This window comes from Acomys minous (assembly GCF_964271855.1).
Source record: "Acomys minous genome assembly, chromosome: 14".
In the NCBI taxonomy this organism is placed as follows: Eukaryota; Metazoa; Chordata; class Mammalia; order Rodentia; family Muridae; genus Acomys; species Acomys minous.
The window spans coordinates 35,969,531-36,040,493 of record NC_140496.1 but is presented as its reverse complement, the minus strand read 5'-3'; the positions used below and the strand labels follow the sequence as shown (position 1 = coordinate 36,040,493).

The window sequence follows — 70,963 nt, the reverse complement described above, 5'->3', positions numbered from 1 at the left end:
CTAGTGGCCTCAGAGGTCAGAAGAGGTCATCAGATCTCCTAGAACTCAAGCTACTGATGGCTATGAGCTGCCATGTGGGTTCTGTGAACTGAAGATGGGTCTTCTGGAAGAGCAGCCATTGCTCTTAGCTGCTGAACCATCTCTCCAGCCCCACTGGAAATTCTTCCCAGGTCATCGTCATCACCCCAATGCCATCCCTCAGGCACCTTTGCTGTTGACTCCCCACCAGCTACCACTCCACTGTCTGCTCCCCCATGGCCTCCCCTCTTTGGGATATTTAAGCACACCGTCTCTCATGCCTGGCTCCTTGGGGGGCAGCCAAGCATTTTGAGATCTGTCTGTGCTGAAACGCACACTTCACAGCTGAACTTCACCCTAGTTGTAACTGGCTCTTAACACTGATGGGATTCAGTAAAGGGTTCTGGTGCCTGTGAGTGGTGTGCCCTAACAAACCGTGCATCTTCAGACAATATAGCTCTGACTGAGGAAGCCCATGGCCCCCGCATGCACACCCCACAGGCTACCAGCCTTTTTTTCTTTTCTGAGCTTTAGCTCATTTCTTTTCTTTTTCTTTTTTTCTTAATTATTTTAGTAAATTTACTTAACAAAATTAGTACTATCAACCCTTGCTACACATGCAGTGAGCCACAGTAAGTGCCTTTGCACTGCTGTCCAGCTGTCACCATGCCCATTTCCCAAATGTCTTTCGCTCTCAGAACAGACACTATAAATTGGACACGAGCTCCCCATCCCCCTTTCCCAGCCCTTGGTGAGCACTGAGCCACCATTCCTAAGAACCTCACTGCTCTAGGATCCTCACACACAGAGATCTGGTCAGAGTTTATCTCTCTCTATTTGTCTCACAAACATACTACCTGCAAGGCTTATCTGTGGCTGGGCATGCATCAGGCTTCCCTTCCTTTTTTAGGGCAGAATAGTCTTCCACTGAAATGGCATACCACATGCTGCTTACCTGATGGACATTTGAGCTGTTTCCATCTTTTAACTGTGGTGAAAATACAAAGTGCTGAGTGAATGCCTTCAAAGCTGATATTGTGTCAACAAGGTTGGTACTACTGATGATGATCTGTAGCCAAGCACTCAAGAGGCCTTGCATAAGACTGTAAGTTCCAAGAGAGGCCAAAAGCCCCTCCACCTCTCTATGCTCTTTTAGAAAAACCTCAATGTTAGGTTTATTTTTAAAGGATTTTTCTTGTTAATTTTGAGAGACAAGGTTTGAGTACATTGTCCAGGCTGGCCTTGAACTTGCAATCCTCTTTCCTAGACCTACTGGGATTCCAGCATTCGACACTAGCCCTGGAATTCATGTGTGTGTGTGTGTGTGTGTGTGTGTGTGTGTGTGTGTGTGTGTGTGTGTGTGTGTTTTGCTAGTGATCAAATCCAAGGCCTTACACATGCTAGACAATCACTTAGCACCTCTGGCCCCACCTCTAAGTTTTTAAAATTTAGAAAACAGTGAAGAAAAGACGCAGTCCATCCCCAGCCATTTAAATGAGTTTCCATTTCTCTTTAGAGACTCCAGCAACCTTTCAGATGGGAAGAGCCCGGGCCCAGGGCTGGCGGCTGTCCGAAAGAGCTCCCTGGAAGCCTCTTTGCTTGGGTATTCTTGTTTGGAAAACCCTGGGTGCCTGGCTCCGCCAAGGAAGGGTGAATAAAGGCTGAGGCACCGGGAGAGAGGAATGACAAAAAGGAAATATCGTTTCCTTAACTAGTAGGTATTGATATCCTGTTTAATTTAATTTTGGCTTTCTGCGCCGGTGAGCGCTTTCCCTTCCCTAACATACAGTGTCAGCTTGGCAGGGGGTTTCTGACACTATCAAAAGAGGATTTAGCTCTGAACCCTTGCCATGAAAGTGTCTCTGTCTGCACACAGAAGAGAGCATTGTGTCCTGCGAAGACGGTAATTGAGTGAATGAGGCCTGGCACCTGGGCCTGCCGTGGCGCACTGATAAGGACATAAAGACGGGCTCAAAGGGCCTGCTTGCCAGAGGCGGAACCGCTGGGGGAGGCAGCGCAGTCATCCCTGTGGACAGCTTGAGCAGAGAGCTGGGCTTGGCCCCTGTAGTGATGCAGAAAGAGGGCCCTGGGCAGATGGCGGCCTGAGCATTCTGCACTTCCACAGTGGACAGGCACTTTGGGGGAGATAAGCAGGCAGCGGTGCATGGGTGGTTCTGGCCCTGGCTGGCTGCTGAGCCCTCCTTTCTTGATAAGCCCGCTGTGTTATATGGCTGGTTTTGCAGCGTACAGCCTCAGTTGTCTGGACTTGCTTATGTTCGGCCTTGCCTGGAGATGCTAAGAGGCCACTGGGAGTGAGGCTGGAGCCACGAGTCCTGTGGCGAATTTCTCTAGTGGGCCTGTGTGCATCTGACTGCTCTTGTTCGGGTCTTACAGCATAAGCAGGCTTGCTTGTCCCTCTGAGAACACTGGGACGAGCCCATCAGTCTTCTTACGTTTCAGGAGAATGAACCCTTTACAATCCCACATCTGTGATAACTAGAAGACTAATGACGACAAGGTCAGCACTCACCAGTCCCACCCATCCATCTGTCCAACTGCTCATCCATCCATCTATCCATCCATCCATCCATCCATCCATCCATCCATCCATCCATCCACTTACCTATTAATCTATCTGCTCACCCATGCCTTCAATCATCAGATCGTCAATCTATTCCCACCCATCCACTTAGCCACCTATTTCTATTGACCCATCCATCCATCCACCCACTCTGACCCACCTATCCTTCCATCCAACTTTGAAGAGTCTATTCTGAAAACATTAAAAACCACACACACACACACACACACACACACACACACACACACACACACACACACACACACAAACAGACCCCTAATGGTAAAGACTGTGGACAAGCAGCTGAAGCCTTAATCCCTGTTGCTATGCAATCCTGCCTGGGCTGGTGTTTCAGAGTGTGCACAGGTGGAGCCTACACCAGACTCACAGCTCCCAGACTACACATTTAATCCTCATCAGTTATCCTAAATTGTGTTCCTGACTGATGGGCAGCTTTTCTCCACACACTGACTTAGGAAACTGAGTTAGTTCTGTCTAGGCACCCAGCCTCTTCCAGTCTGAGAAGTCCTTGCTTGCATGCAGGAAGAGAGGAATCAGAATCAGGTGTGTGAGGCATGGACGTGGTGCTCCATCACCTGTGCTCACATCCCACCATTAGGACTTAGGCAGATGACCTAACCTTAATGGTAGTCTGGTACCCAGAATGGAGAAGGTGCTATGGGCACAAGGGGGTGATAGTGCCAGTAGTTTCTGATGCTGAGCCCACGGGTGTTCTTTGTCACAAAGAAATGGTAAAATCACACACACACACACACACACACACACATCCACGATGAGCTTCCAAATATGCTTTATTTGCAGAGCAAAAAGTTAAAAAGTTAAGTGTGATCTACATCACTAGACTCACCAAAAAGGGGAGGGTCTTCAAGAGTGCAAATAGCCTAGGTACCAGAGTGGGTATAGTCAGAACATAGATAGGACCTGAATACTGTCCCACAGTGGAGGTGAGGTGGGATGTCCTCACATCTTTGAAATATGTGGTCTTGGAATGAACTGAGGGAGAAATAGTCCTGGAGTCTCTAGAAAACAAACACATGGGATATCATCTTCTTTTATGTGGACTTGTGATGAGCAGATTTCCAGCTAAGCTCTACACACTCCAGAGATCATCCACTGTCATTGCTGTCGTGTCCATCAATGTGCACAGAATGCCCACAGTGGCCCACACGGGTCATGGTCATCATCACGTAATTTCCTTATTTGCCCCTCCCAGCAGCCTGAGAGGGCTGGTCCAGTGAATACCCATGTCCTGGCATTACTGGTCCTCACACCCAGGGCAGGAGATTGTCCTTAGAGTCCTTTTTATATCTATAGTATGTCCACTTTATCATCATAAAATGGGAAGGCTGACTGACCTGCCTCCTCCTTTGCAGGCATCTGGAGGGGAAACACTTTTGAAGCGTCAGTCTGGGTAGATGACATCACAGGCTGTGCAGAACCACTGCTTCTAAGTGCTGGCATTTGTTAGCCCTTTGATGTCCCCTTCTTTAAAAAAAATAAATAAAAGCAGGGGGTCAAGTGACTTATTCAGAAAACTGAGATCTTACGACAGAATAAGGCGTTTTAGTGCTGTCCTGCCTTTGTAATAGGAAGGCTGGGAAGGACAGCACCTTCCCTTGGCCCATGCAGCCTGCCCAGCTGCATGTGGCATTTTGAGCCTCTTCTCTCCAGATGTTACCAGGCCTGTAAAGCTGTCATCATATATAGGGAGCCATCAGACACCAGCCCCAAGGCTGCATCCTGCCATGAGTTCCCTTAACCATCTTCAATGTCGGTGTAGGGGAATGCTGCAGAATAAAAAGCATAGGTACCGTGGATCTGCCTTGCACCTGGGGCTGACAGAAGACTAGCAAGCACGAGCAGCTGGCCAGGGACAGCCAGTTTGCTGTTTGTGTGTGTGTGTGGGGGGGGGCGGGGAAGCCCAGCTCCTCTGCTGACAATCCACCTGCTTAGGTGGGACAGACACATCCTTATGGATGGAGCTAGGGAAGCCCAGGTGGTGGGTGGGGGTGGGGGGAGAGGACATTTGCTTTCTAGAGATTCTGGTACCATTTTTCTTGAAGTCTATCTGGTTCCTGCCTGGAAGCAGTTAGCAGAAACAGCTGGATGTTTGAGAGAAAATGTCTAGTGTGTTTAACGTCTCTATAAAGCTAGCACATGCTTAGAAAAATGAGTGATTAGAACTGATTCTCCACACACTGGCCTGATTTTTTCCCATGCAACAGGCTTTCCTGAAGCTTCCAAATGCTTATAGGGTCAATTAACAAGCTGGAGGTCAACAATAGCAGCTGCTATTGAAATAGAAGCATCCGGGACTTCAGAATCTGATTACTGAAGACGCAGAGGGCCACTTGCAAAGCGTTCAGATAGCCCATCTGCCTTACTCTGATGCAGCCCAGACAGTCTTGCAAAGGTTTCTAGTATTAGGTCACAGCCTGGCAAAAGTCAGGGGAGTCTGGAAAAGTCCTATGAAGCTTTTTACATCCTCCCCTTTTGTTCTAAAACAATTGGACCAGGCAGCTGATGTAAGCTTTGCACCAAATTACATATTTCAATAGGTCATAGTTTTATGTTGCAGTTGTTTGGAGGGATTTGGATTTCTGACTTGAGGCCTTTTTGAAAGTCTCATGAGGAACAAGGCTCAGGGAAGTAACTGGCTGTCACTGCTCTCCAAAGACCGGATTCACTGGTTCCCAGCTGAAGGTACCATGTAGGGCAGCATACAAGCACAAAGCAATCTTCCCTCATGACCCACTGGGACTGTCAAATATTTAATAAACCAAGGTGCAGACACCTCCCAAGAACGACACATGCAAGACACACATCCTAATTAGGGTTACCGTTGCTGTGATAAACACCATGACCAAAGGCAAGCTGAGGTAAAGAGGGTTTACTTGACTTACACTTCCACATGGCAGTCAGTCCATCATTGAAGGAAATCAGGACAGGAACTCAAACAAGAAACTGGAGGCAGATGCTGATGCAGAGGCCATGCATGGGTGCTGCTTCCTGGCTTGCTCCTCTTGGCTTGCTCAGCCTGCTCTCTTATAGAACCCAGGGCCACCAGCCCAGGCATGACAACCACCCACCATAGGGCCCTTCCACACCAGCCCTTAATTAAGAAAATGTTCTACATCTGGATATCATGGAGGCATTTTCTCAATGGAGGCTTCCCTCTTTTCAGGGGACTCCAGCTTGTGTCAAGGTGACATAAAACTAGCCAAGACAACACATGTCTGCATTACAAACCGTAGAGGGTTTAAGAGTCTTGTTCTTCCTGTCACCGTGATACTGTGGAGACATCATCCTGAAAGCCTTCATTCCCATCTGGCCCTGATACTGAGAACTAGGCAATGTGTGCCTGAGGTAGTTCTGAACAAAACGAAATCCCGAAGGACCACCATTCTCAGGGGATTCTCCCCCAACTCCCCGAGAAAGAGAGTTCATCCTCTGGAGTGGGGTGTTGAAAATGAACTTGGCTGTGCGGGTAAGCTCCTCGGCTCCGAGCTAATGCCCGGTGGTTCCGCCGGCTTGCAGAGTCTCAGCCTTTTACTTGGCCATATTTTCAGAAAAGACGACAGCTAGTGGGAGTAAGTTCCTTACATTAAAAAATATACTCACAGTTAACAGCGGCGAAGCACTTAAGTTGGCAGCGGACCAATTATTAATGAAATGAATGGCCCTTTATAAATCCCTCTGCAGCCTCAGGACAGCTGATGGCTTTATGGTTCCGTGCATTAGGAAGCTCGGGTCCTCTGCGGTTATAGCTACTCACAGTTGCTGCAATTGTGGGCTTGTTGCACCCCAAACTGCTGTGGAGTGAGCATGCCATTCTGTGTTGTCATGGGGGTAGAGGGGGGCTGATTCTTTTTGCCCGTCCTGCCTCTTTGATCTTGGAAAAGTGTCTGGAGCATCCTGTGGTATGTGTGTGGAAGTGATGCTCTGGACTTAGCTGCCCAGGTCCCTTCCCTTTTGACCGCAGTACGTCCGCTTTTCCCTACATCTAGTCCCTTTGGTTTGAGGAAGCGACATGTGACCCCTACCTGACCCAGGCCAGAACATTGCCTTTTTCTGGTTTCAAGGATCGGCTTAGATCTGGTCCCTGTACGACAGAAACTTCTGGCTGTCAGGGGGGGTTGGGGGGGGGGAGCAGAGCTAACCCGTTTTTTTGTGCTGACAGCTTTGCCTGTGTCTGAGAAGGTTTGTAAGTTAGAAACTTCGCAAGTTAAATTTCTGTGATTATCTTTTTTAAAAAAAGTTTGGAAGACAAGGTACAAGTGGAGCTCTGACTCTTGGTGAGTAGGGCTGAGAAACTACAATTCCATGAAGTTCTCAGACCCTTGTTAGGCAATGAACATACTTAGACACGCACGCATGCATGTATGCACGCACGCACACACGCGCCTGTGGGCGCGCACGCACGCACGTACCAGGGAAGCATGGAGCGTGGTGCTGAGGCCTGAGGGAAAGCTATTAAAGGTGTACACTAACTCTTCCAGAACTTAGCAGCTTGGCTGTGCCAGTGCAAGGGAGGCTGGGAAATGTAGTCCAGTTGAGTGGCTAAGAGGAAAAGGGGAAATTGTGGACCGACAGCGACTAGCTCACTCTGCTATGCTCCAGAGACATGTTTATAAGGTGGTGATCATGGTGAGAGAATGTTTTTATTCTGTGGGTATGGATATCACAGGTGTGCTTCTATGGGTGAACCAAGGAACAAAATAAAGTAAGAAAAGCTCAAAGTCACCATTTCCCAGACTTTCTGCCTCCATGGGCTTGAACGTATTTAGAGTGACAGGTTTAAAAAACATTCATTTATTCGGCTGTGTGTAATGTGCCTCACTGAACACATGTGAAGGTGAGGGGACAACTTGCAGCAATTGGTTCTCTCCTACTATGTAGGTTCTGGGGATCAAATTCTGGTCACTCAGGCTTGGTGGCAAGCATATATCTGCAGGCAGAGCCACTTCAGTGGCCCAGGACTCCCTGTCACTTAGGCCTTAATATCACTTCTATCTTTACTTGACTTACTTGGTGTTGGCTAGCAGAGTCAAGGGGCCATGATGGTGTAGTTAGAACTATGCCTTCCTGGGACACAAGTGCTCTCTTGTTTATGGCTGTCTCGAAACCTAGTCCCCACAGACCTGGAGTTCCACATCCATCAAATCGTTGTAAGGCTCCACTCCAGTTCTATGGGTGACATTATGTGTGTTCATGAGAAAATCATTTCAAGGGCTACAAATGAGTCCTTTAGTAATCCCCAGGAGTCATAATGTCTGTGACATAATGAACCTTCCTAAATTACAACCTACACTAATTACATCACTTACTGCTGCATTCCAGACCCTGAAACAATTTGCTTAAAGGGATAGTTACCTCTAATGAAAAGATACATAACGGAAAATGTCAGCAACCTTTTAAGTCCTCGGTGACTTATCATGAGGACTGTCTAGTGCAAAGTGCCTGCAGAGGGACATCGGTGGGGACCATTTCCTCCTAAATCAGGTGAGGATTTTATGATCTCAGGGACACAGAAAGAATTTCTCAGGACTTGAATAAGATTAGGTAAGGGCTGACTCTGCCTTGGCTCCCTGAACTCTGCCAGGATCTTGACTAGGAAGCTCTGTGGCTGTCAGCTGCTCACCATGCAGGGGGACATGTGTGGATACCTGGGGTCTTGGAGGTCCCGCCCACCCCCATGAACAGATTTCATAGTCCTTTCACTAAAGAGGTTGTAAGGGGGGTGCTTTTGGCCCTGGGGGCTGAGGGAGCGCTACCATAGTCAGGGTCATTCAAGGACACCTTCAAAAGTCATTGTCTATATTTGTGGGGAGTCTTGGGAGTGACAGTAAGGCCCACTGCCACCTCAGCCCAAGGGCACAAGGGAAAGGAATACCCTTGGAGTTAGGAGAGACCAACAGAGGAGCAGGAGTGGAGGGTGACCTTGAAGTTGTAACACTGAGCCTTGTGCTGAGGCTCACAGTCCCTCCTTAGTGTCCCGTGGGGAGGGGACAAGAGAGCAAATACCTCACTTGGTCTTCTTCCTCTCCATCCTCCTCCTCTCTGTCTGTCTGCTCCCTGTGATTTTCTTGTCTTCCTGTGGCCCAACTTCCCTGTTAACCAAATGTTAGCGTGCGTGCGTGCACATGTGTGTGTGTGTGTGTGTGTGTGTGTGTGTGTGTGTGTGTGTGTGTGTGTGTGTTTGATGTATATGCATTTGCCCTTGGAGGCCAGAAGAAAGCATCAGATCCCCTGGAGCTGGAGTTATAGGCCATGGTGGTGAGTGCTGGGAACTGAACTTGCACCCTATGGAAGAACAGCAAGTGCTCTTAACCCTTGAGCCATCTCTCTAGTCCCTTAGGAAAGGGTGACAGGGCAGTGCATCTACAGAGGGCAGTGGGGAGACTAGGAGGGGACAGTGGGAGATGTGCCTTTGGGATCCACCTGCAGCATTCCTTTGGAAGCCCAGACTGGGGAAAGAATGTTCAAAAGAATCACAAGGCCGGGTGTGGTGGCACACACCTTTAATCCCAGCACTCGGGAGGCAGAGGCAGGCAGATCACTGTGAGTTCAAGGCCAGCCTGGTCTACAAAGTGAGTCTAGAACAGCCAGGGATACACAGAGAAACCCTGTCTCAAAAACAAAACAAAAACAAAAACAAAAACAAACAAACAAAAAAGAATCACAAGATGTTAGTGACCTCTCAAGGAGTTACTGGCCTCGTTGAGAATACAGGAAGAGTTTTAAGGAAAAAATTGTGAGGCTGTAGGATTTAGGGGCTGTGTCTGTGTGAGTGTGCATGTATGAGTATGTGTGAGTGTATGTACATGTGGGTGCATATGTGTGTGCACGAGTGTATGTACATGAGTGTATATGTGTGTGCATGAGTGTATATGTGTGTGCATGAGTGTATATGTGTGTGCATAAGTGTATGTACATCAGTGTGGATGTGTGTGAATATGTGTGTGCGCATGAGTGTATATGTGAATATGTGTCTGTGCGTGAATGTGTGTGTGAATATGCCCATGCATGAGTGTGAATAAGTGTGTGTTCATATTTTCTTACTCTGAGGCCCCCAAGAATCAGAATTTGTTGAGGTGGAGTTACATCCACACTCACTGGGCAGGGGAAGGTGGGGCCTCTTGACTGATGATCCCAACAAGACAGTGGAAGAGGAGTAACACAGCCAAAAGAAACACAGGAGCTGTCACCAATAGAAAGCAGGATCGATTAAGGTCAACAAACGTCCACTGTGCAAGTCACATCCTTGTTCAGACCTTTACATTCATCCTCCTTGTCCCCACATGGTGAGTAAAGGTGGAATTACCTGCAAGGAGGGGAAGTGCAAGCTCAGAAAGGGAAGCAACGTGTCTAGGTAACATCCAGCATCTGACTTTCTCTCCTACCACTGCCGCCATCCTCACTGAGCACCACGCAACCTGTGTGTCTACTTAGGTCCCCTAATTCCTGCCTGGCAAGGGTGGGCCAAGGCCGAGTACAGGAGGAAGGAGCAAGGACCCAGTGGGGTGGATGCGTATTCCCTGAGAACATGAGCCTCCAACCCAACCATAGAGTCTGCTGGGACTCTTGCTGGCTAGAGGAAGGTTCTGGATTGAGAAGGCGGGAGCTGACTGTGGGAAGGAGGCCTCTAGGTGAAGAGTGCAGGTTGGGAGGGCCCAGGGGGACACAGAAAAAGAGCAAAGCTGAACACTGGGTACTGCAAAACTATATGCAGCCCTGAAACGCTGGCCTTCTGCAACTCGGGGTGGGGACCTTTCAAGTCCCTGCCATCCTCAAACAACCCTGGTAGAAAGTTCTCCTTCCCTTAGCTCTTAAGGTGGGGGCAGAAGCCAGGACAGCTAGCTTCTCGCTCTGTTTCTGCCGTTCATCACCTGCGGTCTTGCACAAAGCCCTTCTAGGTCTCAGTTGTGCAGCTGGAAGTTTGTCTTATAAAACAGTGAGGTAAAATGATGCTGAAGTTAATGAGCACTATAGGAAGTGCTTGTGGCGGACAACTGGAGCTACCTCCACTCCCCCTCCACCCCCCCACCCCACCCCCCCTACCCCCCACCCCCCCCACCAGCCAGAAACTCAACCACCTACTACAGTTCCCAGAACTGCCTTGTATAGAAGTGGGTCTGCATCCTAGTAAAAGTTTCTTTGCAGAAACAGGCAGGGGGTTGGTTTTTGTCCCCTGGACTGTCGCTAGGCTCTGCTGTGGGAGATGTTTGTACATCTTCTCTATAGCTGATCGCCTGCCTGGTGGCATTTGCCAATCTGTATGTGCTATGGAGGGAATACGGCTAAATCCTCCCAGCGGGAGTGTATGGAGTCTGTCCATGTGCCAGGTTCTTCCAGATAGAGACTGTCAACACAGAGATGGTGGCGGGGGTGGGGTGGGGTGGGGTGGGTGGGTGGAGGGCAGGGTCTGGATGACTGATGTGACAGTGAAAGGACAGGGGCTAAGGAAGCATGTTAGAAGGGCATTAATCCAGAGGCCAGGCTGTGCTGATCTCAGGGGTGGCAAAGGGGTGCCACCCATGGACCACTGAAATTTTAGTGTCTCTGCATCTCAAAGATTCTCCCTTAGTCCTGTGCCACCCACTACTTCTCCCTGGAGTGAGACGCAGACAACGACAAAACATAAGTGATAATGGAGGCTCTAGCTCTCCAAATCACCGCAGCTGCCCACCCCCACGCTGCCCTAGCCCTCCTCCCAGAGCTGTTCTGTGATCCTGCTAGACCGCGCAGTGAGGCACTTCCTAGAGTGTATTTGATTCAGTGTCTAGCTAGCATCACTCAAATGAAGTGCCTAGTGTCCGTCATCTCAGTCAAGTGCGTATGAAATGTGGACTTGAGTCGTTCCCTCTGAGAGTGATTAAACAGCCTGAACTCCAACCCAGGGACTTCTGTCTGCAAAGTCCTACTTTTTGGCAATGTCTCTTGGTAAGAGTGTCACCAGCTCAGGTTCTGATCTATATATGAGCCAGCCCCTTGGTCAATCTCTACAACACAGCTCAGGAAGGAGAGGACAGTCCCAACTTGGCACTTGTACTAATGGGACCAGGCAGGATTTCCCCATGGCTGGCCCCTGAAGGCCAGAGGCCAGGCAAATGGGGAGGCTTTCTGTCTTACTGAGAACCAGCTTTCCCAGTGTTTAGGAACAGACAAGATTCCAGTGCCCCAAACCCCAAATCTTCTCTAGGCTGTGGTGAGAATTGGAGGGGGAGCTCCAGGCCAGGGCTCCCAAGGTGCCTTCCTTTCCTGCTCCCTGGGACAGCTTTTGCTTTTCAGCCCATCAAGGCCCAGTGCTCCTTGCGGCCAGTGTGTCCAAGGCTGTCAGTCTGTAACTGTTCGCTCGCTTTTAAGTGTCAGGAGATGTGAATAGTTTTAGCCTTCAGTGGCTTCTGATTGAATGTCCTTTTGAAGTAATGATAGCTATAATTTAAAGCAACAGTTACCATATTTTCCTTGCCGGCTGGCTCTCTTTGAAGCACTAAGTATAAATCTGCTTAAAGTCCTAAAATAGCTATATTTCTGACTCAATATTCTACCAGGAGCCAGGACGATGCTGCCTCTAATCGCCATCATATGTAACTAATACGAGCTGCACAGTGGCTGGTGAGGAGGTGGCTGAAAAGATGCTGGACCACGGGCAGGAAGATGGAGGCTGAGACATGGTCTCCCTTTGGGGACTTTGGCTTTGTTTGGAGTTCCAAACAGACCTGTTCTGAAATTGAGACCAAACGGCCACTGGGCTGCAGGGTATTTTTGAAGGCTCCTCCAGGCTCTTTCTAGAAGTTTGAGATGGAAGGTGGGGCCTCCTTACAAAACAAGCTCAGAAGGCTCCAGTGTGGGTGGGATCTTAGCCCCAGTCCATGGCATTCTGGGAACTGTAGCCACTCAGGGATAGGCTGTAGGAGACGACCAAGGCTGCAGCAGTGTGTCAGTGTGGATGATCACCAACAGGGATTAAAATGGGCAGCCTCTGTTGTAGCACACCAGGAGCACATATAAAATTTGTTGTCAAGCAGGGTGTGGTCAGCCCTCTTGTTATCCCAGAATGTGGGAGGCTGAGACTTGAGGAAAAACAAGTTTGAGGCTAGCCTGGACTATATATAGAGAATTCTAGACTAGCCAGAGCTGCAGTAGAAAGACCCTAACTCAAACAAACAAAACAAAACACAATTCACAGTGAACCTTAAACTTCAGGGATCCCATTCATTCGCAAGTATCCATTGGCTCAGCAGTTCATACTGTGTGTCCCGCAGTCCTACTGTGCACTAGGCTGTGAATGATACAGCATTTACTGGGCTATGCTGGTACAATGCAAGTAAGGGAGATGAAGGGACAAGCCAGGGGGCAAAACAAACCAGAGAAGGAGGCAGGCAGTGCTAGGGTGTGACTTTAAATAAGGTTGCTACTGAGAAGATGTCATCAAAATGTTCCACTAAACAGTGTGTGTGTGTGTGTGTGTGTGTGTGTGTGTGTGTGTGTGTGTGTGTGTGTTATGTTTGTGCAGATGGAGGCCACAGGTTGATCTCAAATGACTTTTTTAGTCACTCTCTACCTTACTTCTTTTTTTAATTTACCACTTTTTATTTTGTATCTTGGAATGTATATCTGTGTAAGGGTATGTGCACCCCATGTGTGCAGGTCCCCATGGAGGCCAGAAGAGAGTGTCAGATCCCCTGGACCTGGAGTTATAGGTCATTGTGAGCTATCTGGTGTGGGAGCCAGGAAGCAAACATGCAGCTTCTGCAAGAGCACTGACTGCTCATCCTGCTGAGCCACCCCTCCCCCCCCCAGCCCACACCTTCTTTTTGAGACAAGATCTTTCACTGCACCTGGAGTTCACCCATTAGACAGCTTTCTGCGTGGGTGCTGGGGAGTGAAGCTTAGGTTTGTGCATGTGTGTGCACATGCGAGCCCGTGTGTGTGTGTGTGTGTGTGTGCGCGCGCGCACACACAAGCTCATGTGTGTGTATGTGTGTGCACACAAGCTCATGTGTGTGTATGTGTGTGCATGTGCACACTTGTGTATTTGTGCATGTGTGCACACACAAGCTCATGTGTGTATATGTGTGTGTGTGTACACACTCATGTTTGTGTGTGTGTGTGGGTGGGTGTGTGTGTATGAGACAAGCCATCTTAGATCCTTCCGCACCATTTTTTGTGTAAACTTTTGGAAAGATTCTTAATATGTGCATATTTAGGCATTCTAAACAAAAACCCTAGCGGGAAACGTTTAGATGTATAGTATTTGCCTTTGAGTGACAAAGTTTCTCTTTTGTGCATTTCAGTTCCTTCTGAGCTAGAGGCATACATTTGGGGGATAGGTCAGTTGCATCTAGTCATTTCTCACTAAATGAAGCACAGAATTATCATATGACTCACTAGTTCCACCCCTGGATAAAAGCCGCCAAGAATGAAAAGTTAAGTGCAAAGTGGAACTTGCACATTTACAGGTATATGACGTGTACTTGTGATCACACTCTACTCAGCAGAGGCAGGGGGATAACCAGCACTGGCTAGAGTGAGTTGTTTGTCAACCCAAGCTACACAGAGACCCGGTATCTAAAACTCAAGTGGTAGACCGTTTCCCTGGTATATGTGAGATGCTGGGTTTAATCCTAAGGATTGTAACAAACGAAACTCACATACAAATATGCACAGCAGCACTATTTACAAGTTCTAGAAGGTAGAGACAATCCAGATGTTCTCCACTGGATCAATGGATAAAAAGCATGCGATATGTCTATACAATGAAGTATTAGCCATATAATGCTGATACAGGCAACCGGGAGATGGACTTTAAAACATACTAAGGGAAGGAAGTCAGATCCGATAATCACACAGTTCATTATTTCATTCATATAAAAAGCTAGGAGAGGGAAATTTTTACAGACATAAAGCAAGCCGATCTCATAGAAAAAAAAAGAGAGAGAGAGAGACTTATAAAGCCTTAGGGTTAGGGGAGCTGGCTCAATGGGAAATAGTGTTTCCTTTTGGGTAGGGGCAGTGCTTGTGCAGCACGGTGCATATATATAAGCATCACTGTTTTTTTGTACTTTGCTTAGAAGTATTTCCCGTAGTAAAGGCCTAGTGGTTTGGGGTGTTAGTGTCTCTGCCAGGTCACCAAAGTGCTGGGAGCAGGGAGAACTGCAGAGACTCTATTAGGAAGATGTTACTTCACTGGGCCCATAGGTCCCAGGCAGGGTCACGGGTCGTAGCAACACGTGACCACATGCCTTGCCAGACAGGGAGCAGGGATGAAGTTGATCATGTGGGGCTTAGGACACAGATGTTAGAAGAGGCCAGACTGATGTCTCACGTGTTTGTACCTAATGCCTGATGGGAGTCGGCTGGGTCAACGGGATGGTTCCCGATCTCATTAAGGGATCAACCAGTGCCTGCAGATAAATCTTGATGGAGATAGCTGAGAAAAAAAAAACCTTCCTAAACTCCGTGTATGGCAGTCCTGAGCAGAAGTGGCTATGTGTTTCAGGATGGGGAAAGTCAAGGAATCCTTTCATGCAGGGAGCAAAGAAAGAAAGGGTCCTTCTTGTCACTGGGGACAGGTGGGCTAGCCTTCCCCTGTGTCCTAATATCACCTCACCTCCCCTAGAGTCCTGGGACCTGCCCCTGAATGCCACCCCAGGCCTCTGTCTAAGCCCTGAAGCTTGCTGGATCTCCCTGCCCAGTACTTTGAGGCCAAAATGCAGCAAGACAAAGCTGTCCCCAGCCAGGGCTCTTTGTTGTTTCTTTAATGACAAAGGTCAAGAATTGGCCCCCAAAGACCTGGCAGCTCCACGCACAGTAGAGGCCAGACATTCACTCCCAGGAGAACTCTGTGCTCTGGGACTCCTTGCTGGCCCGCCCTGCAGTTGATGCCTCTCGGAAAGCTTCTGTGTGGGTGACCCACACCCTGGCCACACCTGACTCCTTGCTGTCCTGGATTGGCCCCTGCCCTTCCAGCCTCCAGGCTTTGTGCCTCCTGTTCTTTCCTTCTGGCACGCCTAGCCCCAAAGTGCTGTTGCTGAAACCCAAGCTGTCCTTCTCATCCCATCTCAAATGCCATCACATCCCTCATGAGCACCACTAAGAGCTCCCAGGATGCTCTCACCCCTGCTCCTGCCCGGCAGCCTCTCACAGACCCCTACAACATGGCCAAGGCTTCTTTGGCTTGCGGCCTTTTCCCGCATAGTCTGTGGTTTAGAGGCATCTGCCTGGACCCACTTGAGCAGGTGGCTTCCCCTCTGGGCACCTTGCTTTTCTTATCTGTAAGACGCTGATAATAACCTTCCTGGAAAACACACTGCTTCTGGGGCTGAACGAGAAAAGGGATCGTTGCTCCTCTCTGCAAAGCAGGACCAGGAGTGAGGTACAGCTCATACAGAAGGTATGTGTGCCTACGCAGGTGAGAAGGCAGGTCAGCTTCCAGAACTTTTCTTCTTTGCTGCCTCACTGGATGTGCTTGAGCAAAGGCATCATGACAACACGGCTGGTGGAACTCAGGAATACTGTCATCCTCCCTGTCATACGATAGGGGTGGGCGGGCCTGGTGTTGGGCGCTAAAGCCCCGTCCATGGAGGCAGACGCAGGAAGTGAGGTCAAGAAGCATGGAAGGGCAAAATGCTTAGCCGCAGGCACCATGCTATGCAGGCCCCCCCCCCCATCCTCCACAGCTGCTCAAGAGATCTGTGACCCTGAACATGTCACCCCTACCTTTTCTGGGCCTCAATTTCCAATCTTCAGCTTCCGCTATGACGAAAGCGCGCCTGGATCTGAGCAGACAGGTGACAGAAGCACGTGTGCGCTATTGAGTAACGTGCCAGGTGGCAGGGAGGACGAAGGATGAGGAGAACCAGGCAGGGAGGTGGCTGGGGGCAACAGGCCAGCTTAGTCACAGTGGGAAGGAGCGGAGGTGGGGGAGACGCAGCAGACAGAAGAGATAGCGATCTAATGAACTTGCCAATTGATTTGAAAGCAGGGGCCAAGGCAGTTGTGGCGAAGAGGGTAGGCGACTGACAGAGTAGAGAAGTGAAGAAAATGTCCTGGGGCCTGGAAGGACTGTGTGGGGGCTCAAGAGAACTGTGTTCTCTAATGACATTGGGCTGGGCATGCTGAGTTAGGTAGACCGTGGGAAGGAAGGCTGGAATCTTAGAAATAGGGAGGGTAATTGATGTCAGCTTCCCAGCCACCTTAAACAACCTCCTGACTTGTACGTCTGGAGGTCCTAGAGCCCCCTTATTAAGATGTAATATCACGTGGGAGCCCCAGTTGTTTGTTTCCCGTGGTTCCCTCTCTTCCAAGGAAGGGCGGTGCTTCCTGAGATATATTCTGCACCTGGACGTTCTAGGAAAAGCCTGGTTCACAGTCGGTAAGTTTGGGAGGGCGTTCAAGTTGAGTGAAATCACCATGTCCCTGTAATGCTGGACTTGTCAGGGCCTTACAGGAGGAGGTGTGTTGTGTGGGGAGAGGCACCTGGTGCGCATGTAGCAGTTCCCATGTTTATCCCATGTTTATTTATTCTTTTCTCAAGAGCTAAGTTATCTGATCCTGGGGTTAGGGTAGAGGGTATACACAGGTTGTCAGTGGTTAGCAGGCTTACCAGGTTGAATATATATTAAGGGGGCACTTGAGGGCCCATGGCTCTCACAAGTACCCAGGTAGTGGTGACATGCCAGGCACAGACCATACTTTGATCCTTTGTTTTTGTTCTTTTTTGTTTTTGTTTTTGTTTTTCCATCTAGTACCAGTGATGGAGCACAGGTCCTGGTGCCTGCTAGACAAGCCCTCTAGCACTGAGTGACATTCCCAGCCCTTAAAAAAACAAACAAACAAACAAACAAACCCTCATTTTATTTTTAGTGTAGGGGCTTGCTAAGTTTCTTAGACTAGCCTTAGACTCATTCAGTCTAGACAGGCTTTGAATTTTTGGTCCTCCTGTCCCAGTCTCCCAAGTAGGATGGGATTAAACCTATGCCACCAGGCCTGCCTATAGACCCCCACATTGAGATGGAGTGTTAGGATGACCACATGCTTCATGATGCCAGGAGAATGCTGACCAAAGGGTAATTTCTGCCCTTATGGAGGTCAGAGTGGGTCAGTGGGTTCCCTATGAAGGACCCGCGCCATTCTCTCCCAAACAAATCTCATTCTGGGCTTATGCAAGAGCCTCACTTACTTATAAACTTGCCAGAGACATATAGCACTGGGTTCAGAGAAACCTGCTAACCTCCCAGGTCAAAGTTCATCTGTGAGAGAATGGGGATAATAATGTATGCTCTAAGGGTGACAAAGAAAATAGGGACGTAGTGGGTGCTTAGCAAATGGCACAGGACTGTGCATCCAGGAATCACTAAATTACATGGCAACACCACTGGACTAGCATCCTTCAGGCTCAGGAGGTTCAGACAGGAGCAAAGGAGAAATGTCCTCCCATATAGGAACCAGGGCTCTGCCATGAGGCAGGTGGGAAGCCCTCTTCAGTGTGGCTTGCTCTCCTGCTCTCCCCCAGGGCATTGTAACTTCAGGCCTCAGGAAGGTGTCTGCAACTTGATTTCTAGAACTTTCTATCCAGCATGAGGGTCTGGGCAACTTTCATGGCAAAGGCTATGGCATCAACTGAGGGTCCCTCTCTCCAGACATGGTGTGTTGAAGCAAACCTGTCATCCTAGTATTCAGAAACAGGAGAATGGCAAGTTCGAGACCAGCCTATGCCAAATGCTAAGACAACATCTCAACATGGAGCATGAAAGACCAGATAAGCGGCCAAACCTCACTTCCTAGAACCAGGTGCCCTTAGTTCTTTCCACATATTCCATGCTGATGATTGGTGTGAGGATGAGAAAGGGAGTCCAGAGACGTGAGACACCTCTGTGGTGGCCACATCATGCTGGAACATGATCTCAACGCCACGGGACTCCAACCCCTCAGCATTTTCCCCACGCCATCATGGGAGTCCCATCTCTCTCTTGTGCAGCACAAGTCTAAACCGTGAGGCTTGTTCCACCCAACCAAGCCTCATTCCTCCACAGCCCTGGACCTCTGAACTCTCACCTCGAGTGGCTTTTCTGCCTCACTGGACATCATCCCCCAGCCTTTCCCAATGCTGCATGGGCTGATAGCTCTTGTCCCACCAAGGTGACACAGGTATGACTTCGTGCCTCTTAATCTATTTATCTCTGTAGATAATGGGAGATAGATAATGACATTGGCCTGTGGTGACCTGTGGCTTCTTTCCTCTTGCGCCTACGGAAGTCCGTGTTTCCCTCCTGGAAGCGTTTGCAAGACCCTATCTGCAGAACCCTCCCATGGATGTGGGATACAGGGCCAACTAGCTACGAGAGAGGAGGGACCTCCAATGGTCTGTACTATAAGAATATGTCTTAGAGTGTCCCAAATGTGCCCTGGGCAGAGAGGTTAGGTTTTGCTCACGCTTACAAAGACTTCCTGGTTATGTCATCACAGTGTGACGAGACATTGATGATGGTGACATGGTCAACTCTCCCTGAATCTCAGCCAACACCAAGCCCCACTCTTCCTCTTCAAAGGAACCCTATTCCCTAAGGACAGCATTGTGGCTACCTGCAAGATTTTCTCCCACTTTCCCTTGTAAGTGAAGTTGCTAGGGAGGTTTCAGCCATCTTCTTAAACTAGTGACAATGGAGAAGGGCGCTTTCTGTCCTTAGGACTACCGTTGAGGTATATGGAAATTATGTATTAAGACTGGAAGAATAGGGTCCCTGAAAGAGCGTGGGTCCCTCGTGACCACGGAGTGCTTGGTGCTTTTTAATGTGAAATAGCAAACAAATAATTTCTAATGCAGTTATTTTGAGTTTTCTAGGCTGCATGCATCCAATCCTTCCTAACGTGAAATGCTTGGGTTTACAGTGCTCCAACAAAGTGAGACTGCATCAGTCACAGGTGAGAGCTCTTTGTGGTGGCAGTGGTGGCATCTACCTGTAATTCTAGCACTCAGGAGTCCAAGCCAGGAGGATGATGAATTTGAGGCCAGCTTGAGCCACATAGCAAGGCCCTGTTTAAAAAAAAAAAACAAAACCAAAAACCAAAAATAACACACAAGAACAAAACTAAAAGAACAAAGGACAATAAGAAGCAAACAGCAACACCCTTTTAAGGTACATAACATATGTCAGAAGGCTATGGGCTCAAAACACAGTTCTGGCAGAGAAGCTTAGGTCACTCTTTACTTGTCAGTAGTGCAGGGGGCCCTTCACCCCATACTCAGTCTATTGGGGGGTCTTGGGAGGTTCTGGCTCCACGTCTGTCCTTACAGAGCTTAAAATTCAGGAAGGGAGGAAGTCTATTTGAATACAAACTAACAGCACACTTAGGGATGGAATGTCTAGGGTATGTGAAAACTTAGCTTAATTTATCAAATAACTCCCAAGCTGCTTTTCAGTGGCAGGCTTTGTCTTACATTCTCATCAACACTGAGGGCTGAGGTTGCTCCATCGCTTTGTCAACACTTATTGTTTTCTGTCTTTTTTTTTTTAGCCCATCTGTCCTGATTTTGTTGCAAGTTGGAGTTATCTGGAAAGAGGAACCTCAATTTAGGAAATGTTTCTTTCTATCAGGTTGGCCTGCAGGGAAATCTGTGGAGCATATTCTTGATTGATTATTGATGTAGAAGGGCCCAGCCCCCTGGAAGCAGTGCCATTCCTGGGGAGATGGTCTTGGATAGTTTAAGAAAGGCTGAGCAAGCCGTGGAGAGCAAGCTAGTAAGCAGCACTCCTCCATGGCCTCTGCATCGGTCACTGCCTTCAGGTTCCTGCCTTGGTTTCCTTCATGGCTGTGGTTCTGGATATTAAACCATATACTGTGGTCATAATCTTTTTAAATGATTTATTGCTTACTATTATTTTGTGTGCATTGACTGGTGTTGTGCCTGCAGGTATGTCTGTCTGAGGGTGTCAGATTCCCTGAAACTGGAGTTACAGACAGTTTAAGCTGCCATGTGAGTGCTGGGAATTGAATCCAGGTCCTCTGGAAGAGTAGCTAATGCCCTTAATCATTGAGCCATCTCTCCAGCCCTTGTGGTTGTGATCTTTATCTCAGCACTTGAAAACCAAACCGAGATACCAGCCTAGTGAGGTGGGATTTCATGGCTTTGGCCTTCATGTCATGATGGATAATGTCGCTGCTTACCTTTTTGTCTGACAATTGGTGTTCATATATCATGTCTGGAGAACTGTCTGCTCAGAGTCTTTGCTTGTTTTTAAACTGGATTATTTGTCTTTTACCGTTGAATTATAAAAATCTTTAAGTATTATAGACATATAATTTGCAGGCACTTCTTTATAGCTTACACGTCTCTATATTTTCAACTATTTTTCTCATTCTTTTGATGTCTTTAAAAAAAGGCTTTGCTTGACCCAAAGCTAAAAAGAATTCCATCTGCGTTTTCCTCTACAGATTTTGAAGTTTTAGCTCTTTGACTTAAGCTTAGGACGTGTTTTGAGTTGATTGTGTCAATAGTGTGAAGGAGTCCAACTTAATTCTCATGAATGTGTATTTGGTAAGTTGTGCTGTGCTGAGACCTTCAAGTGAGTGTCATATCTTTTGCTCTGATCCTCCCCTGGACCTTCCTGTGTCTCCCAAACTGAGCTGACAGTGCCTGGTGTCGTAGGCCTTGGCACCCTGCTGGCTTTAACACTGCTGAGGTCCCACTTACCAGGCACTTAATACAACGTATCTCCTGGGATGCTGATGTCAGTTCTGAGATGTCCTACAGCCTGTCACAAAACAGGGTGATGTCTCCATTGCTGGAGCAAGGAGAGATGCCAGCTTTGTGTAACTGCCACCCTGGTGAGGACCCATGAACAAGGACGTGAGACTAATATGCCACGGTCTCTCCACAGGTTCCTATCACTGATATACCTGATGGGTAACAGAGAGAGTCAGGAGACAGGAGAGGCCCGAGTGGACCCTTTCTCAGCTTCTCTCTAGGCACAAGCTTCTTTCTCAGGACACAAGGGACCTCTGTCTTTCCTGGGAAGGTTGACCAGTCATGACAGCTTCCTTAGAAACCTATAGTTTGCAGACCAGCCTGGCTTGGTGCCTGACACTCCCCCACCCTGCAATGGTTGCCCACCAGGTCACTGACTGGCAGGCCCATCTGTCAGAACTGGCTCCGCTGCCACCTGCCCATCCATCCCCCATTTCCATGCCCGGCTCAGCTCCTGGCTTCTGCAGTCAGTCCCTTCCTTCCACATTTCTGGATAATTCTATTTCTGGCAGTAGCCCTCTACGTGCTGTGAGCAAGCAGTAGAGCCTGTGGCCTTTTCCCAAGTCCTATTTCCAGCTGGGCCATACCACCCTGTTCTTCTATTCTGGTCCAGGAGAGGAAAGGTCAGGGGCCCTGATGGGAAGATAGACCCCATGTGGCAGCCTCCTGGCCTGACTGCTACATGAACAATAAAAACAGGAACATCTTAGGAAAACTTGGAGCATATGATAAGACACCCCAGGCCCAGCCCTCCCAGCTGACCTCATAAGTGGTTCCAACTGTGCCTGTGCATTTGAGCGGGAGTCAGTGGGGGCTGAGGGTATATTTGGAGTACTCAGGTATGGCAGGGAGGAGAAAGGAGACAACCCAAAATAGAGTGGCTGCTGGCATTCAATTGTACTTCTGTGCTGACCACAGGTACAGAACCATGGTGACCAGGTCCTGTCATAGGACAAACCTGGACACAGGGTAGCTTACCATAATGTCTGAGTACTCTATTGGATAATGGTGTTTGAACTGTTGTGACACTTTATAACTATTAAATCTTATCATGCAATTATACTGATGATGATTATGTTAGCTACTATTCTATTGTTGTGAAGAGACCTCATAACCAAGACAACTCTTATGAAACAAAGTATCTAACTGGAGACTTGCTTACAGTTTTAACAGCTCAGTCCATAATCATTATGGCAGGGATCACTATGGCCGGCAGCAGACAGTCCTGGCACTATAGTGGTAGATGAGGGTGGTACATCATGCAGAGAGGCAGAGAGGGGGTGCAGGCGGGGAGACTGGGTCTCTCCACTCCAAGTGACAAACCTCTTCCAAACAAGGCTACACTTCCTAACCCTTCCCAAATAGTACCACTAACTTGGGACCAAACCTTCCGACATATGAGCTTATGGGGACTGTTCTCATTCAAACCCCCATGATTATTATATTTATTCAATAGGGTTGCATGTATGAGAGGCAGAGACTAGCTATATAGCACAGTCAGGTCTCAAAATCAAGATCTTCCTGCCTGTGAGTCCTAAGTGTAGGGATTATAAGGACCTGCCCTACACTTGGCCATAATGATTTTTATCTCATAAAATATTTGCAAGTGGTCTATCTAAATTGCAAGAAGATAGCTTCAGGAAAGGGCTGAGTTTACTGATGGATTCCCATGCAAAAATGCACTAGGTAAATATGGACTACTCAACAAGACTAGGCCAGGCCAGGACCAGGAAGTACTTACCAGTTCAAGTTCAAGTAAGAGGGAAAGAGAGATGGAAGGATAATCAAGAGAAATGTTCATCTCTACAGTCCTGGGAACCTTGGGCTAGCCAGGAGCCTTCTCCAATGTGATCTCTATGTCCTTTGCCACCCATGCTGTGGTCAAGCATTGCCAACCTCAAAAGCTGAACTCACTCTTTCTCCCCTCTTCTCCTCTTTCCCTCTCCCTCTCCTCTTCTTTTGTTGTTGTTGTTGTTTTGAGACAGAGTTTCTCTACGTAGCCTTGACTGTCCTGGAACTCACTCGGAAGACCAGAGGTTCATCTGCCTCTGCCTACCAAGAGCTGGGATTAAAGGCATACACCACCACTCCCCCACAAGCCAAACTTCTTGAATTGGCCAAACAAGAGCTCTGGTGTGTTTAACTGCACCCCCCAGCAAGCATCAAGGATGCAGGACAAACAAGAGCTCTGAATGAGTCATTTTATTTGCAGACCCTTTGTGGGGAAAACCCAACTTGATAAGATGGCACGCAGAAAAGGTCAGGTAGGGAGACACGACATCCGCTGTGTTCAGATAAAAGGACACACACAAGCCCACTGCATGGGGCTACCTCTGCACTGACCTCAGGTTCTTTAGGGTGTTAGGACTACCCTCACCCTAGGCCTTTCAGGTAGGATACCTTGTAAACTTGTTGCACAGACCACACTCAACCTCATGTGATCCAAAGGGGACCTCAGCATCTGGAAGGCTCGGGAAGGACTCAGAGGCTGACTGCCTCTCACCTCAGCCAGTGCTTTGTCTATTTAAGTGCCCTTTCTTCTTTCTTTCTTTCTTTCTTTCTTTCTTTCTTTCTTTCTTTCATTCTTTCATTCTTTCTTTCTTTCTTTCTTTCGTGTGGTGCTGAAGATGGAACTCAGGATGCTGTACTGCCACATCCCCAGTCCCTTCTCTCGCTTTCCAGACCTTGTCCTTCGCCCGCCCCATGCCTCAACCCCACTCTAGCCTAGTAGACATCCATGATGGTGTCTGTCATGAGTCTCAAAGTAGAGTCTCTTCCTGCTACACACCCTGGCAGCTGTGATTGTCCCAGCAGCGATCACATGACCCACACTGAGCCCACTGGAACACTCTCTAGGCATTGGATAACTGAGTTGATAAAGAGAAACCATTTCACTTGACTCTGTCTGGTACCCCAGAAGAAGCTATGAGCTGACAACTACCACTTTATGCCCCTGTGCTTAAGGTGACTGATTATGCAGTAATGTGTAACTCCCCAAGGCAGATTGTCAACCTGATCACTATTAGGGTGTGTCCATGTGAAAAGTTCCTTATTCCATCCACTGACATTGTTCTGTCATATTGGTGCCATGCTAAGGGCTTGACACATGTCATTGTCCCAACAAATACTCTCCACATACTACAGTTTGGATCTCAAATGTCCCTTGAAGGTTCATGTTAAAGGTTGATTGTCCAGAGAATTGGGTCATGGGGTCTTTAAAAGGTGGAGTTTAGAAGTAGGCGGTCAAGTCATAAGGGTGAATGACTAAGATTGCATCTTCTTCCTCTCTCACAGCCTCTTCATGAGGGGATGGGCTTTGGCTGTGTTTTTCCATCATCATGTGAGGTAGACTAATTCCTTTAAAATGGGTCAGATGGGTCAAAAGAACCTTATTATCTCAAGTGTGTGTGTGTCTGTGTGTGTCTGTGTGTGTCTGTGTGTGTGTGTCTGTGTGTGTGTGTGTGTGTGTGTGTGTGTGTGTGTGTGAGAGAGAGAGAGAGAGAGAGAGAGAGAGAGAGAGAGAGAGAGAGAGAGAGAGAGAGATGTGTACTCCCACAGCACAGTGATTTCCATGGAGCAAGCACTGCTACTATGTTTTTGCAAAGCAATGATTGTGTAAAGGCCAACCTGGCTTAAATCCTGTCTCTTTCACTCTCTGAGAATGTATATTTGTAGAATTATGTCTCTCTGGGCCTCAGTTTCTCCAAATTAAGAAATAACAGTAAGAACTGCAGTCCCTACAGCATAGGACCATTGAAGACTAGACGGACTGATGTACGTGCTTTGACAGAAAGGCTCTGCTCAGTAATGGAGCACTGTGGTGTTGGGCATGGCTTCCTGGCATTTCTATGTCCTGGGGGGCCTATCTGCCTGTAGAAATGCAATGGGTGCTTAAAACCAAAAACAAATAAACAAAAAAAACCTTCTAATTACTCTTTGAAAAATATAAGCAGATAAAATTGACTTCAATATTTCCTATTTAATCTGATGTGTTCAAAACATTGATATCTAAAAGCAGGAAATTACTGTGATGCTTTATTTTCTGATTTTTAATTACCAAGTCTTAGGGAAGGAGGGAGGGAGGAAGGGAGGGAGAGAGAGAGAGAGAGAGAGAGAGAGAGAGAGAGAGAGAGAGAGAGAGAGAGAGAGAGGCGGAGAAGCTCTGCTCTGCTCTGTCAGGGAGAAGAAAATAAAGAGAAATCAGGCTGGCTTCAAAGGGCACATTTCCATAATTGCCCTGTAACTTTGGCAAAATAAATCTGAGCGTCTGGGGGCAGCACAGTTGCCAGATGACTGCACTCTAAAGGCCCTGGAGGGCTGTGGCCCACTTGTTAGCCGCCTAGTGTAGTGAGAGAATGCAGGGCTGCCGCTGGCACAAAAGACATGACATCACAGCCTTCACAGCCAGGCCAGGCCAGGCTAGGCTACAGGCCAGGAGTCATATTTGACCCTGCCTTTGTCTTTGTCCTGCTCTCTGACATGGAACACATACATGCGCTCTCTCTCTCTCTCTCTCTCTCTCTCTCTCTCTCTCTCTCTCTCTCTCTCTCTCCTCTCTCTCTCCCTCTCCTCTCTCTCTCCCTCCAACTCCCTGGCAGGCAAAGCAGAGCGGGACATGACTAAGCACATAAGAAAATGGATATGTTTTTGTTCTTGGAAGACCTGGATGAGGCAGGAGAGTGGCAATAATTACTATGCCCAAACTACATGACCTGAGCTCTCACCTGTGACTCCCTTTTTGTTGCCTGCCCTTGGCATCAGCATCTGCAAGAAAAAGACCCTGACTTTTAAGACTCAAGCCCTCCTTGGATGAACCCTCTCTTTGTCACCTTGGCTGAAAAGGGCTTCATCCAGAACTGACCTAAAACCCACTCCTGCTTCCCACAGCTCATGGAGTTAGTTTCCTGTTGGCTAGCTCTCACCTCTACTTCTTCCTCCAAACCATTTAAACAAAAGCATTTAAACAAAAGTGTTCCACTTCGCACTGTTTTAATATCCCTGCCCCCCTAACGAGCTGTGGCTGCTGGGAGAAATCAATCGCTGTGATTCCCACAAATACCTTGTCACGTCATCTCTATGTTGCCTCTTAGCCTCAGCGCCATTGGGTATCTTAGTCACATCCAAGTACCCAGCAGGCTTTGCTTGCATGGCTTAGAGGAGCATCTGGGGGGGGGGGAAGGGGGGCAGGCAGCAGTGATTCTGACCTCCACTCCCCCCCCCACCAAGGTGTCACTTCTATTCTCCCCCAGTTTTATTTCTTTATTTCTCTGCAGGCATTGCCAACTATCCCAGCATGGGAGAGGAGACAAAATTGCTTAGTTAGGGATCGCCGCATGCCTTTAATTGCAGCACTTGGAAGGCCGAGTCAGGAGGATCGCTGTGAGTTCGAGGCCAGCCTGGTGTACAAATCGAGACCAGGACAACCAAGGCCACACAGAGAAACCTTGTTTTAAAACAAACAACCCAAAACAAAAAAACACCCCCCAAAACCCAAACCAACCAACCAAACAACAACAACAACAACAACAAACAAAAAAATACATACACAAACAAACAAAAAACTTTCTCTTACTGCTCCCTACTTTGGAGTGTTCCCCCACCCCCACCCCAAGGGGCCTGGGACTGTTCCTGGGAGCCATCACACAACAGGTAGACATTTTTAATGTGGTCAAGCTACATGGGTGAATCAGATGACAGTGGCCTATTCAGATCAGAAAAGGATAGCTGGCAGCGTGTGGTGGTGTGCGCCAGTAATCGCAGCACTCTGGGAGGCAGAGGCAGGTGGATCTCTGTGAGTTCGAGGCCAGCCTGGTCTACAAAGTGAGCCCAGGACAGTCAAGGCTACACAGAGAAGCCCTGTCTTGGAAAAACAAACAAAAAAGAAAAGAAAAAAATAGATGATGATGATGTATGGAGTCCTCTTATCCCATAATTATCTTTGGGCCCATTCTTCTTTTTAGGCCCAATGCTAATGATCGACGGATTTACAAGAAAATCTACCTTGCCTGGATGTTCACAGTGAGGCCTAAGGAGTATGAGACTGTCCCCCACTCAAGTTAGAGTTATTGTTAAACACAGATACACTTTTTATAGACTTGTAGTTGCCCACTTTTTGCTTTATGGAGGCACATGTAACCAAGAGTTCTAAGAAGGAGAGGATGCTTCTAGAAGGTTACAAGGAATCAGTTCCCAAATTGAACCCTGGCAAAACCTCCCAATAAACTCAAACCAGAAGATACCTGACATATAGGTTTTTACTGCAGCATCAGTCTCTTCAGCTAACTCCCCCAAATGGGCTGGTCAGTGATTGACAAGGCTTTGGGCCTCCCTGTACTCCAGGTGCCCAGAGAATACCACCCAGAAGGCGGGGCTGGTCCCTTCTTCACTCCTGGCATAAAGCACCAGCCCCTGGCCATTCCTTGTCATTTTGGGATTGCATTGTACTTCTTCCTGCCATGAAGTCCCCCTCCACAAAACAATTTCGTTAGAAAACATTAATGCGAAGGTGAACAGTCACCTAGGGGGGTAATCTCATTCTCCTTGGGCTCCCTGGCTCTGGCAGGCACTGCCTGCTCCCAGCTCTGTGAAGATATCGAGGAAGGCAGTGTCCCTGGTCTAGTTAATCTCACACACACCTTGGAGGGTTCGGAGTAACCAACTGAACAGCAGAGGCACTTCCTAGTGGTGTGTGTGTGTGTGTGTGTGTGTGTGTGTGTGTGTGTGTGTGTGTGTGTGTGTGTCTGACTTGGGATCAGTAGGGGTCCGAAGTACACACTGCAGGAAGCCACACCCAGTGTTAGGCTGATTTCCCTGGTACCTCCGTTTGCTGCTCTTTCAAGATGGACAGGCTGGGCCTCAGCCAATGCCCTCATGTGGGAGTGAGAGCCAGAAAAGCTGAGCAGGTCCAGAGGCTTCACCAGACAGAGACCCTATGCAGGCCATCCACACCCATCTCCCTCTCATTGATGAAATGCCTCTCTCTGGGGGCTCCTCTCAGAAGAAAGACTTCTGTGTGGCCACCGAGATAATTTTTTTCCCCTGGGAAGTTTTCTTTTTCTTTTGGTGGAGCTGGTTGCTTGGCCCACCTAAAGGAAGCCGGTCCACTCTTTTGGGCGATGAGAAGAGGTGACTCGGACACCCCTGGGAACTGAGGGTGTTTGTCTAAGCTTCTGCAAATGATGGGCATCCCTACTTAAGAATGGGTACAGGCAGGCACCCTCTTTTCGTTCTTACCCCCATCGTGTGAGGCAGGAAGGGAACCACGGAAGTGAATTTCTGCTCCTGGCTTCCCAGGAAGTAAATGGGCAGCCTGTGTGGGCTGTAGCTAACACCCCCCTGCAGGTGTGAACTGGAGGAAGGGTTTGAAGGCTTTGGCAGACACTCACCAGAGCCCTGGCCCTTCTTCTGGCGGTCCTAACTTCAGATGCATGTCCTAAGAAGATGGAGTTTGAATGCTTCACCCACGAAAGACCTTGAATTGCCGAAACATCTTAGCAAAGAGATTGAGGTATTTGCGCGAATATTTTAACACGCCACACTCTGACTGTCCCTGCCTTTGCCAGTGGTTTGCCTCTGTTCTGGGGGACTTTTCTCTCTCTCTCTCTCTCTCTCTCTCTCTCTCTCTCTCTCTCTCTCTCTCTCTCTCTCTCTCTCTCTCTCTGAGCACAGCCTTCCTAGGGAAAGCCTCACGTCGCCTGTGGCTCTGGCAGCTGTGTCCTCACCTCGTGGACCCCAACACACCGGCAGCCCTGGCTCACAGACCCTCGAAGGCGCACAATGTTAACTGTCCTCCATTGCAGACTTCGCTTGGCTCTTCATACCTCCCAACAGTGTGCAAGATGGTCACAGCCCTGCTCTGCAGCTCCGATGCACTATGTCTGGCTAGCCCGGGAATCTAAAGGGCCAGACAAGGGTGCCTCAAAGGTGCTCCCGTTTTGAACCCCAAGGTTTCAGTATCGTGAGCGTGACTCTCCACTTATTAGCATCAAAGTTGGGCCAGCTGTGGCCGGGAATGTCAAGGCAGCCTGGGACCCGGGAGGGCTGCAGAGGCCGGGAGCCGAGAGTCCCCTTCGTCCTGTAGAGGGAGCTCCAGCCCCAGGTTTCCCCGCTGTTGTGTCCAACCAACGCGCCACCTTCGCTCTCCTTCCTCGCCTCTGGCCCGCTAGACTCATGGCACAATTCCCAGCTCCTAAGGTGCCCGGGACTGGACCCCGAACCCACGCCGAGATCTCTGAAAGCAGCCCCCTTCGCTAGCACTGGGGCAAAATGCGCAGAAGCAGATAGGAGCAAACGCTGCCGCCTGGCTTCGGCCTTGGACTCCCAACTCCAGCGCGGTCACACGCCACCAAGCGGGAAGCGGGAGCACCCAGGCTTCTCCCACAGATCCCTCCTCCACGCCCTTTGTACCTATAAGGAGGTGTAGGAGAGGCACATGCGGCGGCGGGAGAGGCCTAGTTGAGCTTGCACAGCCCCTATACGCGGGACTGAGAAACAGTTGTGAGGGTTAGAATTGAGAGCCAGGACGGACAGCCTTCCAGTCCGACTCCCTGAACTCCTAGAAGCTTCCCTAAATCTTTCTGCCAAGTCATCAGAGAAGGCCCCAAGGCTCCACGGTTACTCCAGTTGACCCGTGGACAGAACTCAGCCTTCCAGCTCCTAGCAGGGAATCGACCCCATTTTTTTCTCCTAGGTCTTTTGCCATTTCTCTGTGGGGCCCAGCGACTTCCATCTCCCCTTATTACAGAGGCCCTAGCCTGGCTATATCTGCACGGACCACTTCTGCCATTGCTGTCCCTTAACCATGCTCGCTTGTTCTTTCCCTGCAGTCTTTAAACAACCGCAGGAGGGACAGGAACGCCAAAACACCAAAGAACTATCACACAGATCAGTCCAGGTGGCAGACCTGCCGGTTATAGTCAAAAGTGGCAACAGCTCATTTATTTAGCCAAAAAAATAGATACTTTCTTGTACAATTTGGTTCACACATATGTACATTTTTCTGTATATACAAAAAGAGTCAGACGCACTTATTCTCTCTGCAACCCCGCTCCCCTCCCCACCCCACCCCCGAAAGCAACAGAACAAATGAACCTCACAATCTAATGTGAGGTGGTACAGAAGCGACTTGGGGGAGGACCGAGGAGGGGCTGGCTTTATTTATTTTTCTTTCATTCTTTGTTGTTGTTGTTGTTGTTTAGTGTTTCTTTTTAGGTAATCATACACAGACATGCTTGCAATTCGTCACTATACAGAGCGATTTGTTTTTTTACAATTAGTACAACGATTTAAAAATTGTTGAAAAATTAAGATGAGGAGAGAGCTGATAAGACCAGAGCAGCATCCAGGTGGTTCTGGGGCCTGGAAGAGAGTGGACGCAAAGGAGGTGAGATTTAGACATGGAAGCCGCTTAGGTGGGGATACCCTGTGGAGTGTGTGGTGTTGCTCAGCTGTGAGTGCCTTAACTATAAACTGGGTAGAAGAGATCCGAATTTGAGGTCAGGTCGGCCTGGAAGGAGGCGGACCTCACGTAGAGGTCTTGTGCTCCATAGGCCTGTTGGAGGGACCAGGCTTGCCCAGCTCTGTACCCACAGGCCCTGTCTGAAGGTGCCCTGATGAGAACGGAAACGCGTCTATGTGTCCACAAGAAGTGATGTGTGTGTGTGTGTGTGTGTGTGTGTGTGTGTGTGTGTGTGAGAGAGAGAGAGAGAGAGAGAGAGAGAGAGAGAGAGAGAGAGAGAGAGAGAGAGAGAGAGAGATATTTAGAAATCGTTTTCCAGCCACTTTGCTCCCTTCCCCCAGGGCAAAAGGCTCCTACAATTGGTTCTGTGTTTTCCTTATCCCTCCTGAAGGGTCTCCCAGTCTGCCACCCAAACGCGGGGCGTCTTACCGCCTTGGCACCGGCTGGAAAGCTGTCTTCAGCAACTTTTTCTCCACTTCCAAGGCACTACAGCGATCTGTAGGAAACAAGGGGAAAGAAAAAGGAGGCCCTTAGAACGCTGCGTCTAGGCCTTCACGGTTGCTGAACCCGCAGGGGAGCTAAGAGAAAAACACCATTCGCCCTCCCCCTCAAGCCCGGTCCTTTCCCTCCAGCCAAGGCCAGAACCCCACCAACACTGTCCCATTGTGCCCTACACTCTTGTAGTCACCTGTTCCACTCTCAGGCTCCGCAGGCCGAGCATAGGCGGCGGCGGCGGCGGCGGCAGCAGCGGCAGCCGAGTGACCCGCGGCTCCGGGAAGTCCCAGCAGGTGCTGTGGGGCCGAGCCTAGCATGGACAGCGGGTGCGGCCGTGGGCCAGGAGGCGGGCCTGGGAAAGGCCGGTTGGTCCAAGCCGGGAATTTGCCAAGCGGCGCGGAGACGAGTCTGTGTGCCGCTGCAGCTGCAGCAGCGGCTGCGGGCGAGAGCTGCAGCGTCGGGGGCGCGACGGCTGCCCCGGGAGGAGAACCTCCAGCTCTGGGAGGCGAGCGACGTGGGTTGTCTGGGCTAGTGGCCGTTTCGGCCAGTGACCAGATCTTGGGCTTCTGGAGGACAGAGGAGGGCGCTTGTGCAGGAGCGCAGGGGTCCAGGCCGGAAGGTGGAGAAGGTGGAGATGGAGGAGCCCTGGCCACTGGCGGTGGCGCTGGGGCCAGGCTCAAGACCGACAGCGGTCGCTCCTCCAAGCCTTCGGAGCTGTCGTCCGAGTCGCTATTTTTGCAGTCCGAAATGGGTCCTAGGCCAAAGTCGCCATTCCTGTGCGCTGCCCCAGCCAGAGCCAGTTCCGACCCGGCTGCAGCGCTGTCTAAGTTTTCCAAATCGATCTCCTCATCCTCTTCGTCGTCGGCCAGGCCCTCGCCCCCGGTGTCCTCCTCCTCTCCTGCCAGCTCCTCCTCCTCCATCTCCAACTCACGTTTGCCCTCTTCCTCGTCTTCCTCTTCGTCCTCCTCCTCCCGCTCGCTCCCATAAGCATTGCCCTCCTCGTCCGTGCGACTGCGGGGCGCCCACGTCATCTTGTTCTCTTTCTTCAGGCGCCGGCGGGCGTTGGCGAACCAGGTGGACACCTGGGTGAGGGTCATCTTGGTGATGATGGCCAGCATGATCTTCTCGCCCTTGGTGGGGTACGGGTTCTTGCGGTGCTCGTTGAGCCAGGCCTTGAGCGTGCTCGTGCTTTCTCGGGTGGCGTTCTTGGGACGGGACGGGTCTCCGAACTGGTACTGGCCGTAGGGGTAGAAGGCAGGGTGCGGGTGCGGGAACGCGGCGGCCGTGGCCGGATGCTGGACCCCAGGGCTGTCCTTCAGCTCATACTGAGCGCCCTGTATGCACATGGAGAAGGAAGAGGACACGCGCGCGGGAGCGCGAGTTAGCTCCAGCTACCGCCACCTTTATCCTCCCACCGGGACACTGGCTTTCTTTTGCACTCTCACATCTTGCCCTACACCCCAGCTCCAACCCCTCTTTCCCGGGTTTCTCCGGTTCTTACCAGCTGTGGAAAGATGGGCAGCTCCGTGGCGTAGGGCAGGAAGGCTCCGTAACCCTGGGCGGCCGCAGCGGCTGCTGCAGCGGCCGCGTAGGGTGCCCCGTACACGGACGAAAGCACATTAGATAGGGACCCCGAGGCGGCCAGCTCTGAGGCTCCGGAGCCCGGACCGCTCCGGGCCCCGGCGCTGCCTCCTCCGCCGCCTCCTGCGGCTCCCGGGCGCTCGGGTGGATAGAGCGGGCGGATGTACTGGTATCCGAGCTGGGGGAAGGACATGGTGGCCCGCGGGGCACCTATGGAGAGGGGGCCCGGCCCCCGCGGCCGCCGTGCTCAGAGCCGTACGCTAGCTCCGGAGCGCATCGGGGGCTGGGCCGAGCCCGGGCCGCGCTGCGCTGCGAACCCCGTTCGCCTATTGATCTGCTCGGCGGCGGCGACGGCGGCGGCGGCGGCGGCGGCGGCGGCGGCGGCGAGGAGTCAGGTCAGGTCCGAACAGATTGGCCGAGATTCCCTGGGCTCCGGGCTCTGATTGACATTTCTACGGGGCCGCAAGCCCCTCCTCTCTGCGCTCCCTCCTTTAAGCCAAGAGAGCCGCTCTGTGCTTAGCGCTCAGTTTTGCCCTCCTCTCCCAGAGCTGTGTCGCGCCTCGCTTCCTTCGCCCTCCTATAGTTTACACTCCCCTCCTATCCTTTCCTCTCCCCTCCCCTCGCAGAGTCCCCCTCACCCCACCCTCGGTCGCTTCCGCTCCGGAGGCTCCTTCGCAGTCCTGGATGTTGGGAAACTGCGGTTCTTTCTCCTCCTTGCTTTTCTCACGGTTGCTTTTGCTCACCTCTTAGCTCTCTTCACTTTTTCTAGTCTAACTCCTCTCTTTTAAATCAGTTTACTCTTATTCTTTCGTCCTCTTCCCTGGTCTCTGTGCACTGGGCTAAGGCGACCTTAAGTTGTGGACACTTAGAATGCTGTGCGGGGGTGTGTGTGTCCGACTTAGTGTCTGTGTGTCCGTCCCCGCCCTTCCACCCCCTCCCTCACCCTTTCCCAAATCTCGAGTCTGACGTCGCGTCCTCTTATTCGACTTTTCCTCGCGTCTCCTCCTGGAGTCGCCAATCACTCGGGAGCCTTCTGGGCGAGGCGGCCCTCCCCGGCGAATACAGAGCGCCGGGCGGGGCGGGGCGGGGCGGGACCCGACTCTGTCTCTTCCCGCCCCCTCCTGCCAGCACTGGGAGAGGGGGGAGCCAAGACCACTAGTGGTGGGTTAGTACAGGGTCACCTAGACCCTCGGTCTTCCAACTCTTCAATTCTCAGCCCATCAGTAGCTGTAGTTCCGGGTTGGGACGGTACCCCAGACCAAGGCTGGCTCCTGGGCTTTTTTTGCGAGGTGGCTCCCTTTGCAGTTCTCAGTTCTGGTCCCTTAGCGCTCGCAATACCCTAAGCCAGCAGTTAAAAGAGTGAGTGCTAGGGAGTGCTGTCCCTAGCAGCTTTAAACCCTGCAATTTATATTTACACCTCCGGGGTACCTTGGTGAAAACCCTCGCTAGGAAAAGTGAATTCGGCGTCCAGGTGGTCCTGCGAAACAAGCAACGAGTTGGTGAAGCGCCTGACTGTGGGGTGGAGGAGGAGCAGACAGCCTCACTGCCGAGGCTCTGGGAACTTTCCGAGAGCACTTCGAGAAGTTTCTGCTTAGTGTTTTTGGTCGATTTCGACCATTCATTTCACCGCCTTTTCTCTCGGTTCCCAGTCCCGGTGTTTTCTTTTGGCGAGAATCCCTGCAAGCCTTAGAAGTGTGTATGTGAAAGTGGGGAGAAAGACGTTGCTTTTATGGCAGGATATTTCCTAAATCTAACTTGAAATGTTAGTGTCCAAGTGTCTACCTTTACGGATTAGGGTGTGGAGTGGAAAACCACACTGAAATTCCTGGAATAGCCGGGGCTCCCAGATAAGCAATTTAGGCTGTAGCAGCAGCGACCCCACGCACGGGCCAGGCCTGCTGCGGGCCTGCTGCCGGCCAGGACAAATCCTGGGCTGAGATTCTTTAGGAGAGCTACCAGCCCCAGCATAGAGGCAGAAATGCTACCCCTGCGCTTCCAACTGATCTAGGAATGAAGTCTGAATTCTGCCAGCGTGGAGGGATCAGAGGGTCCCAGGCTGGCCTGGCCCTGGGATGAATACTGTTAGAGAATGAAAGTTTCTGCCGTCCTTGCTCTGGACTCCAGTTGTGGCCTCACGTCCCACCTCCTACTGCATTCCATGGGCCTTAGGCTCCAAGAGGCGCTAACTCAGAAAATTAGTCCGAGAACCACAAGTAGAAGTTGGAGGAGCTACCAGTGTAGAGTTCGATGGTAGCTTCTGGAATCTCCCTAAATTAGATCCCTGCAGCTTCTCTATGCCTTCCTAGCTCTCTTCGCCTGGTGCTGGACGTTGGCTTTAGGTGAGCCTCCACCCGAGGAGGCGGCGCAGTAGGGTCAGCTCTGGCCTTCCGATGCTCTCTCTCCCAGCCTGATTCAGTTTCTGGTTAAACCTGCCATGGGAAGCCAAGGGCTCACCTGCTCAGGAAAGGTCTTAGGGTTGAGAAATCGAGGCAACATTGTATCCCAGGATCTTTCCCGTGTATTTAACTGTTAGTCTTTCTAGGCAGCTGTGACGACCTACCTACACAGCGCTGGACCGGACCAATGGGCGACAGAGACAGATTCCAAGCTAGGAGAAAGGGCTTCGCTGTACGTGCCTGGGTGAAAACACGGGTATTTAATTCCTTTTTTTTTTCCAGAAGGAAAAGAAAAACAAAACGCAGCAGCCCACAACAACAACCCACAGGAGCCTCAGAGAGAGATGCTCCTTCCGCATTGCATTAACCACCTATCGACCAGGTTGTGTCCTACTGCAGACTGAGAGAAAGAGCACCGGAAGGGCCAGGCTGTTCTCAGGAAGGACTCACGCCGGCCAAGGGGCCCGCCCCTGGCCCAGAGGGTGAACCTCTAGACCCAGACATGAACCTAAGAACCTCGCTTAATTAGATCCCCCAGGCATCCCAAACCCGGGGCAAAAACAGCTTTTCGTTACCCCGTTACCCCCTGACCAACTAGGAAGAACCTTGGCTTAGCCCTGAAATCCGCACTCCACCTTGGGACTCAGTATCCCCAGAGTCGCCGCGACGTGGCTCTGATTCCTCAACAAGATCAGGCCAGTGGAATTCAGCTCCCAGACTAAACTCGAGAATCCGCGGGCAGCCGAACCTTTGGAAGGGATTTTTTAATCCAGGAGATTAGGCCAGACAGACACACTCGCGCAGTTTGCGAGCGAGGAGAAGCAGGTGCACCGGGGAGTTGACTGGGAAAAGACCTGAGCGCAACAACAGGCGCTTCTCCAACAGTCGCAGCGCACAAAGCGCTCGCCCAGGATGCTCTGTGGTCTGGGCCCAGGGCGCCAAGAGCATACAGAAAAGGTGACCGCCGAGGACACGTGGCACACGAAGCTGTGTGCGCTGGAGGGACAGCTGTAAACAGTGCCCGATGTGTATCCAGGGCCAGGGGCTCACCAGTTTCGGGGATCCGCTCTGCGCATTGCAAGCACATCCCGAGCTACCAGCCCCCCTCCCTCCCCATCTCTTCCCTCTCCTGGCCAAGCTCCCCAATTTGCCTGAGTCTCCACCGCAGGTAGCCTCTGCAGCCCTGGGTCTCGCAGCCGGGCCAGTGTTCAGTCCTTTCCTCCCAAGGCCCAGTGTCCCCCAGAGGCGGTGCGGGCTGGCCACCTTTCAGCTTCCTGCAGACGCTGCAGCGTACGCTCCTACTCTCCCCCTCCCCCGTCCCCCACCCCGCGCTGGGGTTACAGGTTAATGAAACGCTCGTTTTCCTCAGTCATTTGTTTTGTTTTCCTGCAAAGTTCTGATAAGTAGCTAACCAACGAAGCTTGTAATTACAATCTTACAGAAACCGGGCCGATCTGTATATAAATCTCACCATCCAATTACAAGATGTAATAATTTTGCACTCAAGCTGGTAATGAGGTCTAATACTCGCGCATGCGATAATCCCCTCTGGATGCTGGCTTGATCAGATGTTGGCTTTGTAATTAGACGGGCAGAAAATCATTATTTCATGTTCAAATAGAAAATGAGGTTGGTGGGAAGTTAATTTCTCTCCGCTCTGTGAAGCGTAGACAAGAATTTAATGATTTAATTACAGTTGTAAGCCCTTTCCATGAGACTTAAATTGAGCTGAGAATATTTTTTTCCTTTTTTCTCTCTCCCCCTCTCTAGCTTTCGCATTCTCTCTCTCTCCTCTATTAGCAGCCACATGGACTTGCAGATGCGTGGCCTGGCGTAGCACCGGGAGGAGTTCACATTTGACTGTGAATCCGGCCTCAGAGCATCCCAGGAGGCGCAGGCCGGGCGCCGCCACGTCTGCCGTGCAACGCTGGCTGAGCCCTGTAAGCTGTCAGGGCCTCGGAGGCTGTCCCTGATCCAGAGGCGCTACAAGAAACTTTGGGGCAAACTTTGCAAACTTCTTTCCTGGCGCTAGAGAGGCCGCCCGTCCAAAAGGCTGCGGCGGTGGCGGCGGCGTTGTCTCCAGGCCGGATTTGTGCACCGCGGAACAAGTCCTGCGGCCCCAGGAGAAGCAAGAAGTTCTCCAGCGGGCTCTCTGCGTTCCCGCACCTCCCAGACCAGGCCCTTTGTCACTGGCCTTCGAGTGGCCAGTTCTGCGGGGCTTCCGGAATCCCAGCGTGGATGAAAAACCGTGGCCCATGAGCAGCTGTGGTTCTATTTCTCTTTTCCTCTGCAGGATCATCCCGTTTCCACCTGCGCCGGGCATTTCCGCTGATCTTTTTTTTTTTTTTCCCGTCCTATCTATTCCTCTATTCCTCACATTTTCTGTATGCTTGATTTCCGGGGCATTTATTTTTCCTCTTTCTTTGACTCCTATTGTGCTGTTTGAGTCTTTTTACTTTTCTGGGCCGTTTTCTTAAAGTTCACTCTTTTTTTTCCTTTCCTTTTCTTTTTTTCTTTTTTCTTTTTCTTTTTTTTTCCTTTTTTTTTTTTTTTTTGTCCTTCCCTGTCTGTGTCTCTGCTTCTCTCACCTCTTCCTCGGTTTCATCTTCGTCCTTTTTCTCCCTCCCCTCTCTTTTACCCCCATTCATCCTATTTCAATCTTGGTCTATCACAGGCTCTTCTGTGCGGGTTTATTCTGTCTTCCTTTCCTCTACAGAGTCTGTCCCCTCCCCCGCCCGTGGATCTGCTTCCCCCGCATCCCCTCCTCATCCATCTTGGGAGATGAATATGTCGCCTTATTGGACGCGGAGGCCAGAGCAGGGCAATGGGGCTCGGCCAACGCCGCACATTTTCTTCATGCATATTGAGAATATGGTAATGAGTGCGTTTGCATTGTTGCATGGAAACGATGCGTCTCCTTCTGCGGTGCGGAGTGGGCAAGGTTGGTGTGGACCCAAGAGAGCCCGGTAGTGGGCACCGGGCCTCGTGGCCCTAGTTACCCACCTTATGGATGGGATGAGGAAGTGAGAGCCCTACCCTGCCCTCCCTCCCTCCTTCCCTCTCTCCCTCCCTCCGCCTGCTCTAGCTTCCACAAAGGCGTTGCAACCCGGGTTAAAGCTAGGAGAAGGAAAGCCAGCCTAGGTCAGTCCCTTGTCCATAGGCCTGGGAACTCTTTCCCGGTGTTGAGGGTCTTGTGAAGGAGAGTCTCGCTGTGTTCTCCAATGGCACATTGTTTGCGAGTCAGGACGAAGCAAGATCTCCTTCTTCTTGGGGGCGCATGAGCATCTCTGGACACTAGCAGGATGAACTCTGGCCATTTGCCTGTCGGGTCCCCGCTCCTTTTCTAGACGTGGGCTCAGGGGCTCAGGGGCTGACCCCCAGTAATCCTAAAAAGGCGGCTCTTCTCTGAGGCCAGCCAAGCTCAGGTGAAGAGGCTTAGGGCGCTCAGAAGTGTGAAGGTCTGCAGAGGCAGGCCAGGCTCTGCTTGGGATTGGAAGGAAAGAGATGTTACACTCGCAGGAAGCTCAAGGCCGCGGAGCCCCCATCTAAGAGTCAAACCTCACAGCTCACCTCAGCACGTTTTCCTCCCAGGGAAGTCCCTAGCAGGGCTCCAGGGCCGAAATGCCTTGTGGACCGGCGGCCATTGTCTAGGGTCAGGTTTCCTAACCTTCCAGCATCCTGCTCCCACTTCTGTGCTTAGAAGCTGAAGATTTTTCCCCCTTAAACTTAGCCCTTTTCAAAATTCAAATGCATCGTTTAGGAAAAGTATTTGATCCTTCCCCCCACTTCTGCAAACTGCAAAGTAGCTCTTAGTACAAAGGAAACAGAGCTTACAGCAAACGATGCTCCTGAGCCCTGCCCCTTCCTGCTTGGGGTTCAAATGCACCCTGTGTCATTCACAAGCGCTGTGTGTGTGTGTGTGTGTGTGTGTGTGTGTGTGTGTGTGTTGTGGTGTACTTAGTGACTCTTAGAAAAAACCAGAGAACCAGAGCTTCCTGGCTCTTCTTAAGATCTAAAGTGATGCTGAGTGTCTCAAGGGTTGCCCTGGCTTAGGGTTTGCTGCTGCTGGTGTTCTCTGTTAAAAACCAATGTGGAGAAAAATGTTAAAGCAAAACAGCATGCTGAATTATCATTAGCAAATAATCTCATGAAGTGTTTTGAGGCAACAGTGCAGTTAATTCTCACCAACTCCCATCAGGCAGAAGCTCTTGAGAGGCTGAGTGAGTGGGTGTGAGGCTTACCGAACACACCTCAGAGAGGAGACTAGGGGAGAGGAGTCACCCTTCTGTGTTCACCAAGCTGTGTGTTGAGGTTAGGCAGAACTGGGAAAACTATTTCTCTAATCTGTATAAAAAGTTAAGAGGACGATCCAGCCCTTGAAAAATTGGAAGTCTGAGGCTTTAGGAATGTGATAAAGCCTGGACCGATATTTTTAAACTGTCCCCTCTGGGACCAGAAGGTTGGAATCTTTGAGACTTGGTTCAGGGATCTGGGAAGACCACCTCCTGGTTGGATTGAAGGAAAGGGCCAACAGGACACCAAATCTTCGTACTTTACCAAGTCCTTAAACTGAGCTGAAGCAAAAACTGAAGTAGAGCCAGGGTGGTGGCACATGCCTGTAATCCCAGCACCCCTGCAGGCAAAGGCAAAACGGATCTCTGTGAGTTCGAGGCTAGCCTGATCTACAAAGCGAGTCCAGGGCAGCCAGGACTAGTGTCCAGGCTGCACTGTCTCCTCTAGGGTCCCACTCAGGTCTGTAGTCTTAGGCCTAATGGTGGGTGTCTAAATAATAGAGAATTTTCAGAAGCTTGCCACACGTGCTTTTTCTCATTTCCAAATCACACCTCTGCCTTTGTGGTTAGTCTTGTTTGCTTTGTTTTGTTTTGTTTTTTTCAAGATAGGGGTTCTCTGCGTATCCTTGGCTATTCTGGAATTCACAGTGATCTGCTCTGCCTGCCTCTGCCTCCCTGAGTGCTGGGGTCAAAGGAGTGTGCTGCCTCACCAGGCTTTGCGCTTAATCTTAATAGTTAGTTCCCCACTACTTGAACTGTCTGAATTATACTTCGAGACCATTCCGAGGCTTAGATATCAAGTTTTGTTTGACAATCTGGAAGGCTAAAGATATATAAGACCTGTTCTTCATGGACCACATCCATCTTTCTTTTCTTCCCCTTCCCTTTCCCCTTCCCTTCTTCATTTCTCCCCTTCTCCCCTCTTTCCTTCGCCCCTCTTCCCTTTCTTTCCTCCTCACCTTCTCTCTCCCCTTCCCTTTTCTCCTTCTCTCTTGTCCCCTCCCCTTCCTCTCCCCCTTTCTCCCTTGAGAACACTTCCAAGAGGAGTCTAAAGTCACCCTTCTGTTCATCAAGCTGTGTGTCTCGGTCTAGGCTCAATTGGGGCACTATTTTCCTAATCTGTAGGAAACCCTTTCCTTTCTCTCTCCTTTCCTCCCTTCCCCTTTTCCTTTTCTTGTCCTCTTTGCCCTTTCTGACTGCCCCCTCCTCCTCTTTATCCCTATCTAGACAAGCCTTCTGCCACAAAGCCACACAGTCGGTGCTCACCACATTCCTTTCTGATAGGAGTCTTCTGGAGTCCCCTGTGGCTTAGTCCCCAGCTCCCTGACTTCTCAGAGGGACCTCTAGGGAGCAGGCTTGGTGGCCACTCTTGGCATACATGAAAAAGGGTCAGATCAGCTAGTAGACAGTCCTCCTCATGAAAAGAAGCCACCGCGTGGGAGGCAGAGGCAGGAAGGCTGAGAACTCTGCTTGTCTCGCTTTCCCTGCTTCCCCCCCACCCCCACCCCCACCCCACCCTCCCCAGGTGGGGGAAGGTCTAGAAGTCCAAGGGGTGTGTCACTGTGCCCTTTGGCAGGGTTGTCACAGAGTTGTAGCAGGGCTGATTCTTGAGCTTCTAGAAAAGTCTCAAAAGCTAGTGCCCAGTAGGAATGATGGAGCCAGGCTCTTGCTTAGTCTGGACTTGTCTTGGCTTTCATTAACCATCTTAGAAATGAGTTCTGTTTCTTTCACAACAGTCTATTTCTTTTCTGTCATCCCCCAGCGCTCTTCCCTCCTTTGCCCCACCCCTCCCTTCCATTTTTCTTTGCAACAAGTAGTTACAGAAAGCCTTCTCTGTAACAAGTGCTGCGCATGGAGTGGTGACGGTACCTAGAGGCTGCCTGGGATAGTCTTGTATTCCAGTGGGGACAATCAAATCAAGAAACAGGTAGCAGTTCTTGGCTAACACCAGAGATGGCTTGGATAGAGCCCTACCCAAGTCTGGAACACGGGAAGTGAGGCTTGTTTGGAAGCAGAGCTACAGTTGATGGGATCCGGTAAGGTACGCTGCTGCTGTCATTTTGTCTTGTGTTTGAGAAGGGAAGGATCTTAACTCAATATGGTGAGTATCTTTATGAAGAGATGGAAGGCAGAGGTTGGGACCCAGGGGAGACAGAGACCAAGGCAAGCAACCACCAGTTAAGGGAGGCAGACAGCAGCAAGAGGCAAGAAAGGATTCCTTCTCCTCAGACCCAGAGGTCATGAGTGACAGAAGCCCTGGGACCCAGTAGACAGGGAGATGTGATAGGGGATAGAGTAAGACCCTGTCTTGAGAGACACAGGCAGAGGATGCGTTTGTGAGAAGGTGGCATTTTAGCTGAGACAGAGCAGTTACAATAGGGTTGCTTTGTATAATAGAGTGATCACTAGCCACAGGTGGCATTGGCCATCTGAGATGTAGTCTTCCAAACTGAGGGATATGCTAAATGCAAAACACGTATCAGGCTTCAAAGAAAAGTGCTGAAAGGAAGGCTGGGAGCTAGACTCTAAATGGCTGACCACATGTCCAAGTGGTGCTGTTCTGCATATATTAGGTTTAAAAATGTGTTATTAAAATGAATCGGCCTGATGAAGCAGATTGGTGGTAGTGCAAATATCTAGCACGCATAGACTCTGAGCCCCATCCTCAACACTGAACACATTTATACCACAAGCCAACACATGTGCCCACATACTCACTGACACATACACACGAACATACACACACTCACTGACACACACACTCACACAAACACACACTCACACAATACACAAACACACACACAAAACCATACACAAACACATACACTCACAAACATACAAACACATAGACTCTCACACACTCATACGTAACCACACACACAAACACACAAACAATACGCTCAAGTACACACACACACCCACAAACACGCACACTCCCCCACACACAATGTTTTATCTCTTCTTACCTTTTAAAATATGGCTGCTAGCCTGGGTATAGTCATACCTGCATACAACCACAGTATTTTTGTGACAGAGACAGGAGGATCACTGAGTTTGAGGCCAGCTTGATCTTTATATAGTGAGTTCCCAGCCAACAGATGTTAAAGTGTGAAATCTTGTCTCTAAAGACAAAATGAAACCAAAACAAACAAAATGTAAAGTAAACACTAATCAATACTAAATGTAGTTACAAGTTTAGAATTGTGGGTTTTGGCTCACATCTACGTCTACTGTGGAGTGTTACTCTAAACGAAACACAGAGCATGTGCAATGGGCCCATGGTGGAGAAGGGACTTTAGATGCTTGTCTTCTTTCCTCAGTTGGCATGTGACTAAACCTCAAGAGCTAACTGGGAGTCACTGCTGAACTTGGAAGAGGTAAGTAGGTTCATCTCAGAGACCATGGGGATGTGCTTACATCAACAATCTGAGGAGCAAAGTGAATTTAGGAGACCTGACCCTTTAGCCCCAAGGCCTCCTTTCTGAATCTTGACTCCAGTATTCTCTCAAACCACAGAGGAGGAAGGCAGTCAGGCCCACACTTTCTGTTCCACAAACTCATCTCCCCCTGTCATGTAACCTTCAGTGTGAGGTGCTTGGTCCTGGGCCTGGCTCTCTATGTCTCCTGATCTACTGAGAGTTGGTACAAAGATCATGTGATTGTGAGAAACCCCTCTCCCAAGCCTACAGCTTGCTAATTCGTTGCTTAAGCTGGACTTCTGCCCTTTTACCATGGAGGTCACATGGCAATGGCCCGGGGCTTACTTCCACTTGATGTGGTCACTCTATATGGTTTTAGAGTTCTATGTAGATTTGGTTGTTCCCTCTGTTAGTCTGGCCTGAAGCTGGCTGCAACAACAAATAAGCCTCAGATCTTAATGGTAGCCATCCTCCCTCTGTGTGAGGGAGACTGTGACTCCAATCTACCCAAAGTCACTCGCTGGCTGTCTTGCAAAACAAAAGGACAACCTTACCGCTGGCTGTCGATGATTCTGCTTGAAGGTGAACATGCTCCTTTTGGTCATCTTTAATTGGTCAAAGCCATCATGGGGCCATGCTTGAAGTTTACAGGGTGGGATGCCTGACTTCCTTCAGGGAGAGTCAAACTTGTGTACATCTTTGTGTCACCCTGGTCCCTTTAGCTCTTGTACCAATCCAGCAAGGTGGAGGCAGGTCCAAGCTGATGACACCACTACATCCTCTGTCTTCCTGTGCTGGCAGGACTCTCCCACATGTGTCACATACAGATGTGCAACAAAGGAAAGAAGTAGCCAGACAACTGTCCCCTTCACTCTTGGGACCAGGTTTTCAGAGGTTTCTGCCACAGGTGCCTGGGAAGGTTCCAGTAGAGGCTGCATCCTGTGGCAGTATTCAGCCAGTGTGGTTCTCTCAGGTGCCCAGCTCACTCCCTGGGGACCATTTTCCCATACCCTTTCCCATCAGCCCAGCAGCCTTTGTTGCAGGACCGCCCCCTGCTGAGCCCCACAGGGGATCAGTTGGGGAACACAGTAGCTCTCTGCCACCTTCCTGTTGCCCTTATTTAAAACACTGGCAATTCAGTATGAACTCTCAGCCTCCACCTCTCTCTTCTTCCCCATCCAACTTCCCTCCCTTCTCTCCTCTTCCTTCTTTTCAGGAGGATCCAACCCAGAGCCTCCTGGCAAGCACTCTACCACTCCACCTCATTACTAGCCACACAAGGCTGGTCTTCGAAAAGGGGTGGTGGGCTTGTGACTTTAAAGTAGAAAAGAGGCAGCTGGGGTTGGGAGGGCACAAGGCAGGAAGGGTAGGGGGGAAATCTGTTTAAAATATGCTATAGTTGCCTACCGCTGTGGCTCATGCCTGTAATCCCAGCCCTCAAGGAGGCAGAAGCAGGTGGATCTCTGTGAGTTCGAGACCAACCTGGTCTACAAAGCAAGTCCAGGACACTCGAGGCTACACAGAAAAAATCCTGTCTGGGGGAAAAAGTGCTATAGTGAAATGTGGTTCTTTGGAAGATAACTGAGAACAAACAAAAAAGACGGGATCCATGCTCATTATGCTGAACTTAGCTATCTGAGGGCTGCTTTACACTTTGAGTTTTAAGGCTATATTACAGGGACTGGTGTGTGTGTGTGTGTGTGTGTGTGTGTGTGTGTGTGTGTGTGTGAGAGAGAGAGAGAGAGAGAGAGAGAGAGAGAGAGAGAGAGAGAGAGAGACAGACACAGACACACAGAGACACAGAGACACACAGAGACACACAGAGACAGAGAGACAGAGAGAGACATAGACATAGAGAGAAAGAGAAAGAGGGAGACAGAGACAGAGACAGAGACAGAGAGAGACAGAGGTTTGGGTGTTATTCAGGCCCCATCTACCCTTATTTTTGAGACAGTGTATCTGGCCTGGGGCTTAGTAGGGTACTTGGCTAGTGAACTCAGGAACCCACTTGTCTCCACTTCCCAAGTGCTGAGAGATTAGAGCCTGTACCAACATGACCAGATCATTATGCCCTGGGATCTGAGGATTGCACTCAGTCCCTTTGCTTGGCTGCCCAGCACTTTCTTGGCTAAGCCACCTCCCCAGTCCCTATAAATCTGTCTCATTGTAAGTGGGGTCACTTTCACTTTAAAAGTGTTATTCATTCCTTGTGTTTCTCTTTCTCTGTTTTATTACAAAAGGCTCAGAATTGGCTTCTGATAAACCAGGGAGATGCTAGCCCTGCATGTGGGTTGTGGGGAGAGCTTCTGGCTTCCCAAGCTGATGTTTTGGATGACATGGAAAACAGGTAGCAGTGTGCGGTGGTCCACGCACCATGTGGGTTCCTGGGCTAGGTGGGGTGGTGCATGCCTGTAATCCCACTGAGCTCCCCAGCCCTCCTTGGGTTTGAGGTGACCATGGCTTTCGTTGCTCACTTAACTGCAAGTTCCTGAGAGCTACTAGCCAAGAGACTGGGTCTCACTCTGCTAGTTCTTTCTTTCTTTCTTTCTTTCCTTCTTTCTTTCTTTCTTTCTTTTTCTTTCTTTCTTTCTTTCTTTCTTCCTTCCTTCCTTTCTTTCTTTGTTGTTGTTTTGTTGTTTTTTTCAAGACAGAGTCTTGACTCACAAAAACACAATAAGTACTTGTATGAAGGCAGTGGTAGATCATGGTCCCTAAACCCATTGAATTTTGTAAATAAAGTTTTCTATTTGTTTGTTTTTGGCTTTTTCAAGGCAGGGTTTCTCTATGTAGCCCTGGCTATCATGGAACTAGCTCTGTAGAGCAGGCTGGCCTCAAACTCACAGAGAGCCATCTGCCTTTGCCTTGGATTAAAGGTGTGCACAAACCACCCCCACCACCACCCACCCCCACCCCCGGCTGTAAATAAAGTTTTATTGGAAGCTAGCAATACCCATTGGTGCATGTGTTTATTGTCTCAGCTCTTTCTGTATGACCTGAGCCGAAGAGCTGCTGGTGGCATCTGCGTGAAGAGACTATAGAGTCCACAAACTTAGATATTTGCCACCTAGCCCTTGGAGGGAAAACTTGTTAATCATTGACACAATGTAGTCTAAAGCCAGAGCAATGCTGCCCCCACCCCCTGAGGAACAGAATTCCTCATTTTTCTTGAGTTCCTTGTGATCCACATTAACTAAAGGCCTACTGTGTACAGGTCTCCGTTACGTTTCTGAGTGCTGCCCTCATTCTGCAGCGCCGTCTCCTCCAGTGCGGTCTTGTTTCACGCATGCCGTGATGGGCCAGTGTTCACGGATGTAAGTGTGAGCCTGGAGTGAGCAGGGTGCTCTTGGCAACACGGTGGAGATGTCTGTGACCTTGAGAAGGACAGTAGGGGTGAGGGCATGCTTTTCTGTAGTTGTCTGAGCGTGATCACGCCTGTTTCTGGGGCCAGAGTTTTCTAGCCTCTTCTCTGCCACAATAATCTGGTAACTAAAGGATTTCAGTGGGGGCATGGTATGGGGGCTTCCTAGCTATGCTTCTGAGGTCTTCTCTAAATGGTCACACTGCCACTGACTGAGTCTTTGCAGGTTGCCCCAGGGCACATGCCTCACCTCTTGCTATCTGTCCCTCCATCCAGACTTGGAATGTGGAGGAAGAAGGACAACTCATTGCTGTCTTTCTGTCCAGAACCAGGCTTCCCACCCTGACCGTAAATCATACTAGGAAGTGCGGATGATGCAATAAGGTCAGACATCTCTGTTGAAGGGTCACACCTCTTGGGGGACGGCCAGGGGCCAAGGAGGCTACAAGGAACAAGAACTGGTCATGGGCCTCAGAGGGACGTTTGGATTTCCTAAGGACATCCCACCCTAACTCAGTAGCAGGCTTCTGCCCAGGCCCTCCTGGCTTGAATTCCAGAAGCATGTCTTCCCAGCTGTGTGGCCTTTAGCCTGGTTCAGCTCTCTGCCCCTCAGTTGCCTCCTCCATGACTGTGAAGTGTCCTGCCCTCTAGCAGGCGAGTGGTACTGAGCTGACATAGCAAGGACTAGGAAGGGTAATGCCTACCCATCATAAGTCCTCACGAATGGCACAACATCCAGATTCCTGGGTCCAAAGCACACAGTCAGAGGGCAAGGTGATAGTAAGATATACATTGTGTGGGTTGACTGGACACTCACAAGGTCCTGGATTCATCTGTTGATGGAGCATCAAGTGGGTTCTAGGGTCTGTATTCAGTGTATTGACTGTAGCTATGAGGTCCTGGGCCTCTGCAGTCGATCCTGTGTATAGCCCTGGACTGGCTTCCTGATCATGTGACCTGTTGTGCTGGTTGGTTTTGGTTAACCTCACATAAACCTAGACATATCTGAGAAAAGGAAAGCTTTAAGAAAAGGTCTCCATCAGACTGGCCTATAGGCAAGTCTATGGAGGTATTTTCCTTATAAGTGACTGATGTGGAAGGGGTCTTCCCACTGTCCATGGTACCACCCCAGGCAGGTGGCCCCGGGATGTATAAGAAAGCAGGCTGAGTAAAGTATGAGGCACAAGCTGGCAAGCAGTGTTTCCCTGTGGCTTCTTCTTCAGTTCCTGCCTCCAGGTTCCTGCCCTGCTTGGGTTCCTGTGTTGGCTTCTCTTAGTGATGAGCTGTGTTGTGGAATTATAAATGGTGCAAACCCTTTTCTTTCCAGATTGCATTTGGTCATGGTGTTTCATGACAGCCATGGAAAGCAAACCACGGCAGCTGTGCCCTGCGCCCTCCCTTGGAATTTTCTTGCACTTGGTTTCATCTTCGTTTGCACCATCTTGAAGGCTTTCAGGACATCTCGGAAAGGGGCTCCAGGTCTCATTTGGCACCAGAGGAGTGAATGCACATGGGGTGCATCTAGCCAGGCTCCTGTGGAGGATATAGCATCATTGTTTATAACCAGGATCTTAGTTAGGGTCTCTATTGCTGTGATGAAACATTATAACCAAAAACAACTTGGGGAGCAAAGGGTTGTTTCATCTTATAGCCTTGTTGTCTATCATTCAAGAAAGTCAAGTCAGGAAGTCAAGACAGGAACCTTGAGGCAGGAACTGATGCAAAACGGGAGAGGAGTGCTTCCTGTTGGCTTGCTCCTTGTGGCTTGTTCAGCTTGCTCTCTTATAGAACCCAAGATCATCTCTCAGGGATGGCACTGGCAGCAATAAGCTGGCCCTCTTACACTAATCGTTAATGAAGAAAATGTACTGCATGCTTGTTCATGGGTCAGTCTGGGAGGACATTTTCTCAGTAAAGGTTCCTTCTTCCTCAATGTCACTAACTTGTGTCAAGTTTGAGCCAGCACACACACAGGGTGATATGTGTGGTGGGGGTTGGGCTTCCCTGTGCCTCAGCTGGATAGGGGCAGACAGACCTGTTCAAAGCAGCAAAGGCTGCCCTTGCCTCACACCTTTAAAACCCAAAGAGGGAGGTCCAGGACAAAGCCTCACAATGCATATGTGTAAGGGATTGGAGGCTGTTTGGTTTGCTTTCCGTTGTTATTTTCTTCAAGAGTCCAAGGTTTTGAATTTGGAAGAGTTCCCTTGGGAAACCCCACTTTAATCACTGGGGACAAGTTTGCCATAGTGCCAGCTGTTTCAAAGTAGTAGAGAAGTCAAGCTGCCCAGTAGACACACAGGCTGGCATGCTGGGAAACGTGTGGGCTTCGCATCACATTTCCCATAATTCCTTATGGCTTTGAGAAAAACAAAAGCAAAATCAGAACATCAAAGTTTGGCTCTTACAGAATGATGCCAGCTCATGACATCTACATCCCGGGATTTTCTCCAGAAGAACGTCATTGGCAGCTTTCCCTCCCCCCCCCACACCTCTTCTCCACATCCCATTTACCCCTCTCTAGAGCCCTACCATAGAAACTTTGACATCTTTCTGTCACTAAGCCCAACTTTTGATGGGGAGGGGTAGGTAGTCTCAGTGGCTCATGGGTACCAGTGAACATTGTTTTAAGCATCCAGTGTCTTCGCCATGCCACCATGACTCTGGGTGTGGGCTGTGAGGCAGGGTGAGAACACATTGGCACTTCCCAGCTCAGCGTCATCCTCTCTGGGGACTGGCGAGCAAGTGTCTTGGCTGCTCTGTGTCTTGGATTCTCCATGTATAAAACGCTATGAGGAGAATTAGATGGCTAGATAATTAGTAGTTAACTTACGTTTAAGACCGTCTCTCCCGTTATTATTATGAATGGATGTAGAAATGTCTCCGCCGCCATGTTCCCATTCATAAAAGCTAAGAGGCACCTATCACTCACTCTGCTCCAGGTGTGGTTTTAAGCTCCTTATAAATATTACCTCATTTAAAACCCCAACAACCCAACAGAGGAGGGACAGTTGCTTCTTCTGTTTCATAGGAGGCAACAAACAAAGCGAGATGAAACAAGCAAAGCACTGAGAGTGGTTACCTCAGCGGGAGGTCACACCACTGAAAGTGAGTGTCAGGGTTCACACTCAGGGACCCGGGAAGCCTGCCGTTTTATCCCTGTGCTTTCCTGATGCATGTAATCGGGTTTTGCGGGACATTCAGGTTTTGATTTTGTTTTGCTTTGCATTTCCAGGAAAGTTTAAGGTTTCTTATGTAAGAACCTTCCTGTCAATGAAGTGCATATACCCAAAGCATGGAACATAAGATTCGTACAAACAGAACCCACGGTGACCAGACAAAGGGAAGCGGTGGCTTCTGGGTAGCCCCTGCTCGTCTTTCCATTCACCTTGTCATCCCACAGCCCAGTTTTGCACTTTGTGGAAACGGGAGCCACAGGTGCATTCTTTTGCTTCTGTCGTGTGTGTGTGTGTGTGTGTGTGTGTGTGTGTGTGTGTGTGTGTGTGTGATTTGCCTGCACGGTGGTAGCAGGAGCTGGAGACCTCTCACTCCTCCTGCCCCACAGTGTTGTTTGCAGTATTTACCCTGGATGGGCATTGGGGAGCTTCCTCTAATGCTGCTGAACACATCCTGCCTCGCACCTTTCAGCGGCTACTCACTCCTGCTGACCCTGGGACTCCTGCTGCGTTTAGCATCTGTAGATATGGCCCCACAGTTTAACGGTAAATTGAATGCTGGTGTTGGGAAATGAAATGGAAGTCGGGGGTTTCTCAAGTGATTTATTTCTCTTTCTTACCACCCAAAGGAAGGTAGCACAAGTCACTTGGTCCCAGGAAAAAGCAGGGCTGGGGAGACTCACCAGGGGCTTATCTGTGGGGTCTGCTTAAGCACCTCTATAATTTTCTTTTATTTCAGCAGGCCATCCTGTTCCTTCAAAGAAAGCTGAGAGCTCAGACTATGAGGTTCTGTGACATCGTGTCTGAACTTTGAGAAAAAAACAAAAACAAAAACCTCAAAACTCAGCTCAAATTAGAGGTGAATGGTTCCTTCCTCACACGAGTGACTCTAGCCTCTCAAGCACCAGAGTTCTTCGTGTGAGGTGAAGAGCTCATCCATTTGGTGAGCAAACTCCGAAAGAGCATTCTGAGCACGACCAGCTCTGTGACAGACCAGCCAGCCCCTGCTCTTTCTGAGCCTACGAATTCTCCAACGACTATACAAGGATGAACCAATTTAAAAAGTTATCTCCAGAGTATTCCTAAGAACTGGGAAAGCTCATGTAGGGCTTGTAGGTGCTGCTGCAGGTACTCAGGGAGGTTGTCATGGTGCCTGTTTATTGACCTAGAAATAGCGGTCAAGAATGGTTGTCTCCAGGAGTCGGTGAGCCTGCACGCTTATTTTAATGCTTGCTTATGGCTGGATTAGGTGTCTTGGATTTTGAGTTAAGGGACACGTGATGCTTCTGGCTAGCCCTGTTGGGAACTAAAGATGGCGGGGGCGGGGGGGGGGGGAGTCTGGTGATTAATGACATCAGACTTTCTCTATTGTGCAAACCAGAGGAAGGAAGGAAGAACACTTACCAGGAGAGGGTGTTCACGTGCTGGGCCCTTGCACTTCAAATCTCTTCAGCCCAGGCTCCAGCTGGATTGGCTCTGGTGAGTCGGATGGGGCTATGACCCCGGGTCGGGTCATCAAGCTGTGACCCTGGGTCATCTGGGGGCTGTGCTTTGATGATCTGTCACCACATCAGCCAAAACCCAGGGAAACTACTGCTGAGAGCTGGAGATGTAATCTACCGGGGCCACATCCTACATCTTTCACTACTATTTCCAAGAACCCCCCCCCCCCACGTAAAGATCATGGTTCTTTGTATGCAGGCAATTGTCAGCAAGGGATGAGTGTGTTTAATGAGCACAGCGTAGGCAAGCCACACCGTAGTTATTTGAAGATGGAGACTGGGCACTTCCCTTTCATGTTCAGGCCTTTAGTTAGAAGATGGAGAGTGGACCATTTTGAATAGCAGCTCTGCTTTCGTGTCTCTCTATGCGTTGACTCTGAATCTGATTCTATAGGGCTCTTTGGAGTTGGGGGGCTCTGGGGGGGCTTTGAGGCCCTTATCCTCAGTGGTAATCCACTCACCGTTACCCCTATTGCCTTTACCTCCTGTCTTTACTTGAGTTAGTGTTTTCTGGGGCTCCTCCTTCCTCCCAATAACTCATATCTGTCATATGGTCTTAGGCCATGTCTGACCACTGCACAGCCACTTTAGTTAAACCCCCCAAGTAACATCTGTTGTCACTCTTTAGAGACTGAGTCTCACTCTCTAGCCTGGGTCTTGCTTTATGGACCAGGCAGGCCCATCACTTGTGATTCTCCCATCTCTACCTTCCATAGCCTGGTACTCTCTCAGACCCTCAAAGTCATTTGTCTGTCTATGGTCTGAGTGGCCAATGGAAGGCCTCCATGAGGTAGGACCTCAGGTAGTTGTTTTTCAATTCCTTCTGAGGCAGGATAGGGAGCCGTCTATTGATCTGCTTTTTGAGTGTGAGGAAAGATTTCATTGGAGGCTTGCTCTCTGTTTCCAAAGTCACCCAGGTGAGGGAACACATGTGTACAGCAGCTGCAGGCCCTGGCATGAGACGTTCAGGAACAAGGATACACTGGGGGTAGGAAGGGAGATTCCGCCTCCCTCCCATTGCCTGTGTCTGGTAGACGCTCACACAGACAAAAGCCATTCCCAGACGCAGAGAGTGTGTGCCCAGAGCTGTCCTGATGAACAACTCCCCACACCCCCAATCTTCCCCACCCCTGTCTCCCTGAGGAACTTTGTGCACCTGCTCCATGAAGCTCGGTGGTTGGAGTCATGGAGGGACAGGAAAAGGCCAGTGAGCCGAGGGGTTCAGAGCCACAGTCAGGACTGTGGAGTCAAGATGCCTGGATCCAGGCTCTACCCCCTTCCTGTGTGGATAATGTCTGAGCAGTCCCTTGGCATCCATGTGTCCAGTGTCTGCATCTGTAGCTTGGGGAACCCTCACCGGCTTATGCCACCAACATGGCAGCTCATGATAACCATCCCTGGGCAGAGGAGGTGTTAATTTTCTGTCCTTTCTGATTGTGTGTGTGTGTGTGTGTGTGTGTGTGTGTGTGTGCGCGCGCGCATGTGGGTTATTTGGAATCATGGCTTGGCTTAAGAGATTGCAACCCATCAAGGTAGGGAGGCATGGTAGTCAGAGCTGGGAGGGCGTTGGTCGATGGTGGTAGGATGTTCGGCTTCTCACAGGGGATGACCAGGAAGCAGAAGGGCTTGGCGGATTATAACCCTCGAGGTCTTACTCCAGTGGCCAACATCTCCTACTAGGCCTTGCATATGGAAGGTCTTATGACTTTCCAAAACACCACCACCACCACCAGCAGCAGCGGTTCAAGCACGCGAGCTCATGAGGACATGTCCCATTGGAGCTGTAGCATTCTCTGAGTGAGGGCTGAGGGGATTGGGGCAGCAGAACAGGAGGGCCTTGAGAACATGAGAAGGGAGAGCAAAAGTGGGAGAAGCCCAGACCACAGGATCTGAGGAGGTTAGAGGCTGCAGACAGACACCCTACAGGCGGCCGCAGCTTCTCTTATAAAGGTGTTGTCCCGTATGGCTTCTACAAGGAGAAACAAAGAAAACCAGATTTCATGGCCCATGCCTATCACCTCAGCATGCAGGAGACTGAAGGAAGAGCATTGCCATACATTTGAATGACTTTAACATGAATATAGGCTACATGCATAGTGAGACCATAGGGGGAGAGGAGAGAAGTGAGAGGAGAAAGGAGAGGTAGAATATGAACGAGATGTGTTTAGCCAACTCCATCCCTGATTTTAGCAGCTCTGATGGGCTTCTGAGTCTGTGATAGGAAGCCAAAGATGAGAAATATCTGCCTGTCATGGGTATTGCTTGGCACATACAAATGAGAGAGAGAGAGAGAGAGAGAGAGAGAGAGAGAGAGAGAGAGAGAGAGAGAGAGAGAGAGGAGACAGGGAGATAGAGGCAGAGGCAAACAGAGACAGAGATAGAGGGAGAGAGAGAGGGACAGAGACAGAAAAAAGAAAATACAACAACAAAACCAAATTGTTTTTTTGAGGCAGGGTCTCACTATGTATCCCAAGCTGGCTTTGTGACCCTCCTGCCTTGGTCTTGTGAGTGCTGGCACTGGAGGCTTCTAACACCACGTCCAGCTTAAACCACACAGTCAAAAAAAAAAAAATCCATACTTCTCAAGTGGCTTAACCCGGCTTACAAGCCGAGCCCCATGTGGTCCAGCCTTTACTCTGAGTGCTGTTTTCAGAAGGCGAGAGTCTAAAGTCGAAACTGTTTATAATCATTAAAGGGCTCTAACTTTTCCCTTGTGACCATCAGAGTGCTTTAAGGTGGGTGACATTTGTCTCTAGAGAGATGTTTTTCCCTCCACACCCCTTTTCCCTCTCCCATTTCCTGTGGCTGCCCCAGGCGCACACTCCTGTCCAGCCTCCACCAGCTTCCTCTTCCTCCTCGCCACGGGGGTCTCCCTTGATTGCCTCGTTGCCAGATGTCCTTGGAATTTCTGCTCAGGGTGAGCAGAGTCACTGGAACGGCTGGAGCCTGGGAAAGGTTTTTGCCCACAGCCCTTCCTCATTCTTTACAAAGGGATTCATGCAGAGATCACCGGCACAGAGAGCAGGCGTGGGGCAGGGCTAGTGAAAGGCCAGAATTTGCAATTCTGGGTCCTCTTCTCCTTCCTTCTGTGACATTTGGCACACTATGGGACAATTAGGGAGTGCAGCCTCTGAGGGAGGAAGGCAGAGAAAGGCAGTAAATACACTTACCTCCTAGGACAGTAGCTAGGACCCAAGGAGTCAACTTTCCACCCGGATGCTGCATCAGGGCCAGGTTTGACTCAGGCAATGTTAACTGTCACTCCATTCATTTTAGTCATATAGGCTCTGGGACAAGATCGTCTGCGATGAAATCTTGCCTATGTCTCTCATTTGAATTCAGGTAAACAGTTGGGCTTCCTCTGTAAAACAGGGTGAGTAATGGCACCTACCTTGGAGAATCTCAGTGAGTGCCATGCTCGCCAATCCTGTGTGAAGGAGTTAGAAAGGCCCGTTGGAATGTGACAAGGGCCCCCCAAGCGTTCACGGCTCTGCCTAAGTAGAGCAGCGAGAGGTGAAATCAAGATTTAAAACCAGTCCAGTAAGATTACAAAATCCAAGTTGGTAACCACAGCCCTGCCTCTCCCCCGTCCGCCCTCCCAGGCTAGTGAGGGGCCACTTGGGCTTACAAATATTCCTTCCTTGCTACTGAGAGCAGAGTCTTGAAGAGGCGTTTGCATACTCATAAGCAAAGCAGTAAGAGAGCAAAAACAGAACAGGTAGATTCTGACCGATGCCACGGCTCGGGTGAACCCGAGGACACAAACCCCTGCACTGTGCCATTCCACTTAATGTGGGGGCACTTAAGGTCTTCACAGCCGCAGGTAGAGGAAGCAGCCTTGGCTACTGAAATAAGGAATGGCTTCTGGGTGTCGTTTTGGTTTTGTAAGGTGAAAAGGGTTCTGAGTGGCGATGCTCAGCAAGGTCTATACTTAATGCTGAATGGCATGCTTAAAATACACGGCACTTGAAGAGAGGGTGCTTTCAGTGTGATAGTTTACCATTCATTAAATAATATTGAAAAGTGTTTCCCTCAGGCTAGGGAGATGGCTCAGCCAGTGAAGTACCAGCCATGAGAGAGCATCAGGACCCGTGTTTAGATCTCCAGGACTCACAGATGAACCTGGGTAAGAACAACATGCACCCATAGCCCTAGTGCTGGGAAGTTCAGAACAGGGGCAGCTACAAACGGATCCCTGTGACGCGCTGACCAGCAGCCTGGCTGAATCAATGAACTTTAAGTCCAAGGAGAGACAGTCTCTTAAAAAATAGAAGAGGGAAGGCAGCTGAGGAGAGGTGCCTATTGTCAATCTCTGGCCTCCATATGCACACGTAGCACTTTGCACATTCACAGGCAACACGTTCATGTGTGACTACATGCATGTGTGTACACATTCACACCAAAAGTGTACATATATCACGTACATACAACATCACACACAGGCATGCACATGCTTGCATGCACACACACACATAGATACACACACATACACATAGACACACACACACACACACACACACACACACACACACACACACGGAGATACACACAGATGCACCCGAACGTTTTGCTGCTGTTCTGTGGACTATGGGCACCAAGATCAGCAACATTGTCACTTAGGCCCTGGCCATGCACGGGGGTGTCCAAGAAGCCAGTGAGCAGCAGTAGAAATCTCTGAATGTTCTGCTGGGCAAGGTACACAACCAACATAGCTGTTTCCTTGTCTTCCTGCAGGAAGAGTAAGTGGGGTCAGAAGTGGCCAGAGCAGTTGGACCTTTGAAATAGATTCATGCAAGTGTCATATTTTGTCATTAGCAAACTGCTTTTGTTGTTGCTCTATTGGCTTCCGTGTAGGGGAGGGGTAGGCAAGCACACAAGGCTCTGTCCTGGTTTGTTTTTCTTTCTTTCTTTCCCTTTTTTTTTTTTTTTTTTTTTTTTTGTCCCCAAAGCACACACAAGTGGCCTGGTCCCAGATGCCTGAGGGGGAAAGGAACCCTCGTGTTAGGTGTGGCTGAGTGGTTTTTCTTTTCCTAGCTGACTGGCTAAGGCCTGCTGAGAGACATCCTTTGAGAGGAAGATTTTTAGCTCCCTGCCCCCCTCCACCAGCCCCATCACTCTCCACCATCCCTTCTCCGCCCCCCCCCACCCCCCCACACCCCCACCCCCAGCAGGGATGGGAGATGAGAGACCCTGAGCAGGAGCTGCTTGCGGCCTTGATTGGAATCTGGAGGAAAGTAAGACAATTTGTACCTTAGAAAGTCGGGGACTCATCGAGCTAGCCACCAAATGGAGATTCACCCCCCCCCCAACTCCCCCTTGCTTCCTTCTCCTTCTCTTTAGGCTTCATTTTTCTCCCTGTCTTTCCAAAGTCCCCCGTCCCATTTCTCTCTGCCAAGTGATTTCTATTCCTTACTTGAAGCCCTCATTCAGACCTCTTGGCCAGTGGTGACTGTGATTGCTTTAGATTCAAACCTTGTTTGAGCTGGGCGCTGCTCGAGGTGGATACTTAGGCAGAGGGAATTTCTTCGCAAGGGGCCCAGGGAGCAGATGCCCAGAAGAGAGATAAAGATATGGAAGGATGCTGGGAAGAAGGGACAAAGAGGGTGGGAGAAGCCACGAAGGGTCCATGACCGAATGTATTTCCTACTGTATATGTGGGACAAAAGAAAAGCATTATTACATCTGTGTCCACGCAGCCTGTCTATCAAGGTGGCTTCACAGGTGTTTGGCCTTTTTTTTTTTTTTTAATTGTACTTGGAATACTCATGCCTGGTGAAGTAGGCTTCCTACTGGCCAAACAGTCAGTCCTAAAGTGTCAGGAAAGTCTGGGGACAAGAAACAAAAAGAATGTGACTGATCCAAGGAAGTCCATACAACTGGCAGAGCTGCTGATCCGTCTGGGTTCTGCTCTTGGGAAACGGAGATCTGAACACTTGCTGTTTGCTGATAGGATGTCAGCAGGCTAAGGCTTAGCTGCTATAATAGAAAAAGGCCCTCAATCTCAATGGCTTGCTGTAATGGAAGCCCACTCCCTCTCCCCCCCCGCCCCCGACACACACACTTAAACAGTGGTCTTTCAAGGTGGTAGCATGTCTTCAAGCAGTGGATGGGACCTTTTCCAACTCTTGTTTTTTTTTCTCCCAGTCCATAAGTATGGATTGCGTGTGCCTCGAGCTGAGGATGGTGAACATGGCAAGGACAGTCCATAGGACATTGTAGGGGCCAAGGCTAGAAGGAACATATATTAATTCTGTCTACATCTTATAAGCCAGCCCTCAGCCACTGGTGCAGACATGTGCAGACATGCTGCTGTGCCTCTCTGGTCTCTCGATGGAGGAGCCAGGCTAGGCTGTTGGCTATCCCATCTTATCATGTTCCTGGAGTGTGAGCACATTCTTCTTGTGTGTTGGAACGCTGACTGGGTACATGTAGCCAGGCTCATTGGGGCAAGACCAGTAACTGCCAATGGGCAAAGGCTCAAAGACTTCCTGTTAGCCTGGCAGACAACTTTCTTGGAAGAACGGCTCTCTCTGAGAATCCATGCTCGCGCCTCTCTTCTTCGTCCTCTGCTCCTGTAGCCGTTGGATGGCCAGCTGCTCTCTATTGCTTAAAACCCCTGCGTATCTAGTGTCTAATCTCGTCTTGGTGTCTATCTTGGTCAGCCAAACCAACTCAAATGGCTATACTGTTAACTGCAAGGGAGTCTGGGAAATATAGTTTAGCTGTGTGACCAAAAGGAAAAGGAAATGGATTTAGTCAGTCGTGAGCCATTCTCTGACATCATAAGGAATGAGACAATATTTAAAGCTGTTCTTAGCCCTGGGCTAGACACGCAGCAACACAGTGTCTTAAAGATGTTGTCACTCGCACCAAGATAGACGGTTTCCATAGGTGTGTAGTGGGTCTTGTTGTCATCACAAGGTTTCATCCAGCAGGTTGTAGGACTGCTCAGTGGGGTTCCTCTGAATCAGAGTTTGGAGTGTCAGCCCATGCCCGACTGTTTTATCCAGAGCATCTTTCTGGCAACAACCTGAGTTATCATCCCTTAACACAGCACTTGACTTACTCTTTGGTCAGGCGCAGGGTACCACCATGTGGTGTTACCAGCGCTGCCAGTGCTGTCCCCTGGGAGAAGCCCTTGGGTCCTGCAGGAAAGCCACACCTATCTCTGGCTTCTCTCTATGTGTGGACTTTCAAGGGCCACCACCAACCACTTTAAGAGTTCCATAAATGCTGATAATTGCCGCATTAAACTTCAGTTTATTATTTTCTGAGAGTGCAGGTAAGCCGGTGATATGAGGCCTCACTGCATTTACATACAAATTGAAGATTTTTATTAATCAGTCCAGTACCAGGAATCCAACGTTAACAGTCCATCAGGCCCTTAAATACATTTGGTGACACTTTTACCATGCATTAGCTTGATAGGGCAAGGCGAATATAATGTACCAATGATTGCTTTTCCATTGAAAGCACAAATGGTTTCATTTTTCCTGTCATCTCAAATAAGTGTTAAAGAGGTTTGGAGGGCTGTTGTGTCCACGCCGTATGCTCAGGACTTACAAACACTGATGAGCGCATTAAATAACCATTAGCGTCTGGGCCCGGACCACAGCACTGGCCCTCCTCTTCAGAATTTATTCTTTGATTTAAAGTGAAGGCAATCTGTGGTTGCTTTCATAAAATCCTGAGGCCCCTCCATTCTCCCTCCAACAAAATGCATTACAACAGTAATTTTATGACTGTTAAAATAACTGTCGTTAACAAGCACTTAATTAAAATGTACAATAAATAGCCGGCTGCAGTCTTGTCTGCTCTCCGGAGTGGCCCGGCCCGAGACTGAAATGCTCAGGCCTGCTGCTGCCCAGCTTGTTTGCAGATTAATTGCTTTTCGAGCTGGCAGGAGTTGCCTCTATAGCAGCCAGATCGTAAATGACCAGATAGGGACTTTATCAATCAAGCGAGTGGATGTGTGACCGCTGGTAGCTGGGAAGGAGAGCCTGGGAGCGGTCAGAGGACAAGCCTTGCCTAGGCAGCACTGCTGACCAGGGAGGAGACTGTTAGAGCAAGCACTGGGGCTGGGGGTGGGGGTGGGGGGGGAAGAGGCAGAGTGTCAAGATGGGCCAACCAAAGTGAGATTGCACGTTTCCAGGTCGCATTCCGAGTGTCTCCAGTACAGTGAGAGCTCCCACAATGAGTATGAGGACAATAGCTAGCGTGAGCAGGGACCTGTCGTCTCAGCACTGAGGAGGTGTGTGGAAGAAGGGTCCCAAGTTCAAGGCTAGTCTTGCTTGTATAGGAAGATCTTGACTCAAAAGAATATGGTTGGAGATGTAGCACAGAGGCAGACCCCTCCATGCTCAAAGTCTTGAGCACCATCCTCAGTAATATGCGCATGTGCATGCGTACACACATACACGTACACACACATGCACACACATATACACATACACACATGTACACATATGCACACACATATGCACATACACACACATGCACATACACACACATGCACACACACACACACACACACACACACATGAGCTACCACTATGTGTTTTTTTTAAATCATTTTATCTAATTCTCACACCAGCAGATCAAATTGTTATTACTCAGATTCTCATTTGTAGGCAAGGAAATAGAGCCTGGGAGGTTAGGTGGCTTGCGTAGGGTCACATGGTTGCTAAGTGGCTCAAGCTAGAGTTTACTCCCAGGCAGGATGGCTCCTCCATGGGGTGGAGGGCAAAGCTCTGAACCACTGCCTGTGGGTTTTCTCTAGAGTTGTGAGTTTACCATGTGCTGGGAGCTAAGCTCTCTGTATTTCTTTTTTAACAAGTTGCACAGCTGAAGACCGTTTCCTTTAGGTTAGGTCTGCTAGATGGTGGAGGCGTAAAGAAGAGCCCTGTGAATCCAGCCTGTCCCCTTGGGTAGCTCACAGAGCAGTGGGAGGCAAATGTGCTGTAGGTAAAGGAACTTAAGAGCAGATCCCTCCATGCCGGCCCGTGTGTGTGTGTGTGTGTGTGTGTGTGTGTGTGTGTGTGTGTGTGTGTGAGCACGCACATGCTTGTGCTTTTGCAATCGAGGGTCCAGCAGAGTTTCCAGGAAGAGGCAGGGGAGTCACTGTCCCAGGCAGAGGACACCATTTGTGAACCACCATGGGGGTCAGAGAATGGTGTCCAAGCGGCTGGAAGACATCCAGGAGATCTGGGTTCAGAGGTGCACATGCAAGGAACAAAAAGTGGGGTTCAGAAATCCAGCAGGAGCTACCTAGATGATGGTGGGGACTTGTGAAACCAGTGAGTTAATTAGGTGTTCCATCCAATCTGTGCTGTCCCCAGAGAAGGTGCTGGTCAAGGATTTTTGTAAAGGAGATACCCCAATACCCAAAGGCACAGGGAGGGTCAAGCATCTCTCCAGTGCTGCTGGACGGGAGATAATAGGGCAGGCGGTGGGAGACGGGAGGTCAGCTTCCCCACAGATGCCTGGAGTGTGCTCACCTGTGCAGATGCCCAGGCTGAGGATGTCTCTGGCTTTTGAAGCTGTTGTGTTGGAACAATTGAGTTGTGAAGGAATTATCGTAAAGGATATTGATTAGTTCCCTTGGGATGTCTGCTGGCTGTGGCTCTTCCCGAAGCCGCAGGCAGGACCGCTGGCAATGTCTAGAAATAGTGGGATGTAACGTAAGGCCAGCCAGCAAGTGGAGACCAGTGTAGGTGCTCACTGTATCCACCAGTCTGGGGAAGGCCTTACGGTTCCCATTGGCTGACCAAGGCTTCTTCCGTGTTCTTGTCATGCCTTCTTCATATGCTGGCCTCTTTTTTTTTTTTAATGCTTTTGAAAGACTGGCACCAAAAAACAAACAAACAAACAAAAAACAAAAAACAAAAACAAAAACAAAAAAAGGCCATGAGATCAACGGCAGGTGAACAGAAGACAGAACAGAGAGCAGCTTAGACTTTTTTTGGGGGCTGGAAACTAGCCAGCACCTGTCCTCTTATGTGTCATTGGTCAAATTAAAGTCACCTGACTGGCTCTGGCTGCAAAGGAATCTGGGAAAGCAACTGTCCAGCTGATGCTGGACTGTGTGTTAAGACACACAGCCTTGAAGAGCAAAGAGCTTCTAGGCAGCATGAGTGGCAGGTGGCTGATGGGAAGGCTTCCACAGAGACCTCCATGGCCTCGGCAAGTCAGGGTACCGGCAAGCTAACCCAGGGCTTGCAACGGTTTCTCTTTTCATTCTCACGTCACTAGAAAGAGACCTCAGCCTGGGTCCTTGCTCCTTACGTTGAGGTCACAGTTTTATGGCTGCTGCAGTCTCTAAAATGAGGGCTATGTGTGAGGGAGACTCTATTTCGGATACCCATAGGCATTAATGTCATTCTTCATCTATGCCAGGTACCCTGAGCCTTCACACTTGGACCTGGAGCCTCCCAAGGACTAAAGCCACCCGCTGATGATCTTCCTACAGATTGGCCAAGAACCTGGCTCTTCTCAACAGCTGGCTGTGAGCCTGAGCAAGTCCTAGATCTAAAGTCACTACATCCTCGTTATGGTAAGAAAAACTCTGCCCCCAAATAAGAGAGGAAGCAACGAGAGATTTCTTTAATAAGAAAATAATCAAGGGCCAGCGAGAGGGATGGCTTGCCGCCAAGCCTGATGACCTGAGTTCGATTCCTAGGTCTACATGGTAGGGGGCGAGAACTGGCTCCCACAGCCTTTCCTGTAAGTCTAAGCTCATGATGCGGCTTGTCACGCCCCTCCCCCAAGACAGGCACACGTACTCAGACACAAAACAAGCAGGTGAAAGCAAAACTTTAAAAATTAAGAAAACTAGCTGGGTGGTGGTGGTGCATGCCTTTAATCCCAACACTGTGGAGGCAGAGGGCAAGTGGATGTCTGAGTTTGAGGCCAGCCTGGTTTAGAGAGGGAGTTCCAGGACAACCAAAGCTACAAAGAGAAAGCCTGTTTTGAAAACAAAACAAAATAAAACAAAACATGAACAATAAGAAAAGTTAAGGAAGAAAGAAAATGATTACGTTCTTTTAAAATTATTTATTTTAGATTATATTATAAATATAGTATTTATATTAGATTTATTTATTTCATTTTATGTGCATGAGCGTTTTGCATATATACATATATGTCCTATGCACACACACACACACACACACACACACACACACACACACACACACATGCACCATGTGCATGCCCGCTGAAGTCAGAAGATAGTGTCAAATCTCCTGCAATTGGTTGTAAGCTACCTTGTGGGTGGTAGGAACCAAACCCAGGTCTTCTGAAAGAGCAGTGAGGCCCTTAACCTCTGAGCCAACTCCCCAGCTACTAAAGTGACTCAAAATAGTTTCTGAGGAACAACCAGGCTTCCACCTCCATGGTGGATTCAGGTAGCCCCGAACCAACAATATTTGAGAACCTGTTTCTCCTGTGCTGGACATGGTGAGCACCCCTTTTCCTCTCCTCAGTTTTCCACACACAACACAGCAGTACACCTTGTGTTCCCTGGCACGTACAGGAGTACAAGGCGTTAAAAGCGATGCCTATTGGAGGACGGTCATGGTTTACGTGCAAACACTGTATCGTTTCATATGAGAGAATGACTGAAGCAGTCATAGATTTTGGAATGTGGGAGTGGTGGGCTCTGGGAGCACTCCATTGGGACTCCTAGAGGTGACTGTGTTTGTGTACAGGATGCTTTGGAGGCAGCACATTCAAACCATTCTACACTGAGGAATACTATAGCACCAAAGCGAAAGCGTGCAGTGAACATCAGGCCAGGTGCCTGGCTGCACCCCCCCCAGCCTGAAGATGCAGAGGACTCCTACTAATGTGTGAACCTAATGCATATGGCTCCCTCTCAGCTTTGTATTAATGGAGACCAGGCAGGGAGCAGGGAGCCACCGCAAACACTGAACCGGCTATCAAGTGGGGTGGAATTCAGGGAGACATTTCCAGTCTTGGCATCTTGGGAGATCCTTAACCTGGCTGATGTTTAAACAAACACACAAGACGAAGGCAAGCCATCCAGAGAGGATGCTGGCAGCCCATCAGCAATCAGGGCACTCAGGTGGGAGGGGGTGCTTCCTGTGTGTCAAATCTCTCTGTATCCGCATCCTGTGAGAGCAGACCTGCCCAAATGCTTGGCTAGTATGCACAGCCGTTTGCCGTGCAAAGGCCTGGAAAGGAGCTGCGTGGGCTCCTTGAGATGAGCAGAGGGGCACAGCCTCTTGATGGCCGGTATCTTCTGTGCATTCATTAAAGGGCCCACTCAGACAAAAAAAGGACAGGGCCATTTATGCACTGAGAAAGAGCATTTACCCAGGCATACGCCATCCCGATTTATTTTGATTAGCTGGTTAGGAGTCTGCTTGCTGAGCATGGACTGCATTTAGAGAGCAGCAGAGCTGCGTCTTTGTGGATGTTGCTGGGCTTTGCTTCTGGAAACTTGCCTTAGGGAAGTCATCTGCGTGGTGGCGTTGAAAGGGAAGAGGCTTGAAGTCAGAGCCACCAGCCCTGGCATGGGATAATCGTGTCACTTTGGAGATATCACTGTCCTGCTGAGATATATCACACCCTCTTCAATCAAGTGGGAGCCATTTCTCTCTCAGCACCGTTGAGAGCATAAAAAACAGATCCCGCTCTACCTTTGTACCACTGTGCCTTAATCCAGATGTTGCCACCTGTGTGGAGCAAAAAAAAAAATCAGTTTAGAGAGGGAAACCTAAGGACCCCAGTGGGGCATCTGCAACTTAAGGGACACATGCTAAGGGGTTAGCAGGTCATGGTGTGGGGGCACCAAGTCCCATAGAGCAAAATGGCCTTTTTTTTCCCCCATTCTATGTCTGTCAAAACCACATCAGAACATTGGTCTCAGCTTGGTACTAATATGTCCTAAACATTTCTTTGATTCATTCTAATTTCCCTTTAAACAGAAGAATCACAGGGACAGAAGGTGTAGTGGTGGCTTCCAGGGACTGGGACAGCAAGGGTGGGGTGGGTGCCACTGGGTCATGGCTGTGGAATTTCAGCTGAGAAGAGTAGGAGAGGTTCTTGATGGTTGCTGGTGATGGTCTCTCAGGATGACGAAGTAGACTGCAGAGTGCTGGGGAAGGTTTCTGCTCAGCAGTGGAGTGCTTGTCTAGTCTGTGAGAGGTCCTGGGTCTGATGCCCATTGCTGGGGGAAAAGAAAAGAAAAGAAAACAACAGACAGACAGTCACCAACCATGGATAAAAACCAGTCATGGGGACCAGTCTTGTGTTCTGTGTAAATGACCCCAATAAAAACAAAGAACAAGCTCCCCGTGCAGAGGTTTTGAATGGAAATGTCGTCCAACTGGACCTTTATAGAACCATTATTTTCAAGAGAAGGAGAGAAATTATGTTTACTCTTCACAGGCCATCTCTCTGCGTCAACTTGTAGGCTTGCAGTGCGGCTCAGTGGCTGAGGGGTAATCTGGGACATTCAAGTCTGTGGGTTCCATCCCAAGCCCTGAAAGAAAGAACATCTGGACTTCCACATTGCTTGAAGCTCCCTTCAAAAGACATCTAGTCAAACAAGGAGAAACAGCAAGAAAACAGCAGAATGTGGACGGGCAAACATCACAGAGCTGGACCTTCAAGACTGGGGAGTGGAAAGCCAGTGTCTGAACATTCTGACAGGTACGTGAGGCCTAGAACCAGGTGCTGGACCTGTCGCCACCGAGCACCAAAGACATCTGTTTGCTTCCTCGGCCCTTTGCCTGAGCCTACTTTCCCTTCCTACCGAGCAGATCAGGACTCCTTATCTGATGGAGGCCTCTTTCTTGCTCAGCCAGGAGATTCTGAAGTGGTTACCTTGTCCTGTGGTAGCCCTAGAACTGCTGTGGGCACAAAGGCAGGTCCCACACTCCCTGGGGTGAAAAATGCCTGGATTCTTAGGTGACAAATCTACATTATATTCCAAGGTTCTGATGACAATACAGAACTGACCGGGCGAAGGATTGAAGGTTGACTACTCTTTAGAGTTACCTGGCTCCACCCTCAAAGACATTAAAGTTAACCCTTGTCCATCAAAGCTCCTAGGAGTCTAGTTGTGTTTGAGAGCTGCAGATCACAGCAGCTGTAACTTCCATGAAGACCTACACTTGCTAGGTACGCCCTTAATTACCAGTATTTGAGAGGCAAACCCAGGCAGATCTCTATGAGTTTGAGGCTAGCCTGGTCTACCTAGCAAGTTCCAAGCTAGCCAGAGTTACATAGTGAAAACCTCTGTCTTAGTTACTATTCTATTGCTATGACACCATGACCAAGGCAACTCTTAAGAAAGAAGGCATTTCACTGGGCCCTTGCTTACAGTTTCAGAGGGTGAGTCCATGATCATCATGGTGGGAAGCAGACTGGCACGGCCCTGTAGCAATAGCAGAGAGAGAGAGAGAGAGAGAGAGAGAGAGAGAGAGAGAGAGAGAGAGAGAAATTAGACCTGGCATGGGCTTTGAAACCTCAAAGCTCACTCCCACTAACACACCTCCTCCAAGGAGCCCATGTTTCCTAATCCTTCCCAAACAGTTCCACTAATTTGGGAGCAAACAGGCAAATATATGAGCCTATGAGGGCCATTCTTCAAACCACCACATCCTGTCTCAACCAGACCAAACCAAACCAAACCCAAGCAACCGAAACCAAGCAAAACACAACAGACACACAGACACAGATACACACACAAACACAGATAAACACATAGACAGACAGAGAGACAGACAGACAGACAGACAGACAGACAGACACACACACACACACACACACACACACACACACACTTTTCTTCCTCTTAGAAATCCTCAAATCTGTTTAAGTACTCAGCTCAAGTGTTGATCCCTCTAGGAAGGTCTTTGTGACCTTTCAGGCTAGCACCCTTGTCCAGCATCTTCTAGCCATCTCCTTATACCCTCTGAGAATTGTGGGGGTGCTGGATGGCACCAAATGAAATGCAAGGTGGGGTCCTGGTCTTGGTAGGTGAAGGAAGCTAGAGCATGCCAGGCTGTGCGGTTGCCACCCAAGGGATGGCAAGGTCACAGCCAGATCAACCTCTACCCCAGCCAGTGACCATGGAAACAGTGAAAGGCTCTCGAACTTCAACCTGGCCTGAAGAAGGGCCGTGTGGTCACGGTGTGTGTGTGTGTGTGTGTGTGTGTGTGTGTGTGTGTGTGTGTGTGTGTGTCTAATTTCACCTCTGATCTTAGCGTTTGAATTGTGCTTCGGTCAAATTGGAAAAAGCTCTCTGCCCTTGCACAGAAGGAGGAGTGCACATTCCCTTTGAAACTGAGGTGACAAGACTCTGGTTTCTGAAGATGCTGCACCTTCTCACTCCCTACCGCAGGAATCCCCTGAAGTATGCCTGACCCGACATTCCTTCCTTTCTCACTCTGCCCAACCTGCACCAGTCACGACAGTTGAGAACGGGGTGTGCTAACAAACAGCCCCAGATACCACTGGCTTCGAGCCTCAAGGCATATTTTTCACACATACATTATAACCAACACAGGTAGGTGGGGGCAGAAGCCAGAGCTGGGGGGTGGGTGGGTGGGAGGGGGAGAAAGGGCAGGCAGACTCCAAGGCATTGGCAGCCATAATCTTCAGGCAGGAGAAGCTCCACCTCAGGCCAGGGGCTGTCCCTGCTCCAGGCTGCCAAGGCCTGGGGAAGAGGTATCTGGTGACTTGAACCTGTTCCCAGTTCAAAAGTCACAAAGACAAGGAATCACCATCTTTTTATCCAAAAGAAGAGAAGTGGACCCTGGGGACCTGTAGTGACCCATCCATTCATCTGACTCCTCTGTTCAAGGGCCCCACAGAAGGACCCAGAATGGAACCCTTCTTGAACTTTCTTAGACTGCCTTGACGGGTAGCAGTGCAGTAGTTTTGAGTGTGGCTTGTAGAGCCTAGACTTTCTAATCTTGACTGAATCCGGCTCAGTCAATCAAGTATTCTACCGTTGCTGAGCCTCCGTTTCTCATCTGGGGAACAGGGACATTGTCGGTATCTGGTGTGACCTGAAGGAAGATGCCTGGCACACAGTAGGTGATATTTAAGTGTCATCTTAATGATCACCTAGTCTGTGTTAAGCTGCAAGGTGTCACAGAACAGCCTGAGGCCTGGGTAGGGGTGTGGGGCCCCAGCAAGGCACTGCTGCCTTCAGCCGGGGCGGTCACTGCTCTCCATAATTATCTGCTGCCCCTCCAGTCTCGTTGTACTTTCTGGAGTAAGGCTTCCTAGCTATGGTTTAGTTAAGTCTTTAACCATGGGAAACCCTACTCTCCCATCCCTTCTGGAGTGTGTGGCCCAAATGGGGCCCTGGCCTGATGCCAAGGACAGATTGCAAAGGGAGCTTGTGAAGAAGGAGTCTCTATCCTGCCTTGCCTCAGAGCAGCTAGCTCACGTCGTCGGAACTAGGGGAGCAGGACAGACTGTGATTCCCCCCTCTACTGCTTATTAGTGGGGTGACTGCAGACAAGCCACTCTTCAGTTTCCTAGGGTTACGGGGGGTGGGGTGGGGTGGGGTGGTGGTGGTGTCACAAGCACTCATGGATACATTATCAGAGGCATTCTCAGCCTCGGTGTGACACAGGAGAGTGGCTCTCACTGTTGTAGTATGAGAGGTGCACTGACGCCTGGGAGAGGGGGAGACTGGGGATTAAACAGGGTTCATTGGGGGCAGGGTCTTCTCATGGCCTTTAAGCCACCCTGGGCTCAGTGAAAAGCTTGGCCAAAGGTAACACCCCTGGGGGGCTGAAATTTGGAAAGATCCCTCCCTCGTCATGATGGATGGGTAGGAACTCTCTAGACAAGGTCCTGAATGAGGGGGAAATGGACTCATAGTCAATTTGCAGATAGCATTTTAATGGCAAATACTTTTTTTCAGCAGGAAGCATGCTCCAGGTGCCGACGTAAACACGCTGGTATTTATTCACTTAACATTTCGGCTGACAACCTTCCATTTTGGTTTGAAGAACCCAAGGCATCAGGAATTTAAGCATCAGTGTCCAAGATCTCACAGATGGATGGAAGGAGCAGGATTTGAAACCAGGAGATCAGGGTCCATCGATAACCTCGTAACAGCTGTCAATTTTCTATGACCAAAATGACAGCATGTAACAACTACAGACACCTCAGTGATGTATATGGATAATAGGACTTTTTTTTTTCAAGACAGGGTTTCTCTGTGTATCCTTGGCTGTCTTGGAACTCACTCTGTAGAGCATGCTGGCCTTGAATTCAAGAGATCAGCCTGCTTCTGCCTCCTGAGCGCTGGGAGTAAAATCACCACCACCGCCCAGGAAGATTGACAGGACTTATCTGAAATGCTTAGGATGAGAAACATTTCAGAGTTCAGAGTCTGGGATACTTTTCATGCATCTGTAATGAGACATCTTATGGATGAAACCAAGTCTGAGTGAGTCCCTTTCTGTTTTAGACCTACCTTGTGCACACTGCCTGAAGGTAGCTGTGGGACCTTTGTAGCACATCTGCTCTCTGACTGTGCCCCGCGTGTCATGAGAACAGGTATGGAATTTTCCACCGGTGGTGTCAGAAAGCATCATCTTTTGGAGCATTGCTGACTTGGTTGTGTGCATGAAGGCTGCTCAAGCTACCGCAGCGAGCACAAACGGAGTCCACTGGCAGGACCTGGGGTCAGCTGCGTGACAGCGGGTAGAGCTTTGGATAGACCCTCAACAAGTTTGAGGGGTCAAGTGGACCCAGCATGAGTCCGTGTGTCTCAGCCTTGTAGAGGTTAACCTGGCTGTGGTCTTTAGGCAGAGGAGCTAGGGAGTTGGCAATCATGCAAAACCCAAGCCTTTGCTTTTAGTGTGTTGCCTGCCGCCAGCGCAGATCCAAGGAGCCCAGAAACAGACTCCCTCCCCTCCCCTCTCCTCCCCTCTCCCTTCTATTCTCCTCTCATCCTTTTCTTCTTCTTCTTTTTTTTTTTTTAAGATTTATTTATTTATTTATTATACAATATTTTGCCTGCATGTATGCCTGCAGGCCAAAAGAGATCTTCAGATCATATTATAGATGGTTGTGAGTCACGATGTGGTTGCTGGGACTTGAACTCAGGACCTACCAGAAGAGCAGTCAGGGCCCTTAACCTCTGAGCCATCTCTCCAGCTCCTTCCTCCCTCCCATCCTTTTCTATACCTTCGTCTTCTCTCCAATCACCTCCCTTTCTTTCCATCCCCTCCCTTACCTTCTCTGCCCCTCCCGTGTCCCCCCTTCTCCCTGCTTTTGTATTTCTATGCAACATCGTCTCACTATGTGGTCCAGGCCTTGAATTTGTCAACCTCTCTAGTGCCAGAATCGTTCTAGAGACGCCAAGATGATGGGGAGAAGAGGAGCAGCCTTGGCCACTTGCTCACTAAGGACTTCTTAGTGAATCTTGTCTAACTCTCAGATACTTAGATTGGGCAGCTCAGTGCCAGCCATGCCCAGTCATACTGGGCAGGTGAAATTCAGGGAAGGATGCTTAGGGGAGAAGACGAGGATGGGAGCTCGCTGAGGCTGAGCAGCTGCTTCGGATTGCGCAATCAGTATAATCAGGGTTCAGCCTCCACCTGCTCTGCTGGGGCAGCAGGAAGCTGTGCGGCTGCACATGGCTGTCATGGCCTTGCCGTCCATAAGTATTTGAAAGTGCTGCCCTCGAACAGCTTCACATTTAGCCTCCCCCCTCACCCCCACCCCCGTTCTGCCTCCCCCCCACCTCCACCCCCCCACCCCCCCCACCCCCCCACCCCCTTCTGAGAAGGCTGCCTTCCTTCTGACTTGGCAGACTTTTTCCCAATAATATTCCCAGAGGGCCTTCTTTCTTCCCGTCAAGCAATTGAGCAGCTGGTATCCCCCTCCAGGGACTCTCTGGAGTGGCCTCCGCAGGTGCTGGCCTCCAGGGACTGGAGCAAAAGGCTTTGCTTGGACTCCAGGCTGCCACCCAGCACAGCCTCCTCTGCTCAGAGCCGGGCGGCAGTACAGCCAGAGAAAGATAGTTCCTGGCTGGGGTGTGGGGGTGGGGGTTGGGGACTTGAATGGGTGCGTCTGGTGGAACCCCCGGATGCTGGCTTTCCTGAGGTTACCAAGCAACACTTTAATCCAGGGTTTCCTTCTGATGCCCAGAGTGTGATCCGCCCTCCCCAGGGAAGGAAATAGCTTCCTTTCCCAGGCCAGGGCGACCTACCTGTTGAACCTCAATGGCTTGAGGATGGCTCAATCCCAACCCAAGGTCCTACTGCCCACACATTGCTTAGACAATGGCCTCGGTCTCCATTGTTTCCTGCTGGGAGCCATTTTTCATACTGGAAATTGGTTCAGGATAGCTGAGAAATAGACTAAGGTGGGTTCAGACTGGCCCCTCATCGTGGGAGACGGACAAGGGCAGTTTTCATTCAGCAGCATCTCTTCAGACTAGGCTACCATGGGTGGGGGGGGCGAGGGGGGGGAGAGGCAACACCCCTGCTTCTCTTTCCTTTCTTACTTCCTGCTCTGCAGTGGCTGGCGAGGGCCTTATACAGGGAGCCCGCCCTCCCAAGCTCTGAGCACAGATGACTTAACCCGGTTTGAGACTCCGTCTCCCTCTTCTCGTTGAACAAGGCTGACTGACATCCTTGCCTCAAAGGATCCCTGAAGGGGTGAGACCTGATGTGTATGAAAGGTCTAGTGCGTAGCAGGCAACTGGTGGCTTGGTTTGTTCTTTCTATGTTTCATAAGCCTGGGCTCCCAGGGGCTCCCTGAGGTCCCTACTCCCTTCTCCATCCAGCTCAACTTCCTCCTTCCAAGACCCTTTTGGGGAAACAGAAGCCTGGGCCTTGTCTTTTGCTCACCTTGCTGAGGGCTGTGGATGCTCACCTGAGGCGCTTCTGCCTCTCTCTCTGTGAAAGTGG

General features: G+C 49.8%; 1 protein-coding gene across 1 annotated transcript; it reads right to left on the bottom strand.

The window, feature by feature from the left end:
* Nucleotides 1–30,283: 30,283 nt before the first annotated feature.
* On the bottom strand, nucleotides 30,284–33,824 carry IRX3 (iroquois homeobox 3). Its single transcript, XM_084755998.1, has 4 exons — nucleotides 32,828–33,824; nucleotides 31,520–32,660; nucleotides 31,261–31,327; nucleotides 30,284–30,731 (listed from the first exon to the last, which is right to left on the bottom strand). Exons 1-4 carry the CDS (start codon nucleotides 33,098–33,100, stop codon nucleotides 30,677–30,679), a joined length of 1,536 nt encoding a protein of 511 aa, XP_084612124.1. The 5' UTR covers nucleotides 33,101–33,824; the 3' UTR covers nucleotides 30,284–30,676.
* Nucleotides 33,825–70,963: the final 37,139 nt, after the last annotated feature.

Excerpts from the sequence above, each read along its gene's own strand:
- IRX3 (XM_084755998.1), bottom strand. The coding sequence starts at position 33,100 with ATGTCCTTCCCCCAGCTCGGATACCAGTACATCCGCCCGCTCTATCCA. Across the intron at positions 31,328-31,519 it reads GGAGCCTGAGAGTGGAACAG|ATCGCTGTAGTGCCTTGGAA; the intron begins GTGACTACAAGA and ends TGTTTCCTACAG. Across the intron at positions 30,732-31,260 it reads TTCCAGCCGGTGCCAAGGCG|GCCCCAGAACCACCTGGATG; the intron begins GTAAGACGCCCC and ends ACTCTCTTCCAG.